Here is a 72,089-nt window from a genome sequence, read left to right as displayed (position 1 = left end):
TTCTAAAAACAATAAAAGCCATTTATGACAGACCAATAGCCAATATTATACTTAATGGGGAAAAGCTACAACCAATTCTCCTAAAATCAGGAACAAGGCAAGGATGCCCACTGTCTCCACTCCTCTTCAATATAGTCCTAGAACCCTTAGCCAGGGCAATAAGGCAAGAAAAAGACATTAAAGGGATCCGCATAGGGAAAGAAGAAGTTAAACTATCCCTTTTTGCAGACGACATGATACTATACCTCCAAGATCCCAAAAACTCCATCCCCAAACTCTTAGAAATCATAAATCACTTTGGCAAAATAGCAGGATACAAAATAAACCCACAAAAATCAGTTGCCTTCCTATACACTGATAATGTACAGGAAGAGAGGGAAATAAAGGGAGCAACCCCATTCACAATAACCTCCCGAAAAATAAAATATTTAGGAATTAACCTAACCAAAGATGTAAAAGAACTATTTAATGAGAACTATAAAAAGTTAAAGAAAGAAATTGCAGAAGACACTAGGAAATGGAAAGACCTCCCATGCTCCTGGATAGGCCGACTTAATATAGTAAAGATGGTAATACTTCCAAAACTAATATACAAATTCAACGCAATTCCTATTAAAATCCCAATGACGTACATCTCTGAAATACAGAAAACAGTCCAAAAATTCATATGGAACAACAAAAGAACTAGAATAGCCAAAACAATTCTAGGGCATAAAGACAATATGGGAGGGCTATCCATGCCGAACTTCAAACTCTACTACAGAGCTATAATAACAAAGACAGCATGGTACTGGCACAAAAACAGACCTGAAGACCAATGGAACAGAATAGAAGATCCAGAAATAAATCCACAGGCCTACAGCCAGCTGATATTCGACAAAGGAGCCAAAGACATACAATGGAAGAAACACAGCCTCTTCAACCGCTGGTGCTGGGAAAACTGGGCAGCCACATGCAGAAAACTAAAAGTGGACCCCAGCCTATCACCATGCACCAACATCAACTCAAAATGGATTAAAGACCTTAACATTAAACCTGAATCTCTGAAACTACTGCAGGACAGAGTAGGAGAGACACTTGAACTAATAGGCACAGGAAGGAACTTCCTAAACAGAGTCCCAGGGTCACAACAAATTGGAGAGAGACTCGACAAATGGGACTACCTTAAAATAAAAAGCTTCTGCACAGATAAAGCTATCGCAACCAAGCTAGAAAGACAACCAACTAATTGGGAAAAAATATTTACCAGCAATATATCAGACAAGGGGTTAACATCCTGTATATACAGGGAACTCAAGAAACTAATCCCTCCCAAACCCAACAAACCAATTACTAAATGGGCAAGGGAACTAAAGAGGGACTTCTCAAATGAAGAAATAAAAATGGCAAAGAAACACATGAGGAAATGTTCATCATCCCTGGTGGTGAAGGAAATGCAAATAAAGACAACCCTGAGATACCACCTTACCCCAGTCAGAATGTCCCACATCCACAAATCAGCCAACGACAAATGCTGGAGGGGATGTGGAGAACGAGGAACGCTATTACACTGCTGGTGGGAATGTACACTCATACAACCACTTTGGAAAGCAGTCTGGAGGGTCCTTAGAAAGCTAAAGATTGACCTCCCTTACGACCCAGTCATACCACGTCTAGGCATCTACCCTGAACAACAGGAACCAATATACAAAGACACATGCACCTCCATGTTTATTGCAGCACTGTTCGCAATAGCTAGGATATGGAAACAACCTAGATGCCCCACCACAGATGAATGGATCCAAAAATTGTGGTATCTATACACAATGGAATATTATGCAGCTATTAGAAATGACAAAATAATGGCATTTGCAGGGAAATGGATGGAGCTAGAAGGAATCATGTTGAGCGAGGTAAGCCAAGAACGAAGAGACAAACAGTACATGGTCTCCCTGATAAGTGGATGCTAAATCCAAAATGTTAGGTGATATGACAAAACTAACAGGACTTAAGAAACAAAGAACTCCCACTCATCTGGTTGAACCACTACTAAATATCCCCATGCTGCTGATCACATATATGGTATATAACATATGAGCACCGTTATATATTACAGACTGTGATAGACAATTTGCTCCAGGAAAGTTAGAATGAACTTGTGACTTTAAATGAGCATCATTATTCCACAATACTGTGAATTTCCGGAAATTAAGTAATCACTTAATCACGATCAAAAAAAAAAAAAAAAAAAGAACCTTGGGGAAGGGAGGGAGGGAGGGGATGGTAGGGGGAAAACAATGGAGGGGGTAACAATGTTCAAGAGGAAGTGGAAGTGTACTCATTACCTCACTCATGTAACTGTAACCCTCTGTATAGTATCTCTACAATAAAAAAATTTTCAAAAAAATAAAAAAAATAAATAAAAAAAAATAAAAAATAAAATAAAAAAAAAGGCAAAAAAAAAAATAATAATCCAGGAGAAAACTCATTAGAGTTCAATACATACATAATTTTGGCCCTGACATGGGGACATATTTGAGCCTCAACTTTCTCATGTGCACAATCATCTTACTTGTGGAGCTCTTACAAGGACCAGATGAAAGAATGCACCCCATGAAGGACTCAGCACAAAACACATCATGAAGGTCTCATCACATAGCTGTATCCCATAAGCTGTCATTAGAATTAGGGTGTTTTCATCAGTATCACCATTCTTTCAGAAACATGTCACAAACTGCACAAAGTTCACATCTAATGGTTTAAAGTGGTGGGGATTTTTGTGTGGGGGGGAGTTAGCCATGGGGATTGCACTCAAAGTTGGGGCTACTGTCCTAAGATCTTTAGCTCAAGGCTAGAGCTCTAACACTTTGAGCCACAGCTCAGAGTTTCTCAGACTTCCTGCCAGGGCTGGGTTTTAAACCCACCAGTGTCAGATCTCAGACCCCGGGTATCTTAGATGACAGGAGTGAATGAGCCAGTAGCATCTGGTTCCATGGAGCTGGGTTGCAGTGGTTTATCTCTGGCTAAGTCAGGTTAGATGGCAGCTCTCAACACCAGACTGCCAGCTTGCTCTGTGGTGAGGTATTTGCAGTCCTATCCTTATATCATTGTGCTCAGAACATTCTTTTCTTTGGTGCCAGTCTTGGGTCTTGAGTAAGTGTCTAGACACAGTCCCTAAGCTTTTATGCTCAAAGCTAGTGCTCAACTGCTTGAGCGACAGCACGACTTCTGAATTTTTCTGTGCATGTGGTAGTGAGGAATAGAAACCAGGGCTTTGTATGTACTAGGGAGCACTCTACCACTGAGCCCCAGGAGTGACAAGTGTATAAACAAATAAATGTGTAGATTGGTAGATAGATAGATAGATAGATAGATAGATAGATAGATAGATAGATAGATAGATAGATAGATAGATGTATATGTATAAAACAAGAGTGATGCCTGTATATTATGAAATATATGATATTACTACTAACTATTGGCAACTAAATTATTCCTTCCTTTTTTAAGTATCATGATTGAATACATAATAAAGTAGTAATTGAAAATTAGTTAATGTAGTATAATTGTGTATAATCTTATAATATAATATAATCTTATAATATGAAAATCATACACTAACTTCTAATTTAATTGTTGCTTTTATAACATTCCATTTGTACGGATGTATCATCGGAATGTATTTCTTTGAACCTCCCACCATTCATTAGTGGCAGTCCTGGGATTTGACCTCCAGGCCTAGGTTGCCAGTTTTGGCTATGGCTTCCCTAATAGCCCGCCAAACATCAGCAATGCAAGGTCATGTGCACTTTCTGGGCCTTGTCATTTAGACCCAGGATGGTCACAACACAAAGGAAAAAAATTAGTAAAACCACCTCCTTGAACTTCTCAGTTTTATCCTTCTCCTTATTATTTTTCTTTTTTTTTTGCCAGCCTCAGATTTGAACTTGGGTCCTAGGATCCCAGGGTCAGCTGTGGCAGAGGTGCCAAGACCTAAGTGCTTGGCCAAAAAAATAAAATAAAATAAAATAAAATAAAATAAAATAAATAAATAAATAATAAGGCCCTGGCTTGGAATTTACACCATTTTTCTGGCAGGCCTGGGATTTTCACTCAGGGCCTGGGTAACTCTGTGGCATTGTCCTTGAAGATAAGAAATTCAAATCAGGTCCCAGGGCCTGAATTCAAGCCTCAGTACTGGAAAAAATAATATTCATATGTGAGATCTATTTACATACATGGGTTTACTGCGTATGACGTTTACTACCCTTATTTATTTAGTATTGTTACACATATAACACTTCATTTATTACATCATATCACCTAGATTATATTTGCATATGGATTATACATTATACTGAGACCCAGGACTTTGACCCAAAAGGAAAAAAAAATGTGTCAAAGTTGGCTTCTTACTCCACGAATAAATATTTGGCCATGCTGGGATTTCAACTCATGGCCTACAATGCCCAATCCATAAATGGGGTCACAGTCTTAGCACACCAGCCTCCAGAAAACAGAGCTGCCAGGAAGTTCTGAAGACCTTTGATCAAGCCACAGTAGTGCCCAATATATACATTAATAGATATGTATATGTATATATGTGTGTGTGTGTATATGTATGTATATAGATATAGATATATACTGAGAGAGAGGGAATGTGATGATATTAAATTATATATAATTATCGATTATTAGTTATTACATTATGCCACCATTTAATGAAGTATCATGGTTGAATACTTATATACACATTACTTAAAAATTAGTCAAAATCCTTCAATTAGGGGAATCATACCATGGTGCTAGAATGGAAGATATAAATCCAATAATATTTGTGTGGCATTCTAAAATAGAATCATGAATTAACTGCAAATTTAATTATTACTTTTATAATATTTCATTAGCATTCACACGAATAGGAATGAGTTTGTCAGGATCTCCCTCCATTTGTGGGTGGCAATCCTAGCAATCAAACTCCAGGGTTGTTTACATCGTATGCAAACCATTGGAATGACACGGTGAAGATTTCAGATTGTCATGGTTAAAAAAGAACAAGAAAAGAAAGCTAGGTGTCAGTGGCTTCTGCCTGTAATCCTAGCTCCTCAGGAGGCTGAGATGTAGAGAATGCCAACTTGAATTCAGCCAGGGCAGGAAAGTAGGCGACACTTATTTCTAAGAGATCACAGGGAAAAAAAAAAAAAAACATGAGTGGGATCGTGACTCAAGTTGCAGAGTACTGCCCTTGAGCAAAAGGAACTCAGGGACAGGGCCTAGGTTCATAGTTCAACCCCAGACCTGCCCCCTGTCCAAAAAAAGGCAGCAGTAACTCCATGTCTCTGTGTATGGATGGATGATGGGCATTCAGCAGGTTGTCCATGCTCAGCCCACCCAACTTGGGCAAGCTGGGACAAGCCCTCAGAGTTCCTAGGCTGTAGGAATGGTCGAAGGTTCTGGATCTATATTCTCTATCCTTCTGTAGTATGTGAGCCTAGAACTGTGGGGCCTGGTGGCTCTCATTCATTCATCATTGCTCATTGCCGAGTCACAGACTGGTCCCAAATCTCGGCAAAGATATGAAATAGTCAGCGATTTCTATGCCAAATGGGGTAAGCCAATAAATCCCACCCTCATAACTCCTGTTACAATTCAGCCTTGGGCTGCGAATGTGGCTTAGCGGTAGAGTGCTTACCTAGCATGCACAAAGCTCTGGGTTCGATTTCTCAGTACCACAGAAACAAAGAAAGACAAAAGTGGCACTGGGGCTAGCCTTGAGCAAAAGAAGCTCAGGAGCATGCCCAGACCCTGAGTTCAAGCCTGATGACAGGCAAAAAAAAAAAAAAAAAAAAAAAAAAAAGTGAGCCTGGTGAGACATATTCTTCTGGGACCCAAGTGGTAGCGTGCTAGCCTTGAATGAAAAAAACTGAGGGACAGAGCCCAGGACCTGAGTTTAAGCCCTAGTACCAAGATGCACCCACACACACAGGAAGGTGGTAATGATGAGCTGAGTCAGAACTGGGGGAAGTCCTGAGGCATAGTCATAGTAAACTCTCAAGCCAGATCATGTGGTTTCTCCCTAAGTCTTTCTTGGGCTGAGGGGTCTGGGCCAAGGCAGTAAGTTCCAGGGAACCCGCCCCTCCATCCATGCATGGGGCCACAGGACCAAGGAAAAGAACACTTCAAATGCTCCTTTGTAGTTGGCCCATGATTGCAGACCTTCATTTGCCCCCAAACACTGGTGAGGAAAGAAGGGCTCTGAGTCCTGGGACTCCAAGTTGCTGCTAGAAGTAGCAGCTAGCTGGCTGTGGATTTGTAAGCACACAAGTCTATCATGAGCCCAACTCAATATCCCCTCCCCCGAGGTGTGCCTGACAGATTTGCACTCTTGTGATCCCTGCATGAGCAGGCATTACCTGCCGTGCCATCTTGCAGCTTTTGCCCCTCCTGGCCCAGATCTCAGCCTCCTGAATAGCTAGGAAAATGAGAGCTTGAGCTATCACTATCCTTCTTGGCAAAAGACAGAGTACCTCTCTACCAGCCTAGCACACATCTACAGTTATCACTCCTACTCCACCCCTACTCCTCCAGGCTGCAGAGGAGTCATATCCTTCCCTGAGGTCGAAGAAATATGATCAGGTTTGAGCTTTATGCTCTCCACATAGTCAGGGGCTTCTGGGAGCTGAAGTGTACTGTAGTTCAAGTGGTAGAGCACCAATCTTAGGTAAACAAGCTAAAGGATACCACCTAGGCTCTGAGTTCAAGCCCCGGTAAATTCACACACACACACACACACACACACACACACACACACACACACACACACACAAAGCACACACAAAAACATCCTTAGTAGGTCCCAATGTCTTATACCAGCAATCCTAGCTACGTAAGAAGCTGAGCTCTTAGGATGGCAGCTTGAAGCCAGCCCAGGCAGGAAAGTCTGTGAGACTCTTCTCTCCACTAAACTACTAAAAAAGATGAAAGGTGAGCTGTGGTTCAAGTGGTAGAGTGTTAGCTTTGAGCAATGGAAGCTCAAGGACAGTGCCTAGGCCCTGAGTTCCAGCTCTAAGATTTTTTTAAGACACCCTTTGCCCCCACTCCACCCCCAATCAGGCCATAAATCCAGATTTTGGGCACCCTGGATCTCACTTCCACTCCTGCCACTTTCACAGCACTGCCACAAGTGGTCGGTGTGGGGCCAGCACTGGATTAAAAAGTGAACTTAGCATTACAAAGAATTCTAAGAGGGGGGACACAACCTGAAGAAAGCAACCAGGAACTGGGGCCTGCCCCAAACAGGCGTTACTCAAAGTCTAACTGAGCAAGCACAGGAGGAAAGGAAAGAAGAAAAACTTAGGAAAACGGAATGGCAGGGACAACAATGCATCTCTCTATACTTTCTCTTAATATAAATGGGCTGAATTCGCCAATTAAAAGAAAACGAACTGAGGACTGGATCAGAAAACAAGACCCATCCATCTGTTGCCTTCAGGAGACCCACCTCTCAGCCAAACATACAAACAAACTCAGAGTGAAGGGGTGGAAAAGGATCTACCAATCAAACGCCCCCAGTAAGAAAGCAGGTGTAGCTATCCTGATATCTGACAAAATAAACTTTTCATTAAAATCAGTACAGAAAGACAAGGATGGACACTACATATTAATAAAGGGAACAATCCAAGAGGAGGATATAACCATCATCAACTTATATGCCCCAAATATTGGTGCACCCAGATATGTCAAACATATGCTCTCAAACTTACAGAATAAAATAGATCCCAATACGATAATACTAGGAGACTTTAACACACCACTCTCACCAAAGGACAGGTCTACCAAACAGAGGATTGGCAAAGAAGCCACCGAATTAAGAGAGGCCATACTCCAAGCGGAATTAACTGACACCTACCAAGTATTTCACCCTAAAACAACACAGTACACATTCTTCTCAGCAGCTCACAGAACTTTCTCCAAAATAGACCATATCATAGTTCATGCAAGGAACTTTAAGCAAATACAAAGGGATCGACATAATCCCCTGTATCCTATCTGACCACAGTGGAATCAAGCTAGCTCTCAATAACAAAGCATACCGCAGAAATTTCTCTAATACATGGAAATTGAACAGCACACTCCTTTACAATGCCTGGATAACAGAAGAGATCACAGAAGAAATAAAGCATTTCCTACAACTCAATGAAAATGAAAACACCTCACAAAGAAACTTGTGGGACACAGCAAAAGCAGTCCTGAGGGGCAAATTTATTGCCCTCAGTGCCCACATCAAGAGAATGGAGACAGACCAAGTAAATAATCTCATGTTGCAATTAAAACAGCTAGAAAAACAAGAAAAAATGGGACCTAAAGCTACTAGACGAAGCCAGATAACCAAATTAAAAGCAGGGATTAACCAATTAGAAAATCAGAAAACCATAACCAAAATAAACCAAACAAAAAGCTGGTTCTTTGAAAAAATAAACAAAATTGATGGCCCATTGGCTAGATTAATTTAAAAAAGAAGAGAGGAAACCCATATTAATAGGATTAGGGATGGCACGGGAAACATCACAACACGTACCCAAGATATCCAAACAATTCTAACAGACTACTTTCAAAAGCTATACTCTCTAAAGGAAGAAAATCGGGCAGAAATGGATGCATTTTTAGAGAAATACAAGTTGCCCAAACTGAGCAAAGAAGAAGTTAACCAATTAAATAAGCCAATATCCTATAATGAGATACAGGAAGCTATCAAAAGTCTTCCAACAAAAACAAGCCCAGGACCAGATGGATTCACAGCAGAATTCTATAAGACCTTTAAACAAGAACTAATACCCATACTCCTCAAGCTCTTCAGAGAAATAGAGAAGGAGGGAGCTATCCCAAACTCATTCTACGAAGCCAATATCACACTCATCCCCAAACCAGGCAAAGACCCAACCAAAAAGGAGAATTACAGGCCAATCTCCTTGATGAACACAGATGCAAAGATCCTTAACAAGATTCTAGCTAACAGAATCCAGAAACACATAAAAAAAATAATTCACTATGACCAGGTAGGCTTCATCCCAGAGACACAGGGATGGTTTATCATACGTAAGTCAATAAATGTAATTCAACATATCAACAGAACCAAGGTCAAGAATCACATGATTATCGCCACAGATGCAGAAAAGGCCTTTGACAAAATTCAACATACATTCATGCTAAAAGTTCTGGAGAAAATAGGAATAGAAGGAACACTTCTAAAAACAATAAAAGCCATTTATGACAGACCAATAGCCAATATTATACTTAATGGGGAAAAGCTACAACCAATTCTCCTAAAATCAGGAACAAGGCAAGGATGCCCACTGTCTCCACTCCTCTTCAATATAGTCCTAGAACCCTTAGCCAGGGCAATAAGGCAAGAAAAAGATATTAAAGGGATCCACATAGGGAAAGAAGAAGTTAAACTATCCCTTTTTGCAGACGACATGATACTATACCTCCACGATCCCAAAAACTCCATCCCCAAACTCTTGGAAATCATAAATCACTTCGGCAAAATAGCAGGATACAAAATAAACCCACAAAAATCAGTTGCCTTCCTATACACTGATAATGTACAGGAAGAGAGGGAAATAAAGGGAGCAACCCCATTCACAATAACCTCCCCAAAAATAAAATATTTAGGAATTAACCTGACCAAAGATGTAAAAGAACTATTTAATGAGAACTATAAAAAGTTAAAGAAAGAAATTGCAGAAGACACTAGGAAATGGAAAGACCTCCCATGCTCCTGGATAGGCCGACTTAATATAGTAAAGATGGTAATACTTCCAAAACTAATATACAAATTCAATGCAATTCCTATTAAAATCCCAATGACGTACATCACTGAAATACAGAAAACAGTCCAAAAATTCAAATGGAACAACAAAAGAACTAGAATAGCCAAAACAATTCTAGGGCATAAAGACAATATGGGAGGGCTATCCATGCCGAACTTCAAACTCTACTACAGAGCTATAATAACAAAGACAGCATGGTACTGGCACAAAAACAGACCTGAAGACCAATGGAACAGAATAGAAGATCCAGAAATAAATCCACAGGCCTACAGCCAGCTGATATTCGACAAAGGAGCCAAAGACATACAATGGAAGAAACACAGCCTCTTCAACCGCTGGTGCTGGGAAAACTGGGCAGCCACATGCAGAAAACTAAAAGTGGACCCCAGCCTATCACCATGCACCAACATCAACTCAAAATGGATTAAAGACCTTAACATTAAACCTGAATCTCTGAAACTACTGCAGGACAGAGTAGGAGGGACACTTGAACTAATAGGCACAGGAAGGAACTTCCTGAACAGAGTCCCAGGGTCACAACAAGTTGGAGAGAGACTCGACAAATGGGACTACCTTAAAATAAAAAGCTTCTGCACAGATAAAGCTATCACAACCAAGCTAGAAAGACAACCAACTAATTGGGAAAAAATATTTACCAGCAATATATCAGACAAGGGGTTAACATCCTGTATATAAAGGGAACTCAAGAAACTAATCCCTCCCAAACCCAACAAACCAATTACTAAATGGGCAAGGGAACTAAAGAGGGACTTCTCAAATGAAGAAATAAAAATGGCAAAGAAACACATGAGGAAATGTTCATCATCCCTGGTGGTGAAGGAAATGCAAATAAAGACAACCCTGAGATACCACCTTACCCCAGTCAGAATGTCCCACATCCACAAATCAGCCAACGACAAATGCTGGAGGGGATGTGGAGAACGAGGAACGCTATTACACTGCTGGTGGGAATGTACACTTATACAACCACTTTGGAAAGCAGTCTGGAGGGTCCTTAGAAAGCTAAAGATTGACCTCCCTTACGACCCAGTCATACCACTTCTAGGCATCTACCCTGAACAACAGGAACCAATATACAAGGACACGTGCACCTCCATGTTTATTGCAGCACTGTTCGCAATAGCTAGGATATGGAAACAACCTAGATGCCCCACCACAGATGAATGGATCCAAAAATTGTGGTATCTATACACAATGGAATATTATGCAGCCATTGGAAATGACAAAATAATGGCATTTGCAGGGAAATGGATGGAGCTAGAAGGAATCATGTTGAGCGAGGTAAGCCAAGAACGAAGAGACAAACAGTACATGGTCTCCCTGATAAGTGGATGCTAAATCCAAAATGTTAGGTGATATGACAAAACTAACAGGACTTAAGAAACAAATAACTCCCACTCAACTGGTTGAACCCCAACCAAATATCCCCATGCTGCTGATCACATATATGGTATATAACATGTGAGCACCGTTATATATTACAGACTGTGATAGACAATTTGCTCCAGGAAAGTTAGAATGAACTTGTGACTTTAAATGAGCATCATTATTCCACAATACTGTGAATTTCCGGAAATTATGTAATCACTTAATCACAATCAAAAAAAAAAAAAAAAGAACCTCGGGGAAGGGAGGGAGGGAAGGGAAGGGATGTTAGGGGGAAAATAATAGAGGGGGTAACAATGTTCAAGAGGAAGTGTACTCATTACCTCACTCATGTAACTGTAACCCTCTATATAGTATCTTTACAATAAAAAAATTAAAAAAAAAAAAAAGGAGTGAACGTACAACAAGGGGGGATAGCCAGGTCAAGGCTAATGACCCAGAACATTGAGGTATTGGCCATACTAGTCTCTCATGCCCCAGTTCCCTGGACCTAGAATCTAAATGTGTGCATCTGTATTCTGGGCATCTAGAATTCTCTAGAAGGACCTGAGCAGCCAAGCTGTGGGGAGGGGGAGGGGGAAATAGACTTTCCTGTGACAAGGTATGTTGACATTTCCTAGACACTGACGGATACTTCCAAGCCACCTTGGCCTCACCTCACATGTAGCCCCGGATCCTCCTTGCTTGGATGGCCTTCAGTCAGCTATCAAGCTCGAGTTGGCCAGAGCCACCGGAAAACTTCCATCCCCCACTCTACTGCCAGCGTGCAGGGAGGGACGTGCAGCCAGAGACCCAGCTGAGGAAAAGGCAAGACATCGCATGACTGAGGCCTCCCAGAGGCAGGAGAGACCCTATGCTAGCTGGCCATGCTGATCCAGAATCCAGAATCCCCTGGAGGTGCCCAAAGATTTGGACAGGCCGGACTTGGGCCCCAAAGAAAAACTGGAATGCAGGCCTCTGGCAATTTAGGACTCATTGTAGACCCTGATAGGGGGCTAAAGGGCAAGGTCAGTGTGGAGGAGGGGCACCATCCAAGGTCAGAAAGAGGCAGACAGGCACCCAGGAAGGAGACAGAGAGAGACGAAGGAAAAATACACACACAAACACACACACAGCCCAAGGCCTCAGCAGTCCCTGAGCACCCTGAACATCCCACACCCAAGAAGATGGCACTACCATCCTCAGACCAAGTGTAGACAAAACTCAGGACATCTCACACATCTGGAATGGCTCATAACACATCTTGGTATTTCCTAAATGTACATACCACTATGCAGAAAACTCAGCTACATTATTTTTGGTTGTCAGTCATGGGGTTTGAACTCTGGGCCTGCACGCAGTCCCTTAGCTCTTGAGCTGAAGGTGGGTGCTCTACCACTGAAGCCACAGTACCACTTCTGGCTTTCTAGTGGTTCACTGGAGATAAAGTCAAACACATTTTCCTGCCCAAGCTGGCTTTGAACCATGATCCTCAGATCTCAGCCTCCTGAGTAGCTGGGATGACAGTTGTGAGCCACGGGCAACGACCGGCTTCAGCCACCTTCTAATACCAAGGGAAAACCCAACTCATCAAGACATAAACCACATGTAACCCTACACTTCAGACTTTGTCACCAGCATCCAAAACCATGAATGGAGAGCATATAATTGACACTGCCATCCCACGCCTGCTCCCATTCACCCACTCCCTGCCTGCCACAGGCCACAACCTCTGGAGTTCTTGGTAAGGCACCACCCACCCTGTTACAGCTTCATACTGGAGCAAACCCAGGGAGGCCAGCATCTGGTCTCCCAATCATAGCAACCCCACTGCTTCAACATCTCTTGCAAGCAAGGAAGGGATGCCTTTCTTTCTTTCCTGTTTTTTTTTTTTTTTGTTTTCTTTTATTTTTCTTCTTTCTTGGTTGAGGGGCTTGAACTCAGGGTTTGGATACTGTCCCTGAGGTCGATTTTTCTTCAAGGCCAGTACTCTACCACTTGAGCCACAGTGCCACTTCCAGTTGGATTGGAGATGAGCCTCTCATGGTACTTTCTTGCCTGGGTTGGGAAATGAGATCCTCTGGATCTCAGCCTCCCGAGTGGCCAGGATGACAGGTGTGGGAGAAGAGGGGTGAGCGACTGGCTTAAGGTGTCTAGTCCTTCAGAATTTCCACCTACTCCTCCTAGAAGCTACCACCTAGACACCCCTTTACCTCCCTCAGGGACAGCAAAGGAAGGCTCAGAATCTGGGTGGGGCCATGGGGATTAAAGGGCCCCCTCACATCACTAGCCCTCTCTAAGCTCCCATCTGCCTCCTCCTGATTGCCTGGTCTTCCAGGGCAGATCAGACCCACAAGGAGTTCTGGGGCCTGCCCTATATCCTCCTGCCCCACCCAACCGATACCTGAGGATTTCTAGGGCCACCTGCTCCATATCCCCGTGGAAGACCTTGGGAGGGTTGCTGATAACTGGGCCCAGGGGTGCCCAGGGCAAAAGGAGTATCCATCTCCCCTCTGTCAAAGGAGACACAAAGCACAGATGGATCTACTGAGAGCTTCAGGGCATAGCCATCCACCTGTCACCAAGGTCCCTGAGAGAACTGTTTTATGGTGACAGCCCTGGGGCCTGACATTGGGGCCCAGCGATGTCCCCGACTTTCTTTGTCTCAAGGGGAGTGCTCTTTCACCTGAGCCGTGGTGCCACTTCCAGCTTTTTCTGTGTATGCAGGACCTTGGAATCCAACCTGTGCTTTCCTGCGTGCTAGGTGAGCCCTCTACTTCTAAGATACAATCCCGGCCCTGGATAGCTGTTCTTCTATGACCCCTCAGACCTATCTCGGGACAGTCTCACACATCTATACCAAGTCACACATCTATACCGAGTCTCTCACCAGCAGCCCTGGCTGGAAATGAGCATGCTCTGCTGTGTTGTCCATCATATTCAGCACTTTTGCTCTCTGTGCTTCCGGGCAGATCCTCCTTGTTAAGTGAGACCCCCTTTTCAAGTGTTGCCTCCAAGAAGACCATTCTGATCACCTTGGCAGAGCTGCCAGCCTTGTCAGGCTCTGCCTTCCAGCCAGTGTGGGTTGATAGTGCATGAAGGGAAAGGCGTGGATTCCATCACTGGATTTCTGAAGGCCCTGATACACCACCCAGGGACAGGTGTTGTATCACACTCCATGAGTGGGGGCTCGTGGCCAGGGCAATCTGTGGGCCATAAGATGGGGCCATTTCTCCATGTGGGCTTGAGCTGAGGATCTGGGAGCTGTCTCTCTGAGTTTTATTGTTCAAGGCTGGTGCTCTACTACTTGAGCCACAGCTGCACTTCTAGCTTTTTGGTGGTTCCATGGAAAGTAGAGTCCCATGGGCTTTCCAGCTTATTGCTGGCTTCAAGCTGTGATCCTCAGATCTCAGCCTCCTGAGTAGCCAGGATGACAGGCATGAGCCTGAGCCTCAGGTGATGGGCACCAAAGGCTTTTTGTTTTGCTCCTGTTTATCTCCTGTCAACTAGCAAGCCCAATTTAAAATAATCAGTTACAGGGGATCAAAACTCTCTCCTAGGGCAGTTAATCCAAGGAGATAAAGTGTCTTTGAAAAAGGCTAGTCTGAGTTGGCTTAGGGGTGTTTGTGTGTTCGTATGTGTTTGTATGTGTGTGTGTGTATGTGTGTGTGTGTGTGTAAAAGTGTCCAGAATACCTACCCTCATCTCTGCGGTGCCTCATCCTCCTAGTAGGGAGTGCATCCAGGATCCTGACCCCAAGGAAGGGGGGGGGGGCAGGGTACCTAAGGTCACATCCAGGGGGATGATCGGAATTCTGTCCTGCAGCCTAAGCCTGGACAGATAAAGGAGAAAAGGAGAGGTTTAGGGGAACAACAAGGGGAGCCCCTTACCTTTGGCTACAAGTACCAGCAGAAGACTGTATCCATCTTTCTTCGTAGTCAGATAAAAGGTGTACACTGTTCATTTATTTTATGATTGTGTTAGTCCTAGGACTTGGATTCAAGGCCTGCGTGTTATCCCTGAGCTTCTTTTGTTCAAGGCTGAGGCTCTACCACTTGAGACACAGCACATCTGGATTATGTGTGGGTTTGGAGAGGGAGGTGGTTTATGGGAGATAAGAATCTCATGGACTTTCTTGCCCGGGCTGCTCTGAGTCACAACCATCAGACCTCAGCCTCCCAAAGAGCCAGGATGATGGGTCGGAGCCATGAGCTCCTGACTGCCACCATCCATTTATAATCCCTTAGGCCCAGGGCCGGGCCACCCACACTACACCTCCTTTGTGGGAGTAGGAAGCAGACATGAGTGGGTTTGATACTTCAACAGCCTACCTATCTTTGAGCATTGTTCTGGGTCAGTCTGATGGAGGCTTTATCCTTATCCACAGCAATGACTTGGCTCTGTCACAAGAACAAATGTCCCCTGGAAGGTGTCAGGTCTGGGGTATTTCCTCTGAACCCCTCCCCCCTAACCAAAATGACACTCTCCAGCAAAGGGTAGTATACACAGAGTGTTTTTATTGTCTTATAGCCAGGGTCTTGTCAGATAAGTGGGGGTATAGGTCAGAGGCCCGGGATTGTGCTGGGCAAGGGGACAAGTTGACACCTTCTCATGCACTTTCCTTCAATGGTGTAGCAGAGGGATGTGGGGAATGACTCATGAGATAGACAATGAATAACTGTCATGGTCTAGCCGGGGCATGGAGTGGCTTACCTCATGAAGCTGGTTCAACAGGCTGAGCAAAACAACTCCTGAATCACAGCCCACCCCCAGAATGAGAGGGTCACTGTGGGTTCCAGCCACATGGGGATGCTGGGCTACCTCCTCCAGCACACATTCAACCAGTTCCTGAGAGAGAGAAAGAGAGAGGGAGAGAGAGAAAGAGAAGGAGAGGGAGAGAGAGGGGGGAGGGGAAGAGAGAGGGAGAGGGAGAGAGAGAGAGAGAGAGAGAGAGAGAGAGTACCAGAATTACATTTAAGCCAGGTGCCAGTGGCTCAGGCCTATAATCCTACCTACACAGGAGGCTGAGATGTGAAGATCATGGCTCATAGCTGGCCCTGGCAGGAAGATCTGTGAGACACTTATCCTCAAAGAACCAACAGAAAACCGGAAGTGATGCGGTGGCTCATGTGGTAGAGCGCTAGCCTTGATCTGAGGAGCTCAGGGACAGCATCCAGATCCAGAATTCAAACCCCACAAATGACAAGAAGTGGACTTTGCACGACAAGAAGTGGACTGAATAACACCCACTGTCCTAGGAAGCATGGCAGGTAAATCAGGCCAAGCTTCCTGTCAGCTGGGGGTCATGAGTAGTTCACCTGGCTTCACTATGACTCATTTTCCCCAGCTGCAAGACTGAATACAGTGAAGGATCCCCTTCCTCATGGGAATAGGGTAATGATGAAAGACAGACACGTTTTGTTTCATATTCCCACACCTGTTGCACTATTAAACACAGACCCCATCTGAGTCCTTTCTGGTAACTTCCTGTCATATAATCACAGAATTGTTGAGAACTGTATCTGACACCTGCTCCCTCTGTGCCTGGCACTGCTCCGAAGATCCCTCCTTATTTCCTCACAACTGTCCCGTGAGGAGACTGAGGGCTGATGGTTGACATCCAACCCAGAGCTTCACCTGTGGTGAAGAATCGGCTGCCGTGAACTAAGAGTTGGGACAATCCATCTAAAGTGATGACACACGCACACAAACACACCTCCACCATCCTTTTCAGGCAAAGATGTTTTACTTTTTTTCTTTTTGTTGGTTGTGGGGCTTGAACTCTGGGCCTGGGTGCTATCCCTGAGCTCTTCGGCTCAAGTCCAGCACTCTACTACTTGAGCCACAGCACCACTTCCGGTTTTCTGGTGCTTTATTGGAGACAAGAGTTGAGGGTCTTTCCTGCCCAAGCTGGATTTTACTCATGATGATAAGATTCAGCTCCTGAGTACTTAGGATGACAGCCATGAGCCACTGGCACCCAGCCAAAGATGCTTTTCCATGCCTGTCATCCTATCCCCTCAGGAGACTGAGATCTGATGACTGCAATTGAATGCCACTCTTGGCAGCAAAGTCATTGAGAACTCTTATCTCCAATTAAACACCCAAAAACATTGCAAGTGGAGCTCTGGCTCAAATGGTAGAGTGCTAGCTTTGAGCATGAAACAAGGGATGGGACCCAGGCCCTAGTTTTAAGCTTTTTCTAGCATAGACCCACTCAAAAAAGGGAAGAAGGTGAGCACACGGGAGCTCAAAGCTCACACATAATACTCCAGACTCACAGAATAGACACCATCCTGCTCTGTGTCTCTAGATTCTATGTCCTAGGTCATGGCAGTCTTAAATGGGACTGACCATGCACCAAGTGAGGACATTCAAGTACAATCTCATACTGAGAATCCCGTGACCTCATCAAGGACTCAAGAACTCTCACTGTCCTGCCTTGACACTGGGCAGTCAGGTGAGATATAGTTATCCAAACAAAGGATATAGGAATGAATGAATTTCTCAGCCAAGGAATGCAGACTGGAGGGCTCTAGGTCCCTCTCTCTTGGGAAGGAGAAAAGGGCTGATCCATCTCAGCAATATTCCTGGGTTTGAGTATCCTCAAAGAAACAACCCTGCTCAGAGCCCAGTGCCTCTGGTTTTCTCACCAGCCTCGACCTTCAGTCGACCTTCTCTAAATCCCACATATGCCCTCTAGACTAAAGGCTGAGCCAGCAAGGAGACCCACCTCTACCTCTGAGAATGGCAGTCACGGGGCCCTAGAGTCCCCTAGAAGAAGTCTGGGGGCAACACGGATCTGACTCCTGCCCTCACAGGCTGTCCTGTGCCAGTGGCCTGGTTACCTCTGTCTCTGATCGAGGAATGAGCTCTGGGGGTGTCATCTTAAGATTGACCCAGCAAAAATTCCAGTCCCCAAGGATGTACTGCACAGGCATACTGCAGTGGATGACAGCAAGGTCGTCAACAGTGAACTCAGAGTGCCAGGACTTTTAATAGCCATGTGGCTGGGTCGAAAGCTCTATCACTGATGGTCTAGGTTATCAGGTGAGGTCATGGCTTCAATGGCCTGACACACCTGATCTGAGATTGTCCTCCCTCTTCATCTTCCTGCTTATCCCTTGCCACCCCTCTTTGGACACTCCCTCTCCCTATCCTCCCTAGCCTTTGGACACTTTCTTCTTATCTGATCAGAAAATAAACTCAGTGAGCCAGGGGAGATTGAAACTCCATGGCCCACCCTGGGCACTAGGGTCTACCCCAGGCTGTTTCCCTCTGCAGTCAGCAACCACTCAGATCCTGGATGCCATGAAGTTGCTGATGGAACAGTGGCTTGCTCCTACATACTGGCTTTAGGCTCTGAAAATGTCCCCACAGAGATTGTGAATGGTTGGCTCCCTTGATCCAAGAACTCCAAACCAAGGCCTGCATGATCCCTTCTTCCTTCCTTTCCTCCTTTTCTCCCTCCATCCTTAACTCCTTTCTCTTTACTCTATTCGTGTCACTCCTGGGCCTTAAAATCAGAGACTGGGTATTGTCCATGAGCCTTTTTACTCAAGGCCAACAGTCTATGGCTTGAGCCACTCATCCACTTCTGGCATTTTCTTTTTGGTAGTTAGTTGGAGATAAGAGTCTTATAGGATTTCCTGCATGGGCTTTAAGCCTCAATCCTCCCATCTCAGCCTCCTAAGTAGCTAGGATGACAGGAGTGAAGCAATGGTATCCAGCTCAAACCAAGATTTCTTCATGTGCTGTGGAACCAGCACTGGAACCTTTCATCCTGTATGATCCTCCCCCCCCCCCCAGGCTTGGCACACACTATAACGGTTTGTTGGATAAATAAATGAGCATCTGTCTATGACAATACTACAGAAAAGTCCCGTCTAATTCAGGTAAGCATCCTGGGTGGGGGCAAAGCCTGATGTAGCTCTCCAACAGTTCTTCCTCCTCCCTCTTCCCACCCTCCTGGTGCCACCGCACTTAACTGTTTTGGTTCCAAGGACATGAGCCATGATGTCCTCCCTGGATTCCAGGGCCTCTGGGATGCTTATCTTCTTAAAGATCTCTGTCCAGCCACTGACCAGCTCTGTGGCACTCCATTCCCCACTCAGGTGTGAACAAGGTTGCTGAGAAGTAAACACCAGGCTCAAGGGACCTCCTCTCCACTCCCTGGGGCAGACAGGATGGTCCACTATATCCGGCCCCCAAGTTTCATGTTGCAGAGAAAGGATCCTTGAGGCATCCTAGGTCTCTGAATCTCCCAGATTCCAGTGCAGGTGCTGGGAATTCTCTGCTCTCAGCTGGCTGGCTGTGGATGGTGAGGTCACAATCTCTGCTCCCCAAGACATCCTCAACTGTGGTGGTCACCCTAGAGAGAGCCGGGGGATAATCAGCAGCTGCTGGAGAAAGGTAGTCAAGGCACGACGTTCGTAGCAGGAAACCATCTGGCTCGGAAACTCTGCCTGTGCTGCTTTGAAAGTCATTGTTTGGTGGCTGAAATGGTCCATCTAATTTGACCCAGAATCCCCGGCGTTAGTAGAAATTGCCAGCTTCAAGAAAAAAACCTGGAAAAGCTGGCATTTCACTTGTCCCAATCAAACTTAATGAGTTCCAAAATCAGTAGTCCCCTTTTCCTTCCAGACAGCCTACAGCAGGTTACAGAAAATGGCATTCAGAGAGCCTTAGCTAACTGCCATGTCCTGATCCCAAGCAGGCTCCAGCAGGGGGAACACACTTGCCTACCATTGCCCAGCTGGAAACAGCTCAGGAGGGACACAGATTGGAGTCTGCAGGACTCCAGGGAGGACTGCCCACCCGTGCACTGCCCTGGGAGGAAATCCATGCCAACATTGGCAGCCCAACGCCCCCTGCTCTGATGCCCATGGACACCATCAATGCCCTGCGTAAGATTCCCCTCTCATCCTCGGTCGTGGTGAACCATCTGCCATGTCACACCGTTCATCACTTTCTAGACCCTCGTAGCTTCACAGCCCCTGTCCTACTCCCCCTATCTCCTTCCCTATTTATGTTTGGCAGACACATTCCCAACTTTGAATTAGCTCCAACTATACACATGAGAGCAGACTCTCTGGCTGGAAGAGTGTGGCTGTGGTCACAGTAGCCTCATGAGCCTTCTGGCTAAAGACAGAAGGGCAGGTATCCACGCTGGTCTGCGGTTCACACAGGCCTCCTAGAAGAGACCCACGCAGGCTCAGCAGTTACTTTGGGCTGCAGGAAAGGGGGAGAAAGTGGTGGGAAGGAATATCTATTGAAACCTTCTCTAAAGGAGCCATGACACTGTGAAAGAGAAAACTAAAATTGTGGCTGGGCTCATACTGGGCATAAATGAAAAAAGAACAACAAATACACACATGCCCACAAATAAAATGCTTTCGCTTGGGCTAGAAAGGTGACTGTGTGGTAGAGCGCTTTCCTTGCATGCACGAGGCCCTGAGTTCGATTCCTCAGCACCACGTAAGCAAAAAGAAAAAGTCGGAAGTGGTGCTGTGGCTCAAGTGGTAGAGTGCTAGCTTGAGCTCAAGACCTGACGGACAGGGCACAGGCCCAGAGTTCAGATCCCACAACCAGAACCCCCCCCCAAAAAATGCTTTTGCTCTTTTTAGACATGCTGACTGTACAATGAGAAAGATGATCTCTCTGTCTCTGTCTCTCTCTGTCTCTGTCTCTGTCTCTGTCTCTGTCTCTGTCTCTGTCTCTCTCTCTCTCTCTCTCTCTCTCTCTCTCTCTCTCTCTCTCTCTCTCTCTCTCTCTCTCTCTCTCTCTCTCTCTCTCTCTCTCTCTCTCATACACACAGACTCAGAGCAGTGCCTCTCCTGAATTTGTTGGTTTCTCATCTAGGCAATATACCAGCTCAAGCACTGGAGTTCCCTTGTCAGAACCAGGGGCAACCACCCAAGGGGAACAATGCTCTAATAATGTAGAACTACCCTGCCTCCCCCTTTCTCCAGGGCCAGACCCTTCCCCTTGGGAACAACCAGCCTTCACTCCCCATTCACCAAAACCCTAGGCTAGGACTCTGGGTGAAGGAGTCCTGAGACACGTGGCTCCTCAGAGCCTGGACAGAAAACAAAGCAGGGGGTCATGGTGCCTCCAGAGAGGTATCTGACCTGGGGTGGGGGCGTTGTTGGGGACTTTGATGGGGTCCTAAAGGCTATAGACATGGATGGACTCCCTACTTCCAGCCTACATACTTCTGGGAGACTTGGCAGATTCTTGGGGAGGACAAGGAGACCAGATGGACTGGGAGCACTAGAAGAAGCTGGCAGAACTGGGAGATGTGATCACCCAGTCAGAACTGTTGACAGCTGGGGTTGGGGGTACAGGCCAGTTGTATGTGTGTCAGAGGGGGTGTGTTTTTCTCCCAAATATCCACCTTCTATTTGACCCCAGTGCCCTCACCTCTCTAGTGGGCTCTTCTGGGAATGTCCTCAGGTGAAAGGGTAACTGAGCACAGAAGACAAGGGCTCACACAGCAAGGGGGGCCTATCTTCTGTATCCAACACCCCCCTCCCCAGCAAAAAGGAAAAGATCTAAGAAGGCAGATGTGGGGTGCTGCTCCCCACCTCTGACTAAAGCCCCCAGGTTCCCACCAGGGAGAGAAAGGATGCAGATGAAAGACTGTGTGGCTCCCACTGCTCCAGGCCTGGGGCTCTATGGTGCCCTCTCCTCACCCTTCCCTGCAGCTCCCCTTTTCCGGGACACTGGCCACTAGGGATGAGAGTGGGATACCTGGGTGGACACCCACCTCCAAACCCCACCCTTGGGGTGCATTTTTGGCAGAGGCAGGACATACTATGGCGCATGGGGGAGGCGCAGGCAGGACTGGACTGGGAGGGGAGAGGCAAGGGTCCAGGTCCGAGAGAGTGGGGAGGAAGGGTAGATTGGGGGACGGGGTTTACAGGGGGGGTCGTGGAGTACGGGAGTGCAGGTCGGCCACTCACGTGAGCTGCTGCGAGAAGCTGTAGGCTGGGACTCCGGGTGCGGGCCGGGAGTCTGAGAGCCGATGGCTGGAATCAAGTCAGGGGCACAAGCAGGCCAGGGGTGCACCAGCTCGGCGGGTCCGAGCCAGCAGCGCCATGTTTGAAAAGCAGCGCGGGCTAGTGGTGGGGCTGCGCACAGACTCTGTTCCTCCTCAACTACCACCACAGCCTCAGTGGCCTCCTAACCTGTGGCCGCCGCTGCCTCAGCAGCCACTGCCTCTGCCGTGCTCCCCGCACCGGGACCTCAGATTCAGGGCCACCATGGCTGGGCGTCTCCGAGGGGCTGCGTGTGGCCATGTGCCTGCCTTGTAGGCTCCGCATGCTCTGCACTCCCAGCCAGGACCCACGCTATGATTGGAGCAGCCGCCAGCCACTGAAGCCGTTTCCATTAGTGCTTGTGCTCAAGCTCGCTCTTCTCCCAGCACTCTCTTGGACCCACACTCCTCTCCTGGGCCACCCCGCCCCTTTTGAGCACAGACCCCTGCCCCCTTGGGCTCCTGGCCATTGCTGCCAATAAAGTGCACTCCTGGGCCCCGCCCCCTCCTCCTCTGGGCCCCGTCCCCCACCCCTGGCCACAATTGCAGCCCTGACTGGGCCCTGAGGCTTCTAGACCATGGCAATTGCAGCCTTACCTCAGCTAAGCACTAGCCTCCATCCCCAGTACCTGCTCAATGGATCCAATCTCCCCTCAGCCCCACCCCTCCATCCCCCTCCACTCCACACACCAAACAGGTGCATGGTGACACTCGTTTGTGTATTTGTGTTTGTGTTTGTGTGTGTGTGTGTGTGTGTTGGGGATAACCACCACTCAAGGACTCAGAACATAGCACCCTTTGGAATGACTCAACACACAGCACTCTTCCAAAATCAACACAAAGCACCCTGTGTAAATGACTCAGCACATAGCTCCCTTTGAAGGAATCAGCATGTAGTATGCTGTGTAGACTACTCAGCACACAGCACCCTTTGAAGGAGGGAGTCCATAGCCCCCAAGGTAAAGGACTCAGTGCATGGCATACTTTGAAAAACTCAGCACATAGCACTCTTTCCCAGGGACTCATCACACCCTGTGTTGAAGCACGCTGTGTAAAACACCCAGTGCACAGCATCCTTCAAAAAACTCAGCACACAGAACAATTTTGAAGGACTCAGCACATACCACACTGTGGAAGGACTCAGCACACAGCACCATTTGAAGGACAGTACAGAGCACCCTGTGTAAAGGACTCAGCACACAGCACTCCAAAAACACCTCATCCCTCTCTTCTCAAGGGCTCAGAACATAGCAGGAGCCTTTGGGATGTATTAGCACACCACACCTTTTGAAGGACTCAGCATGCAGTGCGTTGTGTAATGGATTCATCACACAGCACCCTTTGAAAAACCCTAGACGGCCCACTCTTCTCAGGGACTCAGCACATAACATCCTTTGGGATGACTCACCAAACAGCACCTTGAGGACTCAGCACAAAACCCCCATGTGGGAAGGACCCAGCAAATAGCGCCCTGTGAAGGACTCAGCACATAGCTGTATGTCACAAGTTCAGCTGTCATCAGAATTAGGGTGCTTTCTTCAGTATCACCATTCTTCAGAAACACTGCACAAATCCTACTAGTTCACATTTAGACAGCCTATGTTTTATGGGGTAAGGTCAGCTGGGGGTCTTGAACTCAAAGCTTGAGTGCTCTGTCTCTGAGCTCTTTGGTTCAATGCTAGAGCTCTACCACTTGAAGGCATAGCTCCAATTTTGTTTATTTGGAGTTATTCTTTGACAGGTCTTATGGTGATAAGTAAGGCCAAGTTGGGGTATCCGTGAGAAAAGGCTCTTAACTCAGCCTGGAGCTGACCTCTTCCTTCCTTGTGAACCTGGAAAGCTGGGCTTCCTGGAGCTCTCTTGGCCTAGGGTTGAACAGACCTGCTCTGGCATCAGCAATCAGGGTGAGCAAAAGTCAGCTTGGCCCTGGTCACTGCCCCAAATTGAACCCTAGGGGATAATGGCACCAGGCCGCATGTTCCATGTGTGGCCACCAGGGGGCAAGAGTAGCCCACCATAGGGATAGTACTTGTGAGTTGTGTTTACTCTTGCTTCCCTGGGGCCCCCATTATGATTCAAAGCCACCCTGGAGAGGAAAGTCCTTGAGACTCTTACCTACAATTAACCATCAAAAAGCAAGTGGGGCTGTGGCTCAAGTGGCACAGCACTAGCCTTGAGCAAGAAAACTCAGGGATAGAGGGATAGAGCCTAGGCCCTGAGTTCTCTCTCTTTCTCTCTCTCTCTCTCTCTCTCTCTTCTCTCTCTCTCTCTCTCTCTCTCTCTCTCTCTCTCTCTCTCTCTCAGCCTCTCTCTCTCTCTCTCTCTCTCTCTGTCTCTGTCTCTGTCTCTCTCTCTGTCTCTCTCTCTCTCTCTCTCTCTCTCTCTCTCACACACACACACACACACACACACACACACACACACCACATGCATGCAAAATCAGAGATTTCAACACTACAGTCTTTGGGTATTCTCTACTTTTCCCCCACTAAGCCTGGTGGCTGCTGGCCTAGGTGTTTGGTGCATACAACATCACCTGGCATCTTCAATTTTGGGGGAACAGAATGGCTAGAAGGTCAACCTTCCCCCCTCCCAGCTCCTTGATTGGGTCATGGTCTATCCAGGCCCTTTGGGGCTTCTTTACAGACTCGCCAAGATGCCTTCAAAAGGCATCACATACTGGGCACTGGTGGCTCATGCTTGTTATCCTAGCTACTCAGGAAGCTGAGATCTGAGAATGTGGCGGATGATGACTCTCTATGTGACATACTGACTCTCAAAAGCCTTGGCAGCCACCAGAAATAGGTGGCCAAGTGGCTTTCTCTCAGGCCTCCATCTGTAGGGCAACGGGAAGGTTAAACTGGAGGTAGGGTAAGGCAGAGGCTGCAGGGAGTTGGCCCAAACTCAAGGGACATCTAATGGCCCATTGGTCGCCAGGAAAGAGGCCTGGCTAATCATTGTTCAGGATTATGGCTTCCCCAGTAGCCTGCAAGCCTTCAGCAATGCAAGGTGAAGTATCCTTTGGAGCCGGATCATTCAGACCCAGATGACCACGGTGGAAAGGAAGAAAATGTAAAAATGCCATCCCGCCACTTTTTTTCTGTGCATTCCCCACCCCCACCCCCCCAACCCCCGCACAAGGCCTGAAGTTCTAGGATCTCAGGATAGGCTGTGTTTCCAGCGGCAGCACCCCAGACTATGGTGATGAAAGCTGAGGCACGGTTGCCATGACCTGAGTTCAAGACCGTGTTTGGCAAAAAAAGCAATATATATATATATATATATATATAGCTCCCTGGCTTGGAATTCACGCCGTTTCTCCTACCTTTGAATTTGAACTTAAGGCCTGGGTAACTCTGAAGCACTGTGGATGAAGGGGAAGCTCACCATGCTTGAAAACAAGAAAGTAAGGCCTGGTCCCTAGGCTTGAATTCAAGTACCCACCCAGGAAACATTCTATTTATATACATTATAAAGGTAGGATTTGTACTTATGTATAAATGGTCAGTCCATATCCTGTTTGTTGTGGTTATTTACTGCATTTTTGTTTTATTCATTTATTTTCCATTTTTTATTTTGCAAATACTGTACAGAGGGGTTACAATTACATGGGCAAGATAATGAGTACATTTCTTATCAAGCATTGTAGCCTCCTCCTTTGTTTCCCCTTCCCATCCCTTCCCATCCTCCTCCCAGCCCCCCCCACAATCCTCCCTGCTTCCCCCCTCCCCCCACCTCTGCTGCACCAAAGTTTTAAAGTTCTTTTTCGACATAATGACTTGTACATCTCAGTTTTGCAATGGGTCCTCCTGTATCCCTATTTAAACGATTTGTTTTTCCCCTTCCCCTCCACAAATTATACCTACATCAAATACAGTGAAAGCAGGATTTATACTGTGGGGAAGGGACATACAAAGCAACAAAGAAATAATCTTATAAATGTGTTAGAAACAATCTCAAGAAAGAAAAAAAACACATTTGAGTACATATCTTAGGGTTCATTTCCCTATCACCACCTTATCTGTCCTTTTCTGCTTGACTCAGACATACACTAGATATTACAAATAAGGGAAACAATGGGTTCATTTCCCTATCACCACCTTATCTGAACTTTTCTGCTTGATTCAGACATACACTAGATATTAAAAATAAGGGCAACAATGGGACCTATATTTCTTTGGACCTGGCTTACTTCACTTAATATAATTTTTTCCAAGTCTTTCCATTTCTTCACACATGGGGCTATGTCATTCTTTCTGATGGAGGCATAGAATTCTATTGTGTATATATACCACATTTTCTTGATCCATTCATCTACTGAAGGGCATCTGGGTTGGTTCCATATCTTAGCTATAGTAAATAGTGCTGCAATAAACATAGTCGTGCTGGTAGCTTTAGTGTGGTCTTGTTTGTAAACATTTGGGTAAATGCCCAAAAGTGGGATTGCTGGGTCATAGGGGAGTTCTATGTGGAGTCTTTTGAGGAACCTCCATACTGCTTTCCAAAGTGGTTGAACAAGTTTACACTCCCATCAACAATGTAGTAAGGTTCCCTTCTGTCCACATCCTCTCCAGCATCTTTTGTTATTAGAGTTCTTGATTATAGCCATTCTAACTGGGGTGAGGTGGTATCTCAATGTTGTTTTGATTTGCATTTCTTTTATGGCTATGGAGGTTGAGCATTTCTTCATGTGTCTATTGGCCATCCTTCTGTCCTCTTCAGAGAAATTTATCTTCAAGTCTTTAGCCCACTTATTTATTGGGCAGTTATTTCTTTGAGGCTTTGTTGTTGGGGGATTTAATTTTTTGAATTGCAAGTATATTTTAGATATGAGATTTTTATTGACTGTGATGATACATATTACATTTATGATATTGATGACAACCCATCACATAATATCTAGATTTGTCGATGTGTTCTCCATCATGTCTGACACCCAGGACTCTCAGAGAAAAGGAAAACAGGTATCACACTCAGCTTCATACTCCATGATCCAATTGTTTGCAGTGCTGGGATCTGAACTCAGGTCCTGGCAGACCCAATTCAGACCCTGAATGGGTGTGTCAACACGGCAACCTCTAGCCAATGAAGCTGCCAGGGAATTTCCAGACCCTGAGATTGAACTACAGGGGTGATCAAAATAGCCATACATGGGTAGACAGGTGGTAGAACACCAATAAATATATATTTGTACAGAGTGCCAGAGACATCTACCTAGGATTCAATGACATCAACTACATTCCTACTACCTCTTAGGTATTTATTATGCCACCATTGAAGGAATAGTATTCTTTTCATGCTTAATAAACCATTCATTAAGATGAATCATTGTCCAAGGATCATTATATCTAATTTTGGACTAGACCAATACATGCAGAAACTTCTCATTCAATCATGAGTTTGCTAACATTTCATTGTTATTCCCATGCATAGGAACAAATATCTTGGAATCTCCCCCCATTGGTAGGTGTCAGGACCAAGATTCAAGCTCAGGGCCTATGTTGCCACATGGGCCTATTTCTTCCCTGATAGCCCATTAGCCTTCACCAATGCAAGGTGAAGTAGCCTTTGCAGCCGTGTAATTCAGACCCAGGATGGTCACCGTGCAAAGAAGAAAATATAAAATATAAATATAAAAAAATCTATCCTGTGACATTTTTTCTGTCATTTTTCTGTCATTTGTTCCTGCAAACTTCAGAGCCTAGGATCTCAGGTCCATGGGAGCCCGCCAGCCTAAGGTGATCGAAGCTGAGGCAGAGTTGTCATGAACTGAGTTCAAATCCCATGCTTGGCAAGAATAATAATAATAATAATAATAATAACAACAACACACCCTGGCTCAGAATTCTCACCATTTTTCTGCCACCTCTGAGATTCCAACTCAAGTCTGGGTAACATTGTTGCACTGTGGGGCAAGGTGAAGATCACCATCCTTGAAGACTACAAGGTCAGGCCTAGTCCTAGGGCCTGAACTAAAGCCCCAGCACTGTCAAAAATCCTATGCTCACCTGCTTTACACATAAGATTTCTCTTTACATAGAGATGTGGAATGCATCATGCATTCAGTGTAGTTATTATTTTTATTGTGTGTCTTAGTCATGGATGCCCATTTTGTATTTTATTACATATGATGACAGCTATAACTGTGCTGACATGGATGGCAACTGATTCCCATGAATATAGAGTTGTGTATATAGCATACTGCATCCTAGCTGAGACCCAGTACTTTCACAGGACAGAAAAACAGATGCAACGATTGGCTTCTCACATCAGGATTCATCTTTTGGCAGTGCTAGGATCTGACCTCGGGGACTGGCAGGCCCAATAGGGTCCAGGTAAGTGTGGAGCACATGGGCAGCAAAGATGGCGCTGGGAGGGGGTTGAGTGGACAGAGCCTAATTTACTGTAGAGCACATGGCCAGCCAAGATGGCTCTGGGAGAGAGTAGAGTGGGCAGACCCCAATTGACCTGCCGATCAGTGCCTAACCAGCCCATGAAGGCTCAGGTGAATGATAGGGTGTGACCTTGACAGTGATTGGTTCCTCTTCCTCCCTTACCATACCACCCACCCTTTTTGTCTTTAAAAGGGGCTGCTCTCTGTTAATAAACGAGTTTTTCTACCTGCTGGATTTGGCTCCCTGCTGTGTCTGGTTGTCTCCTGGGCTGAGGGAGGCTAGGGAACGGGCGAGCGCCGCACTTACCTTTCCTCAGACCCAGTCCGTCTTGTGTGGGACGGACGAAGACCATCTGGTGCCCAACGTGGGGCATGAAAGGAAAAGTTACCGGCCGAGGCTAAGCGGTCTCTTGGGGTAAGTGAAACCCTAAATATGGGTAATGCTATATCACAGAAGGAGAAGGAAGAGGCAACATTAGGCCTAGAAGGGGTACAGGAGGACTTGGGAAGTGAGAAGGAAAAGGAAAGGGTCAAATCCAATCGAGAACGCACTGAGACGTGCACAGAAGTCAAAACGAGGGTAAAAATTACCCCCTCTGACCCAGCTGATACTGACGGTCCTAGGCCCCCTCCCTATTCTCCTGATTGGAGGGGAGGTATGGTGCCCTACAGACCTGTGAGAGGGACTTGCAAGACCCAGACCCCTACCAGCCTTCTATGGAGGGGCCGAGGGCCGGGGAAGTAACCTCCTCGGAGACCTCCTCTGGAAAGGAAGGGCCACCAAAGAGCCCTGGAAAGGAAGGGCCACCCAAGAGCCCAGACTCTGGGCCACAGGATTCGCTTCCCCAAGCGTATCCAGTCAATCTGGCACCAGGAGCTAACAGGCCCTTGGAATGGTATCCATGGGAAGCTAAGGATCTTAAAGAGCTCCGCAAGGCGGTGGCGGAGGATAGCCCAAACTCTCCCTGGGCCCAGACCCTATTCCAAGACATTGCCTATCACCCTTGTGTCCCTAAGGACTGGATGGATGTGGCCAAAGCCGTTCTTACTAGTTCTCAGTTTATTAAATGGTGTGCTTTCTTTAAGGAGGAATGCAGAGTGAGAGCAGAGAGTAACCGGCACGCTCAACCTGCAATACCTGTTACTTATACCATGTTAGCAGGGACGGGAGAAGCCTACTCCACCGGCGTCGAACAGGCTGCAATACCTGGCCCGTACCGTGACCAGGTGAGGCAGGCAGGACTTGCTGCGTGGTACAAACTAGATGATGGGCCTACTGAGTCCCCCATAGCAGGAGTGAGACAAAAACCGGGTGAGTCTCTACCTGATTTCATAGACCGAGTCCAACAGAGTGTTCACCGCAAGCTGCCAGCAGGGAACCTCCGAGATCAGTTTGTAAAGCTGCTGGTCTGGGAAGGGATGAATGCAGACCACCTCATGGCCTGCTCGGGATTGAGAGAGAGTTCCCTGAGCAGATGGGTGGTGGCCTCGCAGGATGTGGGAATGCAACAGCACCAGTCCCAATCACTAGCTTTAGCTTTACAGGCTCAGGCATTTGCAATGACTGAGGCTATTACTCAGGCGCTGGCAGCCCAGGGCCAAGGAACCCCAAGACTATCGGGAAGAGGGACTTGTTTTAAATGCAGGCAGGAGGGGCACTTTAAGAGGGACTGTTTACAACAATCCCCCGCCAACCGGCCTGAGAGCAAACCACCCCCTACACCCTGCCCCAGGGGCATGGAGGGATACAAGTTTGATTTAGAGGGGAAGTCTTTAAACTTGGGGAGGGGCATCCTCTAGCCCCTTTAACTCAAGGAGGAACCCCCTCTGCTGTGAGGCCCAGGCAGCCTCATGGCGGGGTGACCCAGGCCCATTGGACTATCCCCCTGGAGGACGGACTCCACCCTAAAATGAGTATTCTCATAGGCGGAAAGAGGTTTCACTGCTTAATTGACACTGGGGCAGACCGAACCATACTCAGGGAGGAGGTAGTGCCCTTGGACTGGAAGCTTGCACCTGGGGCTCCGATATTGGGGGTAGGGGGCAACTCCCAGACCAAAGAAACGGTTGCCCTTTTGACATGGACTAGCCCAGATGGAGAACAGGGAAAGATACACCCTTTAGTGGCAAAGAACCTCACTGTCAATTTACTAGGGCAAGACATACTAAGACAAATGGATGTCGTGGTCACTACAGACCATCGAGCATCATATGATGATATCCTGGATGGAGAAAAAGCACAAAGGCTTAAACAGGAAGAACATAGGGGACCCTCTCAGGTGCACCCCCCAATCCTAAAGGCCACTGCCCCCCAAGTACCTCCCATTAGGTGGAAGCCAGGAAGCCCAATCTGGGTGGCGCAGTGGCCATTGACCAAACCTAAACTTGAAGCCCTCCACCTTCTGGTGGAGGAACAGATAAGCCTCAGGCATATTGCCCTTCTATAAGTCCTTGGAACACACCCGTATTTGTTATTCAAAAAGCCTCCGGGGCTTGGAGGATGCTCCTAGATCTACGAAAGGTAAATGAAAGGATGGAGCTAGTAGGAAAGCCCCTAAAAGGCATGCCCTGGACTCCTGCTATACCTTCAAAATATACCTTGGTTGTGATTGATATTAAAGATTGTTTTTTCTCTATCCCTCTGCATCCAGATGACTGCAAGAAGTTTGCTTTCTCTATACCTTCTCTTAATTTTTCCCAGTCTGATCGGAGGTTTAAATGGACAGTGCTGCCACAGGGTATGGCCAATAGCCCGGCCTTCTGCCAACAATACTTGGCCACACTTTTAGAGCCTGTGCTGGGTTCAGATAACTCCTTTGTCTATGCCTACATGGATGATATAATTCTGGGACACCAAGACCCAAGCTGCCTGGAAGGCCTTCTGGCCCAGGTTCTGGACATATTAAAAAAGGGGGGTTTTACCATAGCCCTTAATAAAATTCAAAAGGTAGCTCCTTTTAAGGTGCTCGGGACCCACTTTACCTTGACTCAGGCCAGCCCCCTTAAGCCTTTGCTGGATATTCCGGCCACTCTAACCTTAACCCAACTTCAGAGTCTTTTAGGGGAAATAAATTGGCTGTTGCCATGGGTTTCTGTCCCTAAAGATAGTCTTGTGCCCTTATTTGCCCTGCTAAAAGACAGGACGCCACAAGAAGTTATTACAATTACAGACAGCCATAGGGCAATATTTTTGCAGTTCCAAAAAGCCCTGGATAAAGTTTCTCTAAAGAGGTATTCTATTAGTGAGCCCATTTCCCTTTGGTTGTTTGCAGGGGTCACATTAATATCTGCAGTTTTAACTCAAAGTGGGGAGCCATTAGAGTGGGTTCACACTCCCCTGGGGGCACGCCTCGGGTATATTCTCAAGCAGACCAACTTGCAGATGCTATTGTGAAGGGAAGGACGCAAGCCCAAAGGCATTATGGCCTCGACCCTCACTCCATTGTTTTTCCTTTTCGGATGGCAGGCGTCGAGTGGCTCACTCGAGCCAATGCTCGTCTTGCTCTCTCCTTGGATGGGTTTCTAGGCCAAATTGACTGCCATTATGGGCCATCCAAATGGACTGTCATGTTATGGCGGCTTCCCCTCAAAATACCATCTCTATTTTCTCCTACGCCTATTCCTGGCACCCTTCATGGTTTTACTGACGGAGGTAAAGCAGGCTCTGCATATGCAGCCTTTGAGGAACAACAAAAGACCCCGAGCCAACAAAGATTTCAACCTTGTCAAGGGTCAGCACTATATAAAGAAATGCTGGCCGTAATTATGGCTCTTCAGGACATTCAAAAACCCTTTAATTTGTATTCTGATAGCCTATATATGATTAACTTGCTCCCTCATATTCCCCAGGCACATATTAAGCTGGATGAAAACCCTATTTCCCCCCTTATGGTTACCCTTAAGGGCCTATTAGAAGGGCGGGGAGCCCCTATTCATATTCAACATTTGAGAGGGCATTCAAAACTTCCTGGGTTTTTTCCCCTACGCAATAAGTGGGCAGACCAGTTAGCTACTGGCCCACAAGCATTAACATTACAAGAGGCTACCTGTTTGTATGATTTAACCCATATTAATTGGAGAGGTCTTCAGCATAGATTTCCTCAGATTCCTGTAAAGGACCTTAAAAGGATAGTACATACCTGTAAAACATGCCAGCCTTTCTTAAAAGTACCCCGTTACAACCCCAGGGGTAAATCCCAGAGGCCTTAAACCTAACGTCCTCTGGCAAATGGATGTCACTCATTTCCTGGCCTTTGATAAGTTTAAATATATCTTTGTCTCTATAGATACCTACTCAGGAGGATGCTGGGCCACAGCACATACAGGAGAAAGAACTAAACATTCACAAGCACATTTTCTTCAATGCTTTGCCACCTTGGGTCTACCAGCACAAGTTAAAACCGATAATGGACCCTCTTTTGTTAGCAAAGCAATGTCAGAGTTTTTTGACAAATGGCATATTAATCATACTACAGGAATTACCTATAATCCCCAAGGCCAAGCAATTATAAAAAGAAATCATCAATGTCTTAAAGAGCAATTATTAAAACAAAAAAGGGGGAGTTAGCCCCCATATACAGTTACAGATAGCTTTGTTTTTAAATTTGTCAAAAGGGGCAACTGAATCCAGATTTCAAAAGCACTGGGGACAACTAAACCCTAAGCCCCAAGTGAAAGTCAGGTGGAAGGACCCCCTGACACAACAATGGAGAGGACCTGACCCCCTAGTTACTATGAGCAGGGGATTTGGATGCGTTTTTCCTATAGGGGAGTACACTCCCATTTGGATCCCTGCCAGGAACCTAAGTTTTTACCCATTTCCTCTATACAGGAGGATGCCCAAGAATAAGCTAACCAACAAGGAAAAAAAAATGGCCATGGCCGAGGCTTATGTTTTAAAGACAAAAGCCAAAAAGACAATTATTAACCATCCCCAAGGGCAACCAGCAGATGGCGATACTCCAGCTGTCCTGACACTCCAGCTGTTGGCTGTCCTGACTCTCCCGATCCTGTGAACAGCCGTATGGAATCTGCATCAACCTCGACAAGTGACCTGGGCAGTGGTCAACGCTGGCAATGCAGAAATCATCAGGAGCACCACAAGAGAAGCTGTCCCTTCGACCTGGTGGCCTGACCTTCATTTTGATCACCACCCTATGGACTGCTTAATATTTTTGTAGGAGTTAATTATTTTAATGTTACCTGCTTTAATTGTTCTTTTACTAATTGCTTGTATAGCAGCATTGAATCCATACTTAATTGTTAAACAACCACCTTTTGTTATGCTTCCAGCTTAGATTTTGTCCAATCCCACAGGCAAATAGCTGGATTAGAACAATCCCCACCTCTGGACTCTGAAGTGGCAAAGACTGCTATCCCATCCTTCACTAAGGTTAAAGGACTAGTAGTGACATTTCCTGGCCTGGGAATGCTTTTGCTGATGGTTTTTCTATGCCTTCCTTGCATTATACGTGCACTGCAAAACTCTTATGAGCTTAGCCAGCCAGTTAACAAGCTCCAAATGAATGAATTCCCCCCCCCCAGAGGAATCGCAGCCAGAGACGGGTAAGAGGGGGTGTCAGTCTGACCAACCTAAGACAGGGCCTTCAGCTTCGCTCTGAAGAAGTTCCCAATGATGGGCAAGGCAGACAAGGCGATCCACCCAACCTAAGACAGGCGGGTTCACTTCTTTAAGCAAAGACAGGGGGAGATGATGTTGGGAGCAATTGGGAGCTGACAGTAAAGCTCAAAGGTCATCTTGACTCCTGTGCTAGCTTAAAGACACGTACAAGGAACTGGCTTACTTAAACGACACCAGGTGCCCAGGTATTAATTGAACTGCTTTGGACATTTCTAACTGTGGTGGGACTGATGTTTATTACTGTGCTAGGTGGGTCAGCCATTAAAAAAAAAAAGGGGGAATCTGGAACACATGGGCAGCAAAGATGGCGCTGGGAGGGGGTTGAGTGGGCAGAGCCTAATTTACTGTAGAGCACATGGCCAGCCAAGATGGCTCTGGGAGAGAGTAGAGTGGGCAGACCCCAATTGACCTGCCGATCAGTGCCTAACCAGCCAGGTGAATGATAGGGTGTGACCTTGACAGTGATTGGTTCCTCTTCCTCCCTTACCATACCACCCACCCTTTTTGTCTTTAAAAGGGGCTGCTCTCTGTTAATAAATGAGTTTTTCTACCTGCTGGATTTGGCTCCCTGCTGTGTCTGATTGTCTCCTGTGCTGAGGGAGGCTAGGGAACGGGTGAACGCCACACTTACCTTTCCTCGGACTCCGTCCGTCTTTTGTGGGATGGACGAAGACCCAACAGGTAAGCACACCAGCATGTGAGCCACTAAGAAGCTAGGCCATTCCCAGGACCTGAGATTGACCCCCGCAGTGATGGCGATCAGTGATGGAATCCAATCTACCTTGTGACTAAGGATTCTTGGATCTGCCCCTATGCCTCCATTTCATGACTGTGATGATTATGGTCATGTTTCATCAACTCTTCATTAAAAATAATCGATACCCCATGAGTCTCGCCTATGATTTTCTACTCATATCAAGCAAGAACTACTCATTCAAGGATGAGATTAATTGCATTCCACGACTCTTCCAAGGTCTGGAAACAAGTGTCCTAGGATCTCCAGCCATTCCCTCATCGTCACAGGGCTGACTGGGATTCGTCCTCAGGGCCTTCACTGTCTGGTTAGCCTGTGGCTCCCCCAAAAATCAGCAGGCCTTCAGCCATGCCAGGTCAACTTCACTCTGCAGGCAGCCATGTTTGGACCCAGAATGGTCACCATGCAAAGGAAAATAAACATAAAAGAGCCAGGTAGAATTTCCTCTGCTTTTTTTCCCCTCGAAGGTTTTTTTTTTCCTCCAGCAAACCCAAGAGTCCGAGGGTTCTAGGACTTGATGTGGGTCCAGAGGCTGCAGCCTAGGATGATCAGAGCTAAGGCAGAGTTGCCACGACTTGAGTTCAAGCCCCAGATCTGGTAAAAGAAAAAAGAAAAAAGAAAAAACTATGAAGGAAGAAACCTAGCTCAGAATTTGTGCCATTTTACAGTGAGAGCTGGGATTTTAACTCAGGTTTGGGTAACTCTGTTGCACTGTGGGGGAAGGTGAAGCTCACCGTCGTTGAAGACTAAAAGGTTAGTCCTGGTACTGGGCCTGACTTGAAGCCCCAGCACTGGACAAGCCCACCTCCTTTAAACCTAGGATCTCTACATATGGGTGTGGTATGCACCTTGTTTTCAGTGTAGTTAATCTTTTTATTTTGTGTCTAATTCATCTATGTATTGTGTATTTTACTGAGTATAGGATGACATATATAACTGTACTCACATGGATGACAACCTTTTCCCATGGGTATAGAGCTGCCTATGCTTTCTAGATCCTAGCTATGACCCAGGACTTGCACAGGATAGGAAAACATCTACAGGGTTTGGCATCTCACATCAGGATGAACCTTTTGGCAGTGCTGGAACTTGAACTCAGGGCCTAGCAGAACCAACTGCCAAATGGGTCCACATGAGCACACCAGCTTGTGAGCCACTAAGGAGCTAGACCATACCCAGGACCTGAGATCTAGCCCTGTGGTGGGGGTGGAGAACCATATTCACCCATTCATAAGCTGAAATTAATATGCTAATAAAGGCCTGTTTGTAGAGAGTTGGAGATGTGGTGAGCTGTGTTGGAATCCTGTCTTCCATGTGACTACCGATTCTTGGATCTTTCCCACTGCCTCGATTTCCTAAATGTAATTATTATTGTCACACTTCATGCAGTCTTAATTAAGATCATTTCCTATGCAAATCATGCTTGAACTTCTCAACTCTTCCCTAGGCCTGAATTCAAGCACCAGTACTGAAAAACATAACATTTATAGACATTTTAAATATTGGAGTTATATCTCTATATTCATTTTAAATCATGTTTGTTGGAGTGATTCATTATATTTTATTATTATTGATTCATTGATTGATTTAGCATTTATTTTATGGACTGTGAGTACACCTATAACATTTATTACATTTGTTCCAATCTATTCCATAGCATATAGCTTTGCAGAGATAATATGTACTTCATACCTGACACTCAACACTTGCACAGAAAAGGAAAACAGTTGTCACACATGGAATCTTACTCCAGGAAGAAGATTTGGAAATGATGGTACCTTGACTGAGGGACTAGTAGGCCCAATTCATGAAGGGGTGAGTGTCAGCACGGCAGCATCTAGCCCATGCAGGTGCCAAGTGGATTCCAAGACCTGGGAACAAGTTTCAGATTTGGCCAAATTAGCAAAAATGTTCTATGCAGATGATGGTATACAAATAAATATAAATAAATTTAGACATTTACATACTGCCAGAAATGTCTATTTAGTGTTCAATGACACAGACTACGCTCCTACAGATTCTCAGGTCTTTAGTGAGGACTCCATTTAATCAATAGTATTCTTTTAGTGCATAATAAACTATGAATTAAAATCAGTCTGTGTCCTGTGATTATTGGGTCTAATTTTCTGCTAGACTGATTGATGAACTACTCATCCAACCGTGACACTGTTCACATTCTTCTGGTGCTCCTATGGATAGGCAATAGTTTCTTAGGCTCCCCAGCCCTTTGTAAGTGGCATGACCGGGATTCAAACTAAGGACCTAGGTGTTCAGGTTGGCCTATGGCTTCACTGACAACCTGAAAGCATTCAGCAGTGCCAAGTGACCTACAGGTTGCAGCCATGTCATTTGGACCCGGATTGGTCACCATGCAAGGAAGGAAAACCAAGAAACTGCCGACCATCCACAGATGGCGTTTTTTTCGGTGCTGTTTTCAATTTGTTTTCTTGTCAGTCCCTGAGGCGTACCATCCCCTGATCGGCTGTGGGTCCAGAGGCTGCACCATCCCAGCCTAGGGTGATGGAATCTCAGGCAGTGTTGCCACAACCTCAGTTCAAGTACAGTGATTGGCAATCAATCAATCAAAAAATATTAAAAATAGCCGGGCGCTGGTGGTTCACACCTGTAATCCTAGCTACTCAAGAGGCTGAGGATTGTGGTTCAATCCAACCCAGGCTGTAAAGCCCATGAGATTCTTATCTCCAATAAAGCATTAGAAAACCAGAAGTGGTGCTGTGGCTCAAGCGGTACTGCACTCGCCTTCAGCTGAAGAGCGCAAGGACAGAGCCCAAGGCCAGAGCTCAAGCCCCACAAAAAAAAATTGTAAAAATACTAATGAAGCTCACCAGCTTGACATTCGTGCCTTTTTTTTTTTTCCTGTCAGGCCTGGGATTTGAACTCAGAGTCTGGGTAACTCTAATGCAATATGGAGGATGGGGAAACTCACCGTCTTTGAAGACAAGCAATTCAGGCCTGTTCCCTAGGCCTGAATTCAATCCCCAGCCCTGTTAAAGTAATATTCATCCACATTTGAAATAATGAGTAATATCTAAATACTTATGTTTACCGCATATTATTTTACTGTTTATTTATTTTATTTTTTGCACTATTCATTCATTCATTATTTATATTAACTATTATTACACTTATAACTTGTATTAAATGGATTACATCTTAGGAGAACTATACAGATTAGCATATGTATTATATATCTTACTTCAGACCCAGGACATTCACAGAAATTCTATAGTAGATGATCCCATGCTTAGAAAAACAGAAAGAATACACCCACCAAAGTCGAATTCATCCCTAAGCACCCCAGTGGCTCACATCTGTAATCCCAGCTACTCAAGAGGTGAGAACTGGAAGATGAAGTTTCAAAGCCAATTTGGCAGAAAAGCCTGAGAGACGACATCTCCAATTAACTGGCAAAAAGCCAGGCTACAGGTATGGCTGAAGTGGTAGAAAATCAGCTATGAACAATCAAGCCAAGAAAGAGCAAGCTGCATTCAAGTGCAGAGAGAGGGGAGTAGGGGAAGAAAGCAGAGAGAAATCCTCCAAAAACAGAGAACAAAACAACAGTACACACATCCCACCTAATTTATGGCACCAACAAACTGAAAATAAAAAAATCAAGCAGTTGTATAACTTTACATGAGCACACATGCTTTTAGGTACACTTCAAAGCTATGTTTTAATAATATACATGTAGATATATTAAATATATATATATATATATATTTAAATAAACTAAGAAACTAGCCAATGAATAAATACTTCTGAATTAGTGCCTTAAGGATGGCATTATAAATTATTTATATTAAAAGTGTATTCCAAGTTTCATTCCTCAGAATCAATCTTTGATAAATTTGTTCAAGTTTCATTCCTCAGAATCAATCTTTGATAAATTTGTTCATGCGCTGGGCGTTGGTTGCTCATTCCTACAATCCTAGCTACTCAGGAGGCTGAGATCTGAGGATGGCGGTTCAAAGCCAGCCTGGAAAGGAAAGTGCATGAGACTCTTACCTCTAATAAACCGGAAACGGCACTGTGGCTTATCTCCAACAAACTGGAAATGGCACTATGGCTCAAGCTGTAGAGCACTTGCCATGAGTTGAAGAGCTGAAGGTGGGCAGCCAAGCCCAGCGTTCAAGCCCCACCATCAAAAAAAGAAAGAAAGAAAGAAAGAAAGAAAGAAAGAAAGAAAGAAAGAAAGAAAGAAAGAAAGAAAGAAAGAAAGAAAGAAAGAAAGAAAGAAAGAAAGAAAGAAAGAAAGAAATTTGTTCATACAGATCATAAAATTCTAACCTTCTGAGCTTTAGGAAACTTGTCTTCCTTTTCTTCCAGGGTCTTATGCTCTTTAAGCAAGTACTCCACTACTGAGCTACATTCCAGTCCCAATGTTTTAGTTTCTCATTTTAAAATTCACTTTATTCCCATAATGCTTACAAGTACCTCCTGTCCTCACAGAAGTGAGTTTTTATTCAGAAACCCAACCTTTTGTGGTATGAGGACTCCTCTAGTGTATTTTGTGGTAGGCACCGAGGAAAACTCACACGATACAATTGCAGAGAGTTTATAGTTACAGAAATAACTCTAAATAGAATTAACATGAACTGTCCCTCTAGGGAGGAAGGATGTACTGATTTTAATTCTCACTTTTCATGGCAGATGGTCAAAATGGAAACACCAATGTGCTATGCTGAAATGTAAACATTTAAACCCCTTTTTGAAAAACTCTCTTGTTATAAAATCAAAATATATCAAATAAAGGCCAAGTGAACTTTAAAAAATATGAGAAATGCTAATGAAGCTCCCTGGCTTGGAATGTATGCTATTTTTTGTCTGCAAGGCCTGCTATTTGAACTCAGGGTCTGGGTAACTCTGTTGCACTCTGGGGGAAGGGGAAGGTCTCTGTGCTTGAAGATCAGAAAGTCAGGCCTCTTCCCTAGGCCTGAATTCAGGCCCCAACCCTGGAAAACGTAGTTCTTACATGTATTTTAAAGATAGGATTGAACTTCGAGACAGGTGTTCAGTCTATATTATGTTTGGTGTGGTCATTCATTTTACTTTTTGGTTTATTCGTTTATTTACCATTTATTTTATTGACTATGATGACACCTAACTTTGTATTACATTGTTTACACCCTATCACATAGCAATTAGATTTGTAGACTTGTTCTCCATCATGCCTGACATCCCGCACTCTCACAGAAAAGGAAAACAGGTGTCACACTTGGCTTCTTACTCCAGTATGACATTTTTGGCAGGCTCTGAGATCGAACAAAATAGCTATACATGGATAGACAGGTGGTACTACACCAATAAATACATATTAGTACAGAGTGCCGGAGCTGTGTATCTAGTATTTAATGACATCTGCTACGTTCCTACCAAGTCTTAGGTAGTTATTATGCCTCCATTGAAGGAATATTATTCTTTTCATGCCTAAGTAACCATTAATTGAGTTCAATCAGCGTCCTAGGATTATTTCATCTAATTTGAGTCCAGACCGCTGCATGAACTATTCAATCATGAGTTGCATACCATTCCATTGGAATTTCTATGCACAGGCAGGAGTCTCTTAGGATCTCCTGCCATTGGTAGGTGACAGGACCAGGATTTGAACTCAGGGACTATGTTGTGGGGTTGGCCTATAGCTTTCCTGACAGTCCACCAGCCTTCAGCAATGACAGGTCACCTGTGCGTGGTATCCATGTCATTCAGACCTAGGATGGTCACCATGCAAGGAACCAAAGCCAAGAAACCGCCTACCATGTTCAGCTTGATGCTTGTTTTAGTGTCATTTTCATTTTGTTTTCCTGTCAGACATCAGGTCTTAGGATTCCAGGATCGGCTTTGGTTCTGGAGGCTGCACACCAGGCTAGTGTGATGGAAGCTGAGACAGAGCTGTCATGATCTGAGTGGTATACAATTAATACATATTGGTAGAGTGCCAGAGCCATCTATCTGACTGAATGATGACCACTACATTCCTACCAACTCTTAGGTATTTATTATACTGCCTTTGAAGTAATATTATTCTTTTCATGCTTAATAAACTATCAATTAAAATCAATCAGCATCCTAGGATTATTACATCCACTTTTAGATTTGATGGATGCACGAACTACTCTTTCAATCAGTATTTCTATGCATAGGAATGAGTCTATTGTGATGTCCTGCCATTGGTAGGTGTCAGGACTTAGATTTTTAACCCAGTGCCTATGTTGGCAGGTTTCGCCTATGGCTTCCCTGATGGCCCACCAGCCTTCAGGAATATCAGTTCAGTTCCACTTTGCAGCCGTGTCATTCAGACTCAGTATGATCACCCTGCAAAGAAAAAAATAACGTAAAACCACCAGTCCTCTGCAGCTGGACACTTTTTGTGCTGTCCCACTTTTTTTTTTCTTCCTGCAAGCTCTCAGGGTCTAGGATCCCAAGATTGACTATGGGTGAGAGTCTGCAGCCTAGTCTAAGGCAATCGAAGCTGAGGTAGACTTGCCATGGCCTGATTTCAAGCTCCATGGTTGGCAAAATAAAAAAGAATAAATAAAAAAAATAATTAATTGTTGAACTAAATTGAAAAAAATCCCCCTGGTTTGGAATTTCTGCGTTTTCTTTCCTAGCCTGGGATTTGAACTCAGGATCTTGGTATATCTGTAGCAATGTGAGGGAAGGTGCAGAGTTTCTACTACTTGAGTTCAAATCCTGTGCCAAGACAAAAACAAAAAATTAAGTCACTGACCTCAGCTGGGGGGAGGGGGATAGCTGTGGAGGTGGGAGGGAAGGGAAGGCAAGGGGAAAACAAAGGAGGAGGCAACAATGCTCAATAGTAAATGTACTCATTACTTTGCTCATGTAACTGTAACCCTCTATACCACATTTTTACAACAAAAAATGTACAAAAAAGGAAAAAATTTAGAGCTCAGAGAAGCACTTTGCAGGTAAGGGAAGGATGTCTGAATAGCTGTACAAAATTATACACTGCAGTTTTTAAAATGTTCAGTATGAAATTGAATAAAAATAACTCCTTCCATTAAAAATAGTTAACTGACTGTCTTGGAACTGGGGCTAGTATTTCTGCCACTGCTGGGATTTGATCTCACCATCCGGGTAACTCTTTTGCATCTTAGGTGAAGGGGAAGCTCACTGTCCTTGAGGAAAAGAAATTCAGGGTAGAGTTCCCAGGGCCTGAATTAAGTCCCTATAATGGAAAATAATATTTATGTACATGTGTAATATATGTGACGTATTACATATGTATGTTTATTACAAACTATGATTTTTTATTATTGTATTAGTATCACTATACACATAATATTTATTACATTTTGCACATCTATTATAAAATTATACACATCAATTTAGGACATTGACTCATTTTTCATTAATACTTTATTAAGTGTTGAAACGTGATACATAATTAAATGGAGGCATTTGTCACAGCCTTCACATGTTTGGAGTCACTCCCAAATATGAGCTGTGTCTTGTTTATCTTTAACAACTTCCTACACGTATTTTTTAGATGATTTATACTCAGAAGTCTTTCCTTGAGGATAGGCAAGTTGAGGGATAATATTGTAAGGGTGGGACTGGGAATGTGGCTTAGTGGTAGAGAGCTCGCTCAGCATGCATGAATGCCAGGGTTTGAATCCTCAGTGCCACATACTCAGAAAAAGCCAGAAGCTGTGGAGTGCTCAAGTGGTAGAGCACTAGCCTTGAGAAAAAGAAGCACGGAGACAGTACCCAGCCCCTAAGTTCAAGCCCCAGCACTGGCAAAAACAATAGGCCTGATTCCAATGGCTCACACCTGGGACCGTTCTTCTCAGGAGGCTGAGATCCGAAGACCACAGTTCAAAGACAGCCTAGGCAAGGAAAGCCTGTTAGATTCTTATTACCAATGAGCCACCAAAAGACCCCATGTGGCACTGTGGCTCAAGTGGTAGCTTGTTCGCCTTGAGAGGAAGAGCTCAGGGACAGTGCCCAAGCTTGAGTTCGAGACACACAATGGGAAAAAGTGAAGGTTAATCAAAGTACTTTTCCTATTTCCTAATTAGGAGAACATTCTCTGGAAAAATGAAAGCTGATATACACCAGAATTGGAGTTAGAGCTCAAGGTTCAAGTTTAGCAGATCCATCTGCCCAGCCTCTCAGACTCTAGAATTATAACCTTGTGTCCTACAGGGTTCTGAAAGGTCCATTGTTGAAAGGCTTAATATGTTCCCCAAGCCCTTTGTGATAAGCAGTTGACTTGTATTGTCAATGTCATTACACTTCTGGCCTAGCAGAGCACCAGTAGCTAAGGCCCATCCCCTAGCTCAGGAGGCTGAGGTCTGAGGATTACATGGTGAAGCCAGCCAGGGCAGGAATGTCTATGACACTCTGACTTCCACTTCTGAAAGGCAGATGTTCAAGAGCTTCCTGGGTTTCCTTTGGTGATGAGAAGTTACTTGTACTTGAGTTGAACTCAAGGCCAGGGCACTGTCTCTAGCACTCTACTACTTGAGCCACAGCACCAATTCTGGCTTTTTCTGTGCATGTGCTACAGAGGGATCAAACTCAGGGCTTCTTGCATGCTAGGCAAGCCCTCTCTCACTAATCCACAATCCCAGTCCTCTCATCTTTTTCTTAATGGTAGTTTCTACCTAAGTATGGTACCATTTTACATCCCCCAAGTTTAATTTTCTGAATACCAGTTATTTCAAAAACCCTGATCTTCCCTTCTCCTACCTGATTTGTGACTGCTCCTGCCTTGGCCTCATAATAAAATGTAATAAAGGCTGCTGAGATCTTAAGTGTGCACCATATAAGGAACCAGGCCTGGAACTCTGGAAGAGAAAAGCCACGGGCCTGAAAAAAAAAGAATGATGCAGTATGTGCAACAAGCCTATCTGAAAAATAAATCTGTACATAAAAGGAGAAGCATTGCATACAATCTGTTTGCACTCAGGGAGGTAATATACACACATAAGTAGGTAGGACAATCATACATAAACTTGGCCTTCTCTTTTTGAGTTTTTATGGTGGCCATCCCGTGCTTAAACTCAGGGCCCTATGTGCTCCTCAGCCGTTTTGCTCAAGGCTGAGACTCTACCACTGCCACAGCTCCACTTCCAACCATATGGTTGTTAATTGGACATAAGCGCCTGCCAGGCTTTCCCGCCTGGTCTGGCTTGTATCTCCTGTTCGGCTTTCTTTCTCAAAGCTGGAGCTCTACCCTCTGGGCCTCTGATTCACTTCTGGTATTCTGGTGGTTTATTGAAATAAGAGTCTCGCAGACTTTGCTGCTTGGGCTGGCTTTGAACAGAGATCTCCTGAGGAGACTTCAAGTGGCTTTCCACAGGGATTCGCCGAGGATCTGCTCCACACAAACCCTTAGTCTAAATCTTGAGAGGTACTAGAACAAAAGGGAAACATGATGATGCTTCTAGTGTATTCTAGATACTTAAGTTGGAGACACAAAACAATCATAATTATAGATAATTTTATAAGCCTAAGGAGCAATGCAGACAGTATGATGATCGCTCCAGCTTTTGGTCCTCTCATCCTGAGACAGTAAATTCACTGCAGCTCAATGCTAAGTGACTGAACTGGCATGTCCTGTGGACATTTGCTGCCAAAATCATGTGACACTCATTTCTCACTTTTGGCTTCAAACCTGTGACCAGAGGAAAAGATGAGGAGAGAAATTCCTTCTCAGAGAAAGCACCTATAAAGAACATTGGGTAGTTTACTTATAAATTCAAAGCACTGGAATGATGCTGTTAAGTAGTCAGATTGTCCAGATTAAAAAATGAAGAAGAAAAGAAAGGCAGGTGCCACTGGCTGCTGACTGAAATCCCAGCTCCTCAGAGGATGAGATGTAGAGAATCTGAGTTTGAATCCAGCCAGCATGGGAAAGTCCATGACACTGTTATTTCTAAGAGATCACAGAAAACCCAGAAGTGGGGCTGTGGCTCCAGGTTAATGCACTACTCTTGAGCAAAAGTAACTCAGGGACGCCTATGCTCATAGTTCAACCCCAGGATCTGCTTCCATGTCTTTGTGTATGTGTGGATGTATTCCCATAGGTGAAGCTCCAGAGTAGCTATGATGAAAGGCACCAAGCTAGAAAATTTGTTTTCAATACAATGATTTCATAACACAGAGACTGCTTTCATGACAGTGCATGTTCCTGGGCTCCCCTCACAGTTCCCAGTGCAGCCTGAGGGTTTCTCTGCCTCCCAGGCCTGCTGGAAGAAGTCTCTCTCATTGTCTGGACAGGCAGACAAAAGGCCTCAATCCTGTACAGCTGTGTAAGAAACAACTACATCTGGGCCAATTAGTGAGGATGAGTGTGGACAGGCTCTGAAGGTCAGGACAAAAAGGCCTCTTTGTACCCCAAACTATCTCTCTCCCCAGTGCTCCATTTTAACAGGAAGCCTTCATTTGTGCCACCTCCTTTGGCAGGCCAAGTTCTCAGCACTAATCTTGCCTTTGTAAGACTGTATTCTGGTGATCAGATACAGTGCTCAATATAATTCAGGAGTCCTTCTGGCAGACAACTAGGGCACTTAACCTCAAGAAATGTTTCACTGAGGGAGATGATAGGCCTATGATGCCTCTGCTAGGTTTCCGGAAGCTTTAGAAATCCAATCACATGTCTGATCTCACCATGCTTCCTGTCATCTAGGACTGCTGAAGCACATTAGGTTTTGAAACCTTTTACCTCTCCTAGTTGAGCCCTGGGTGGCAAAGTTTTGGGGTTGAACACAGTGCCTGGGTGCTGACCATGAGGTGTGAGGGAGCCCAATGCTTTACCATTTTGTGTCACAGCTTTTACTTCTGGTCTGTGTGTGTGTGTGTGTGTGTGTGTGTGTGTGTGTGTGTGTGTGTGTGTGTGCAAGCTTGCACAAATACACCAGTCCTGGAGCTTGAACTCAGGACCTGAACACTGTACCTTATTTCTCTTGTACAAGAATAGTCCTCTCCCACTTGAGCCACAGAGCCACTTGAGGATTTTTTCTAGTGATGTGTTCCTGAGAAATCAAGTCCAGAGTTTCATAGATGCAAAGCACCCAACCCCTAAGGCACATACCCATCCCTCTACTTCAGGTTTGTTATTTTGTTTCTTTTTTGTTGTTGTTGCTTGTAAGAGTTGAAGTCTGGGCCTGGGTGATGTCCCTCAAGTCTTGTGCTCTACCACTTGAAGCAAAGCACCATTTCAGGTTGTCTCATGGTTCATTGGAGCTAAATGTCTCGGGGACTTTCTTGCCTAGGCTAGCTTTGAACCATGATTCTCAGATCTCATCCTACTGAGGAGCTAGGATGACAAGCGTGAGTGACAAGCATCCAGCTTCCACTTCAGGTTTCTTAGTGGTGAATTGAAGATAATAGTCTCATGGGACCTTTTGTGTCTGGCATAGTTTGGAAACCAGATCCTCAGATCTCAGCTTCCTGAGAAGGCAGGCTGACAGACCTCAGCTATAGACCCCTAGACTGTGGCACTCTACTGCAAGGGGGTCCTTGGCTCCACATGGTGGAATGCTAGCCATGTGCCCAAGAGGTAAGTGTCAGTGCCTATGCCACGAGTTCAAGGTTCATGACTGAGAAAAAACAAAACAAAACAATTGTCTGCAGTAGACAACTCACCCACTCTTCAGTAATACATAATTTTGTCCCTGCCATGGGGATATATCTGCATCTCAATATTCTTGTCTGCATAATCATCTCAGTTGTGTAGCTCTTACAAGGACCATATGAAAGAATGCACTCTGTGAAGGACACAGCAGATGGCACTCTTTGAAGGACTCAGCACACAACATCCTGTGAAGAAATAGCACCCAGCACCCAATGCAGGACTCAGCACACTGCACCCTGTGCCAGACTCAGCACAGAGCACTCTATGAAGGACTCAGCACATAGCTCTATTCCACAAGCTGTCATTAGAATTAGGTTGCTTTCATCAGTATCACCATTGTTTGAAGAACATTTCACAAATCACACAAGTTCACATCTAATGGTTTAGTGGGGTGTTTTTTTGGGGCCAGTCTACCCATAGGGCTTGAACTCAATGCATGGGGATACTGTTCTAATAACATTTGCTCAAGGCTAAGGCTCTACTACTTAGAGCCACATCTCCAAGAGTCTCACATACTTCCTACCAGGGCTTGGTTTTAAAGCTCCCAAGCAGCCAGGATGATGGGGGTAAGCCAGCAGCATCTGCTTCTGTGGAGCTCAGTTGCAGCTGTTTACATATGCCTAAGTCAGGTTAGGTGGCAACTCTCAGTGCCAGACTCCTAGCTTGTTCTGTGATGTGGTATTTGAAGTCCTGTCCTTCTATAATTGCAGTTAGAACATTCTACCTTTTTTTGGTGGCAGTGCTGGGGCTTGAGTAAGGGCTTAGACACTGTCCCTAACCATTTGTCCTCAAGGCTAGCACTCAATTGATTGAAAGACAGCAGAACTTCCAAGTTTTCTGCTTAGTGGCACTGAGGAGTCGAACCCAGGGCTCATGCTTACTAGAGGAGCACTCAATCACTGAGCCCCAGGAGTAAAGGATGTATAAATATATAGATTGTTGTATATAAATATTATATAGACAAAAGAGAGATGTCTATATTATTACATTATAGATAATATTGTTATCAATTATTAGGTATTAAATTATATCTCCATTTAATGATGTGTCCCAGCTAACAATAAAGCATTAATTAATACTCAATATCCTGTTATTGTTTATCATATATGTACATACATCCATACATATAATTAAATATTTTAGAGAATGAGACAGGTGTCTATATATTCTTAAATTATGCATCATGTGATACTACCAATAATTAGGTATTTATGTCTCTATGCAATTTTTATTCTGTTAATACTTAATAAAATATTAATTAAACTTAATCCACATCCTATAATTACCACATCTAGTTTTATCCTAGAATGATTCATTATTAATTCAATCTGTTTATCATTTATTGTAGTGACAATTCTTCCACCTATGACTTCTTTTACCTTTGTGACATTCTACTTACATAGCATATTGATTTGCATCCAAATTATACATCCTACCTGACACTGAAGACTTTCAAAGAAAAGAAAATCATGTGTCACACTCGGCTTCCCACTCCATGATTACATTTTTGGCAGTGCTGGGATCTAAACTCAGGGCCTAGAAGGCTCAATTCATTTATGTGTGGCTGTCAGCACAGCAGCCTCTAGCCAATTCCGCTGCCAGGTTGTTCCCAGGCCCTGAGATCGAGCCACATATATTGACTCCATATTGTGCTTAGTGTAGCTATTCATTTTTTTTGTTTTATTCATTTATTTACCATTTATTTTATTGACTGTTCTTACACATGGACTATTTATTACATTTATTATATAGGATAGATTTACCTATGTATGAACTTCACACCTGACATCCAGGACTTTCACAGCAAAGGAAAACCTGTGTCACCAAGGGTTTCTTACTCTATGAATCAATTTTTGTGAGTGCTGGCATCTGAACTCACAACCTACAAGCCCCAATTCATGAATGGGTGAGTGTCAGTATGCCAGCCTGGGGCATATTGAGCTGACAAGCAGTTTCCAGCACCTGAGATCGAGCCCCAAGTTTTGAGAAAATAAGAACAGATTGACATGCAGATGGTAGTACACAAATAAATATAGATCTTTATAGAGTGCCAGAGATGTCTATACATTATTCATTTAAATAGGCTACATTCCTACCAATATTTGGGTATTTTTAATGCCTCCATGTCATTTATATTATTGTTTTCATCCTTAATGAATTGTTAATTAAATCAACCACTGTCCCAAAACCATTGTGTCCATGTAATTAATAGTATTCTTTTAATGTGTCAAAAATATTCATGAAAATCCATCGGCCTCCTAAAATCACTCTAATTTTATAGCAGCATCATTCAGGAACAACTAATTCAACCTTGACATTCATAACCTTCCATCAGTATTCCTATGAATAGGAAGGAGACTATTAGGATCTCCTGCCATTTGTAGGGGTCAGGACCAGGCTTTGAACCCAGGGCCTATGTTGCAGTGTTGGCCTATGGCTTCCCTGGTAGCCCTCCAGCCTTCAGCAATGCCAGGTTTCCAACACTTTTCAGCCATGTCATTCAGACACAGGAAGATCACCTTGCAACGAAAACAAATGTAAAACCGGCAGCCATCTGAAAGTTGTAGGTTTTTATTCTTTGTTTCTGTGTTGTTTTATGTATTTATTTTTCCTGTCAGCATTTGTGCCCTGGGAACTCAGGTTTGGCTGTGGTTCCAGTGGCTGCACCCTAGCCTGGAGTGATCGATGCTGAGGCAGAGTTGCCATGCCCTGAGTTCAAGCTCTATGCTTGACAATAAATAAATAAATAAATAAATAAACACATTAAAATATTTTAAAAGTTATGAGGCTGCTTGGCTTGGAATTCATGCCATTTTTTTCTGCCAGTCCTGGGATTTGAACTCAGGGCCTAGGTACATCTACAGCACTGTGGGAGAAGGGGAAGCTCACCGTGCTGGTAGACAAGAAAGTCAGGCCAGTTCCTTGGGACTGAATTCAAGTCCTAGCTCTTGCAAAAATAATATTTGTATTCATTTTAAATACAGGATTCATATTTACATACACATGTTTACTGCATATTGCAGTTAGTGTGGTTATTCATTTTATTTTGTGTTTTATTTATTTCCTATGTATTTTAGTGAGTATGATTACACACATAATCATTTTTACATCTTATTACATACAACATAGATTTGCCAATGTACTATACATCATTCCTGAGACCCAGGACTTTCACCGATAAGGAAGACAAATGGGACATTTGGCTTCTTCCACCAGGATTACTTAAGTTTTGGCAGTTCTGTGATTTGAACTCAGGGCCTAGAAAACCCACTTCATGAATGGGGCATGGGTCAATGTTAGCACACCAGTCTGATGCAAATGGAGTTTTCGGTCAAATTTGGCCCTAGGAGTGGCCAAGATATAAACGCATAGATGTGTAAAATGCAGTGTGTGTTTAATTACATATATATATGCATCTATAAACATATGCAGAGGGAGACAGATAGACATTTATGTAGATTCTAGTGTATAACTCTATATAAAGAGTGATGTCTATATCTTACTTTTATATATTCTGTTGCTACTAATTATTTGGTCTAAAATTATTCCTCCATTAATTAATCACAGTAGAAGATTTAATAAAGTATTAATTAAACTAACCAATGACCTATATTTAATGCATACAATTTTATATTAGAAAGACTAGTTAACTAGTAATTCAATTAGCACATTTCAAACATTCTATTAGTGTTCCTAGAGATAGGAACCAGTTTCCTAGTATCTTCAGCCATGTGTATGTGGGAGTCCCAGGATCGAACTCAGGGCGCAGGTGTCAGGGTTAACCTCAGGCTTCACTGACAGCCCACCAGCTTCAGCCATGCAAAGTCATGTACAATTTTCAAGCCAAGTCAGTGAGACCCAGGATGTCGACTGTGCAAAAGAAACAAAGGTAAAACTGTTGTGTAAAACTTTCTGGTTTTTCCTCTTCCATTTTGATTTGTTTGTTTGTTTGTTGGCCAGTGCTGGGAGTTGAAATTGGGTCCTAGGATCCTTGGTTCATCTGTGGGTGTAAAACCTGCAACACAACCTAGGGTAATTAAGGCTGAGGCAGAGTTGTGACGAACTGAGTTCAAGCCCCGTGCCTGCCCCCCCCCAAAAGTTAAGGTCCTGGCTTGGAATTTGGGACATTTTATCTGCCATACCTGGGATTTGAAATCAGGGCCTGGGTAACTCTATTTTGCTGTGGGTAAAGTGGAAGCTCACTCTCCTTGAATAAAAGAAAGTCAAGAGCATTTCCTTGGGCATGAATTCTAGACCCAGGAGTGGCAATATTATATTTATATACATTTATAATATACATCATATATATGTATTTGCATAGGTATTACATATTGTACCTAGGAAACAATATTTTCAGACAGCAGAACAGGTCAACATTGGTTTCTTACCCCACCTATTGTCTTTGGCACTGCTGGGATTTGAACTCAGGGCCTTGAATGCTCAACTCATCAAGGGATCAATGTAAGCACAGCAGCCTCAAACAAATTCACTGCCAGGGAGTTCCCAGGACCTAAGTTTAACCTCCAGGAGTGGCCAATATATAAATATATAGATGCATAAATTGCTGCAAATACATATATATGCATGGAGAGTGTGAGAGAGAGATGTATATGTATATCACAGTGTATATTTAAATATATAAATATATTTATAGAATGTGAGATGTATATATATCATTAAATTAAATGTAATACATTACTAATAATTATTAGGTATTAAATTATGCCTTCATTTAATGATGTATCATGGTTTAAGGCACAATAATGTGCTTCCTTGTGCAAAAGGAGCTCAGGGACAATGTCTAAGCTCACAGTTCAAGCCTCAGGACCTGCACCAAAAAAAAAAAAAAAAAAAAAGAGCCAGTAACTCCATGTGTCTGTGTATGTGTGAATGTATTTCTATTGGTAAACATCCAGAGTTGCTATGAAGAAAGGAACCCAGCTAGGAAATTTGCTTTGAATAGAATGATTTCATAGCCCAGAGGGTGCTTTCAAGACAGTGCATGTTCCAGGGCTCCCCTCCCTGTTCCCAGTGTAGCCTAAGGGTTTCTTCACACCCCATGCTGCTGGAGGAAGTCTGCCTCTTTGTTAGAACAGGCAGTCAAAAGGCCTCACTCCCGTACAGCTCTCTAACAAACAACTCTATCCGGGCCAACTAGTTATGATGAGTGTGGGCAGGCTCTGAAGACCAGGAGAAAAAAGCCTCTTTGTACCCCAAGATATCTCTCTCCCCAGTGCTCTGTTTTGACAGGAAGCCTTCATTTGTGCCACCTCCAGGGACAGGCCAAGTTCCCTGCACTTATCCTGTCTTTGTTAGAATATGTTCCAGTGTTGAAACAAACTGCTACAATTAATTCAAGATTTATTCTGGCAGACAACAACTAGGGAGCTGAACCTAATGCAATGATTCATTATTGGCAATGGTGCCTCCCCAGGTTTTCCGAAGCTTGCTACATCTAAGCACATTTGCAAAATCACAATGTTCCCTGTTATGTAGGGCTGGTGGAGCTCATCAGGTTTGGAAACCTTTGACCTCTCCTAGTTGGGCCTTGGGTGACTAGGTTTCCAGGTTGAACACAGGGCCTGAGTACTGACCATGAGCTCAGAACAGAAGTTCAGTGTGTAGTAGGAAGACTCCTACTCAGGCAGGCAAACCCACCTATTCGTCTGGAGTGACAGAGCCCACCGCAGCAAAGTTAGTAACAAAGAAGCAACTTTATTGAGAAGGTTCCTACACTGACCGGCCAGGGCCACAGCACAGGCTAAGGAGCTGATACTGCCACCCTGAGCAGCCCTGACTCAGCACACAGCACTCCGTGAAGGACCTAGCACCCCAGGAAGGAATCTTCATAGAGCTGTATCCCACAAGCTGTCATTAGAATTAGGATGTTTTCATCAGTATCACCATTCCTTCAGAAAAGTGTCATGAACCACACAAGTTCACATCTAACAGTTTAGAAGGGTGGTTAGTCGGGGTGGGGGAGGAGGGTCATCAGACTCAGGGGTGGCACTCATAGGGTTGTGGGTACTGTCCTAAGATCTTTTCCTCAAGGCTAGAGCTCTACCACTTTGAGCCAAAGCTCAGAGTCTCACAGACTTCCTGCCAGGGCTGAGTTTTCAACCCACCAATGTCAGATCTCATCCCCTGAGCAGCTAGGGTGAGCAAGCAGCATCTGGTTCGATGGAGTTGGTTTGCGCTGTTAACCCCTGGCTGTTGGTTTGCAGCTGTTAACCTCAGGATAGATGGCAGCCGTCATCTTCAGATTCCCAGCTTGTTCTGTCATGACGTATTTAAAGTCCTGTTCTTGTATAGTTGCAGTTAGAACATTCTAACTTTTCTTTGGTGCTTGAGTGACAGCAGCACTTCCGGCTTTTTCTGTGCATGTGATAGTGTGGAAACTAATCCAGGGCTTTATACATACTAGGCAAGCACTCTACCACTGAGCCCCAGGAGTGACAAGTGTAGAAATATATATGTACAGATATATATGTATAAAATAAGAAAGACATCTGTATATTATTAAATTACACATACTATATTACTATCAATTATCCATAATTAAATTATTCCTTCATTTCTCATTGTTGAAAATACAATAATATATTTATTGAAAATTAGTCAATGTACTATGATTATTGTTTTTAAGTTTAAAATATAATCATATACTAACTACTAATGTAATTGTTACTTTTAAACATTCCATTCATATGGATGTATGTCAGAATGCATTTCTTAGGATCTCCCGCCATTCGTAGGTGGCAGTCCCAGAATTTGAACCCTGGGCCTAGGTTGCTGGTTTTGGCTATGGCTTGCCTGATAACCCACCAAACTTCAGCAGTGTAAGGTCACATAGTCTTTCCGGGCCCTTTCATTTAGACCCAGGATGGTCACAATGCAAAGAAAAAAAAACAAAGTAAAACCACCTTCTGGAACTTCCCAGTTTTATCCTTATTTCCCCCCCCTTTCTCTTTTTTTCTTTTTTGTTGGTTGTGGGGCCAGAAATCTGGGTCTGGACACTGTTCCTCAACTATTCAGCTCAAGACTAGTGTTCTACCACTTGAGTCATAGCACCACTTCCAGCTTTTTGTTTATGTGGTGCTGAGGAATCGAGCCCAGGGCCTTATGCATGCAAGGAAAGCACTCTACTACTGGGCCATCTTCCCTGCCCTTCTCCTTTTGTTTTTTTTTTTATCAGTCCGGAGATTTGAACTTGGGTCCTAGGATCTCAGAATGGGCTGTGGGTCCATTGGCTACACCCCAGCCTAGGGTGATAGAATCTGAGGCAGAAATGCCACAAGCTGAGTTCAAGCCCCGGGCCTGGACAAAATAACTTAAGGCCGTGACTGGGAATTTGCTCCATTTTTCTGACAGGCCTGGTATTTGAACTCAGGGTCTGGGTAACTGTGTGACACTGTGGAGGAAGGGAAGTTCACTGTTGTTGAAGACAAGAATTTCAGACCAGTTTCCAGGCTGAATTTAAGCACCAACACTGGGAAAATTAATATTCATATATGTGATCTTTTTACATACATGGGCTTACTCCATTTGACATTTATTACACTTATTTATTCATTATTTATTTATTTAGTATTATTACATATATAACATTTATTTCATTTATTACATCTTATCACATGGATATATTTGCATATGGATTATACTTCATACTGAGACTCAGGATTTTTACAGAGAAGGAAAAAAAATGTGTCAAAGTAGGCAGGATGACAGATATCAGCCACAGATGCCTAGACTGTAACACTTTTGTATGGGTGTCCTTGGGTCCCCTTGGTAGGGTGCTAGCCATGAGCCCAACAGTGAAGAGTCAGTAGCTAGGCCCTGAGTTTAAGGTTCATGACCGAGAAAAATAAACCAAAACAATTGTCTGCAGGAGAAAAACTCACTAGAGTTCAGTACATACATCATTTTGGCCCTGACATGGGGACACATCTGAGCCTCAAGGTTCTCATCTGCACAATAATCTGTGGAGCTCTTACAAGGACCAGATGCACTCAGTACACCATTCCTCATATAAGACTCATGACATAGCTGTATCCCACACACTGTCATTAGAATTAGGATGCTTTAATCAGTGTCACCAAACTACACAAAGTTCTAATGATTTAGAGGGGTGGGTTTTTTGTAGGGAGGGGGTGGTGAGTCAGCCACGGGGATTCCACTGAAAGTTTGGGGGTACTGTCCTAAGATCTTTTGCTCAAGGCTAGAGCTCTACCACTTTGAGCCAAAGCTCAGAGTTTTGCAGACTTCCTGTCAGGGCTGGATTTTAAAACCACCAGTGTCTGATCTCAGCCCCCCAGTATCTTGGATGACAGGGCTGATTGAGCCAGAAGCATCTGGTTCCGTGTAGCTGGGTTGCAGCAGTTTACCTCTGGCTAAGTCAGGTTAGATTGCAGCTCTCAGCACCAGACTCCTAGCTTGCTCTACAATGATGTATTTGCAGTCCTATTCTTATATCTTTGCAGTCAGAACATTCAATTGTTTTGTTTTGGTGCCAGTCCTGCATCTTGAGTAAGTGTCTAGATACAGTCCCTAAACTTTTATGCTCAAAGCTAGTACTCAACTGCTTGAGCAACAGCATGACTCCTGGATTTTTCTGTGCAAGTGGTAGTGAGGAATGGAACCCAGGACTTTGTACATACTCAGTGAGCACTCTAACACTGAGCCCCAGGAGTGACAAGTGTATAAACAGATTAATGTGTAGATTGGTAGATAGAGATAGATAGATAGATAGATAGACAGATAGATAGATAGGTAGATAGATAGATAGATAGATAGATAGATAGATATAAAACAAGAGATGTCTGTATATTATGAAACTGCATATATGATATTACTACCAATTATTGGCAATTAAATTGTTCCTTCCTTTTTTAAGTATCATGATTGAATACATAATAAAGTATTAATTGAAAATTAGTCAATGTAGAGTAATTGTTGTGTATAATTTTAGAATATAATCATATACTAACTACTAATTTAAATGTTACTTTTATAACATTCTATTTGTACGGATGTATATCAGAATGTGTTTCTTAGAACCTCCCACATTCATTAGTGGCAGTTCCAAGATTGGACCTCCAGGTCTAAGTTGCTTGTTTCAGCTATGGCTTCCCTAATAGCCCATGAAACATTAGCAATGCAATGTCATGTACACATTCTGGGGCTTGTCATTTAGACCCAGGATGGTCACAATACAAAGGAATAAAAAAAGTAAAACCGCCTTCTTGAACTTCTCAGTTTTATCCTTCTCCTTTTTATTTATTTATTTTTTTGCCAGCTCTGAAATTTGAAGTAGGGTGGTAGGATCCAATGATCAGCTGTGGCAGAGATGCGAAGACCTGAGTTCAAGCCCTGTGCTAGGCCAAAAAAAAGTAATAATAACAATAAGACCCTGGTGAGGAAATTGCACCATTTTTTTAGCAGGCCTGGGATTTGAACTCAGGGTCTGGGTAACTCTGTGACACTATGTGTGAAGAGGAAAGCTCACCATCATTATAGACAAGAAATTCATGGGGCTGGGCAGTTGGCTCAGTGGTAGAGTGCTTGCCTTGCATGCATGAGGCCCCTGGTTCAATAACTCAGCACCACATAAGCAGAAAAAGCTGGACGTGGCACTGTAGCTCAAGTGGTAGAGCGTTCACTCACCTTGAACTGAAGAGCTGAGGGACAGTGCTCATGCCCAGATTTCAGGCACCATGACTGGCAAAGAAAAGAAAAGAAAAGAAAAAAAGAAAAAAGAAATTCAGACCAGTTCCCAGGGTCTGAATAGATGCCCCAGCACTGGAAAAAATAATATTCATATATATGAGATCTATTTACATACATAGGTTCTACTGCATATGACATTTATTACTCTTATTTATTTAGTATTGTTACACATATAACATTTCCTTTATTATATCATATCTCATAGGATATATTTACATATGGATTATACATCGTATTGAGACCCAGGACTTTCACAGAGAATGAACAAAAAGTGTAAAATTGGCTTCTTACTCCACAAATAAGTTTTTGGCCATGCTGGAATTTCAACTGAGCCTACATTGCCCAATCCATAAATGGGGTACAGTCTTAGCACACCAGCCTCCAGCAAACTGAGCATCCAGGAAATTCTAAGGAACTGTGACCAAGCCACAGTAGTACTCAATTGATAAATGTGTAGATTGATATTATATATATATATATATATATATATATATATATATATATATATATATATATATACCTGCATCTATATGTATATATATATTTACACAGACTTACAAAGAGGGAATGTGAAGATGTTATTAAATTATATATATGTTATAATCAATTATTAGTTACTAAATTATGACTCCATTTAATGAAGTATCATAGTTAAATACTTACAACAGCATTAATTAAAAATTAGTCAATATCCTTAATCATACCTTGGTGCTAGAATGAAGATATATATCCAATAATTTTTGTGTGGCATTCTAAAATACAATCATGAATTAACGGCAAATTTAATTATTACTTTTATAACATTCCATTAGCATTCACATGAACAAGAATGAGTTCATCAGGATCTCCCTCCATTTGTGGGTGATAGTCATAGCACTCGAATTCCAGGCCTGGGTAGATTACTTTGAATGCAAAACATTGGAATGACACTGTGAAGATTTCAGATTGTCACGATTAAAATAAAGAACAACAAGAAGAAAAGAAAGCCAAGTGTCAGTGGCTCCTGCCTATAATCCTAACTCCTCCTGAAGCTGAGATGTAGAGAATGCCAATTTGAATGCATCCAGGGTAAAAAAGTCCAAAACACTCTTCTTTCTAAGAGATCACAGGGGGGAAAAAAACCATGAGTGGGGCTGTGGCTCAAGGGCAGAGTGCTATCCTTGAGTAAAAGGAGCTCAGGGACAGGGCCTAGGCTCATAGGACAACCCTGGACCTTCCTCAACCCCCCCCCAAATAAAGGAGGCAATAACTCCATGTCTCTGTGTATGGATGGATGATGGGCATTCAGCAGGTTGCTCATGTCCATCCCCCCAACCTGGGCAAGTCCTCAGAGAGTCCTAAGTCTGAGCCAGCAGCTTGAACAAAGCATCCTTCTCTGCCATTTAATAACTGAAGCCCCCCCCCGGCTTTGCCTGGGCAGTGCAACAAGTGCCTTATGTTCTGGTTGAGATGTCCCATCGGGACACCTAGCAGCCAGCCACTGCCTCCAGGGAGACCACAGTTCCTAGGCTGTAGGAGTTGTCAAAGTTTCTGGCTCCATATTCTCTATCCCTCTGTAGAATATGTGAGCCTACTTCTCTGGGGCCTGGTGGCTATCCCTCATTCACCATTCCTCATTGCCGAGTCACATCCTGGTCCCAAATCTTGGCAAAGATATGAAATAGCCAGCGATTCCTGCACCAAAAGGGGTAAGCCAATAAAGCCCACCCTCATAGTTCCTGTCAGAAGTGAGCCTTGGGCTGTGAATGTGGCTTAGTGGTAAAGTGCTTACTTAGCACGCACGAAGCCCTGGGTTTGATTCCTCAGTATCACAGAAACAGAAAAAGCCAAAAGTGGCACTGTGGCTTAAGTGATAAGAGTGCTAGCTTTGACAAAAAGAAACTCAGGAACATGCCCAGACTCTGAGTTCAAGCCCCAAGACTGGCAAAAAAGTGAGCCTGGTGAGACATATTCTTCTGGTACTCATAGGAGAGCCAAGGTTAGAGGTAAGAGGTAGGGTAGAGGACAGTTGCTGGTGGCTCACACCTGTAATCTTAGCTACTCAGGAGGCTGATATCTGAGGATCACAATTGCAAGCAGGAAAGTCTATATGAGACACTTATCTCCAATTAATCACCCAAAAGTCAGAAGTAGAGCTGTGGTTCAAGTAATAGAGTGCTAGCCTTGAGCACAAAACCTCAGGGATAGTATCCAGGCTATGAATTCAAACCCTAGGACTGGCAAACACACACACACACACACACACACACACACACACACACACACACACACACACACACACACACACCAAGCTAGAGCATTTGCCAGTCAGCCTGCACAAGTTCCATCTCTAGCAACACACACACACACACACCAAGCTAGAGCATTTGCCAGTCAGCCTGCACAAGATCCATCTCTAGCAACTCAATATTAAAAAAAGAGGGAGAAGGGAAGGAAAGACTGGCTCCTGGAGGTGATATAACTAGTGCCAAAATTCCACAGGAGTTCTAAGATGTGGAACAAGATAGAGAGCCTCAGGCAGAAGGTACAACATGCACAAAGTTTCCTGAGGTGTGGTGTAGAATAGGTGGTGTGGGTGGAATGAATGTTCTGTGGCTTCACACAAGTCCTGCAGGACATTCAAGGCTGGGTCAAGGTTTGTACTTGAGCCACAGGGAGGGCAGAGGGTGGAGGTCCCAGAATGGGGCTAAGGGGGAAGATGAGCTTGGCTTTTCACCATGGACCCCAGCAATTTCCTGTGGCTGGAAGACTATTTTTCACAGCTCCTTACCCTCAGGCCTCCTTTACATGGAGGAGTCAGGGCAAATGCAGGGAAGAACACTTGCTTAAGAAAAGCTTCTAGCCCAATGCTACTGGTGGCTCAACCCCTGTAAATCCTAGCTACTGAAAAGACTGAGATCAAAGTCATGGGTCAAAGCCAGCTCAGGGGAGGAAAGTTAGTGAGACTCTTCTTGCCGATGGACTACCAAAAGCCAGAAATGGAGCTGTGGCTCAAGTGGTAGAGTGCCAGACTTGAAGCAAAAATTAAAGAGACCGGAGCCCAGACCCTAAGTTCAAGCCCCAGTACTGGCATAGAAAAAATAAAGAAAAGCTTTCAGGAGTTCCTAGTCCACTGTGGTGAAAGTCCAAATCAGTTGGGTGCTGCTGGCTCATGTTTATCCTTCTAGCTCCTCAGGAGGCTGAGATCTGAGGATCATGGTTCAAAGCCAGCCTGGGCAGGAAAGTCCAGGAGACTCTGATCTCCAATGAATCACAGGAAAACTGGAAGTGGTACTGTGGCTCAAGTGGTAAGCTGAAAAGCTGAAGGGACAGTGCCCAGGCCCAGATTTCTAGCCCCATGAGCAACACCTGTCCTGCTTGAACCTCACTCTGTGGCTCTAGGCAGAGTAATTTCCAGTGGGCCCCTAAGGGTCTCCCAATATCTACATGTCTTACAAGTCTTGAAAGCACCACTCTTTGGGAACCTTTGCCTACAGAGCGGGCCAAAGTATCAGAGAAGGATTTAGCCTTGGGGCACGGAGGACATGGGCCAGAATGGCATCAGAATGGCAACTGTCATGGGTGCAGTGTGGATCTGAGCAGTAAGTCAACATTTCAGACCAGGTTTCTGGGCCAGGAGGGGCAAGATCTGCAAGATGGCACAGCAGGTAATGCCTACTCACGGGGGCAAATTTGTCAAGCACACCTTGGGTGGGTGTTGAGTTGGGCTCATGAAAGACTCGTAGGCTCAGGAATCCACAGGTGGCTGGCTGCTGCTTGTAGCAGTGGCTATCCCAAGAGTCCCAGGGCTCCGAGCCCTGCTTTCCTCAACAATGTTCAGCGGCAGATGAAGGTCTGCAATCATGCACCGAGTAAAAACGTGTTCTTCCCTTGGTCCTGTACCCTATGCATGGATGGAGGTGCCGGTTCCATGGAATTTACTGCTATGGCCCAGACCCCTCAGCCCGAGAAGGAGTTGGGGAGAAATAACTTATGTGTCCAGAATTTACTATGACTGTGCCTCTCGACTGCCCCCAGTTCTAGCTCAACTCATCATTACAACCTACCTGTGTGTGTGTGTGTGTGTGTGTGTGTGTGTGTGTGTGTGTGTGTGTGTGTGTGTGTGCATGGGCACATCTTGGTACTAGGGCTTGAACTCAGGACCTGGGCTCTGTCCCTCACTTTTTCATTCAAGGCTAACAACTCTACCACCTGAGGCAGAGCTTTTCTTCCAGCTTTCAGGTGGTTACTGGGAAAGGAGAGTCTCACACACTTTAGAAAAGTGAGCTGGTGATAAGAAATGTACTCATTACCTTGCCCATGTAATTGTAACCCCTCTGTACAGTATTTTCACACACAAAAAAAGATCCTACTGATACCAGAAAAAAAAAAGAAAAGAAAAGTGAGCTGGGCTGCCTCTGAATGCCAATCCTTAGATCTCAGCCTCCTGAGGAGCTAGGAATATGAGAGCATGAGCTATTAACATCTGGCCACATTTTCCTTCTTGGCTAAGACAGTGTACCTCTCTCCCAGCCTAGCTCCCATCTACAGCTAACCTTCTTCCTCCTCCCCCTTCTCCTCCAGGCTTCAGAGGAAACATACCCTCCAGTGAGAACATAGTAATAGGATATTTGGCAGGTTTGAGCTTTATGTTCTCCACACAGTCAAGGGCTGCTGGGAGCTGATGTGGAGATCAGAGATCTAGGCCAGGGCAAGTAGACAGCTGTTAGAACAGAAGACAGTATGAAGAGACATCCTTGCAGCTGGATGCCAGTGGCTCATGCCTATAATCCTAGCTACTTAAGGCTGACACATGAGGATCAAGCAAGATTCAAAGCTAGCTTGGGTGGGCAGACTCTTATCTCCAATGAATCACCAAAAAGCTGAGAAGTAGAGCTACTGTAGTACAACTGGTAGACCATGAGCCTTCCACAAACAAGCTAAAGGATACCACCTAGGCTCTGAGCTCAAGCCCTGGTAAACACACACACACACACACACACACACACACACACACTAACATCCTTAGCAGGTGCCAGTGTCTCATACCAGCAATCCTAGCTACTCAAGAGGCTGAGCTCTTAAGATGGCAGCTTGAAGCCAGCCCAGGCAGAAAAGTTCGTGAGACGCTTATCTCCACTAAACTACTAAAAAAGATGAAATGTGAGCTGTGGTTCAAGTGGTAGAGTGTTAGATTTGAGCAAAGGAAACTCAGTGCCTAGGCCCTGAGTTCCAGCTCTTAGAGATTTTTTTTTAAAAAAGACACTTTCACCTCCCCCCCCCGCCCCCGCCGTCAGGCCCTAAATCCAGATATTGGTCATCCTAGATCTCACTTCCACTCTTGCCACTTCTACAGCCCCACCACAAGTGGCCTGTTTCTGGCCAGCTCTGTGTTAAGATGTGAACGTACACAATGGGGGCCTACCAAGGTCAAGGCTAATGCCTAGAACATTGAGGTATTGGCCATACCAGTCTCTCCTACCCCAATTCCCTGGCCCTGGAATCTAAAGTCTGTGCCTCAGTGTTCTGGGCATCCAGAATTCTCTAGAAGGATTTGAGAGGCCCAGCTAAGGCTGGAAGATTGACTTGCCTGCGATAATGTATGTTGACATTTCCTAGACACCAACAGACACTTCCAAGCCATCTTGGCCTCACCTCCAATGTAGCCCGGAATCCTTCTTGCTTGGGCGGCCTTCAGTCCCCTATGAAGCTGGAGTTGGCCAGAGCCACTGGCAACTCCCTTCCCCCACTCACTGCCAGCCTGCTGAGAGGGACATGCAGCCAGAGGTCTAGAAGAGGAAAAGGGCAGGACATCCCATGTCTAAGTTCCCCACCCACAGACAGGCAATACTTTATTGCAGCTGGCCTGGCTGACCCAGAATCCCCTGCAGGAGGCCAAAGATTTGGACATCTGGACTTGGGCCCCAAAGAAAAGTTTGAACTCAGGTCTCTGGCAATTTAGGACTCATTGTAGACCCAGATAGGAGGCTATAGGCAAGGGTGGTGTGGAGAAGGACCACCATCCGAGGTCAGAAAGAGGCAGACAGTCACCCAGGAAGCGGACAGAGAAAGATGAGGAAAATACACACACACACACACACACACACACACACACACACATACACACACACACACATACACACACACACACACACACACAAATATGGCACTGGTGTCTCACACCTGTCATCCTAGCTACTCAGGAGGTTGAGGTCAAAGCCAGCCAGCCAGCACAGAAATGTCTGTGAAGCTCTTATCTCCAATGAACCAACAAATAGCCAGAAATGAGCTGTACCTCAAGTGTTAGAGCACCAACTTTGAGCACAGAAGCATAGGAACTTCACCTAGGCCCTGAGTTCAAGACCCAGGTCTTCTACATCCAAACACACAGACACAGACACACACAGACACACACACGAACACACAGACATACACACTGGTAGCCCAAACCCTCAGCAGTCCCTGAGCACCCTGAATATTCCACCCCAGAGATGATGGCACTACCATCATGGACCAACTGTAGACAAAACTCAGAGCCTCTCACATGTCTGGAATGGTTCACAACACATCATGGCATTTCTACTGTACAGTTATGCAGAAAATTCAGCTACCTTTTGTTTGGTTGTAGGTTATGGAGTTTGAGCTTTGGGCCTGCCAGCAGGGCCTCAGCTCTTCAGATGAAGTTGTGTGTTCTACCACTGGAGCCACAGCACCACATCCAATTTTCTGGTGGTTCATTGGAGATAAAGTCTCACAGACTTTCCTGCCCAAGCTGGCGTTGAACCGTGATCCTTAGATATCAGCCTCCTGAGTAGCTAGGATGACAGTTGTGAGCCACTGGCTGTGCCCGGCTACAACCAACTTCTTTTTTTTTTTTTCAGCTTTCTTTCTTTCTTTTTTTATTGTGAAAATACTGTACAGAGGGGTTACAATTACATGGGCAAGATAAGCAGTACATATCTTATCAAGCATTGTAGCCTCCTCCTTTGTTTCCCCTTCCTATCCCTTCCCAGCTTTCCCCTATCCCTTAACCAACCCTTCCCCCCCCCCCACGAAAGTTGTAAAGTTCTTTTTTGATATGACAACTTGTACTTCTCATTGATGCAAGGGTCAGCCTGTATACTTACTTAAATGACTTGTTTTTTCCCCTTCCCCTCCACAAATTATACCACAATTAAATACAGTGAAAGCAGGGGTTGTACTGTGGGCAAGGGACATACAAAGCAACAAAGAAATAATCTTATAAATGTGTTAGAAACAAATGCTTGAAAGAAAAAAAAACATTTAAATATAAACCTTAGGGTTCATTTTCCTAACATCACCTTATCTAACCTTTTCTGCTTGACTCATATATATACTAAATATTGCAAATAAAGGAAACCATGGGACCTAAGTTTCTTTGGGCTTGGCTTACTTCACTTAATATAATTTTTTCCAAGTCTTTCCATTTCCTAACAAATGAGGCAATGTCATTCTTTCTGATGGAGGCATAGAATTCCATGGTGTATATATACAACATTTTCTTGATCTATTCATCTACTGAGGGGCATCTGGGTTGGTTCCATATCTTAGCTATGGTAAATAATGCTGTAATAAACATAGTTGTGCTGGTAGCTTTAGTGTGGTCTTGTTTGTAAACATTTGGGTAAATGCCCAAAAGTGGGATTCGTGGGTCATAGGGGTGATCTATGTGGAGTCTTTTGAAGAACCTCCATACTACTTTTCAAAGTGGTTGAACAAGTTTACACTCCCACCAACAATGAAGTAAGGTTCCCTTCTGTCCACATCCCCTCCAGCATCTGTTGTTATTAGAGTTCTTGATTTTTGCCATTCTAACTGGGGTGAGGTAGTATCTTAATGTTGTTTTGATTTGCAACCCTACTACTATCTCTTGCAAGCAAGGAAGGGGTATCTTTCTTTCATGTTTGGTTTTTGTTTTTTATTTTGGTTGAGGGGCTTGAACTCAGGGCTTGGTTACTGTCCCTGATGTCTAATTTTCCTCAAGGCCAGTGCTCTACCATTTGAGCCACAGTGCCACTTCCAGTTAGAGATTGGAGATGAGTATCTGGAGGGACTTTCCTGCCTGGCTGGGAAATGAGATCCTCTGGATCTCAGCCTCCTGAGTGGACAGGAAGACACATGTGAGATGACAGGTGTGAGCCATCGGCTCATGGTTTAAGGTGTCTGAAGGACTAGACACCTTAAGCTAAAAATGGCAAAAACTCCCATTCTCTTGGATTGGAAAAATTAACATTTTGAAAATGGCAATACTTCCCAAGGCTATCTACAAATTCAATGTGATACCTATCCAAATTCCAACCTCATTCTTCAAGGAAATAGAAGAGGCAATCCAAAAATTCATATGGAACAATAAAAGACCCCGAATAGCAAAAATGCTCCTCAACAGAAAGAACCCTGCTGGAAGAATATCAATACCAAATTTCAACCTCTACTATAAAGCAATAGTAATCAAAACAGCTTGGTACTGGCACAAGAACAGACCTCAGGACCAATGGAATAGAATTGAAAACCCAGAAATGAACCTAAAGAACTACAGCTATCTAATCTTTGATAAGGGAGCTAAAAAAATAGAATGGAAGAAAGACAGTTAAAAAAATAGAATGGAAGAAAGACAGCCTCTTCAGTAAATGGTGCTGGCAAAATTGGTTAACTACTTGTAGAAAACTAAAGCTAGATCCTTATATATCACCCTGCACCAGAATCAACTCCAAATGGATCAAAGACCTCGGAGTCAAAGCAGACTCTCGGAAAACATTACAGGATGGAATAGGAGAAACCCTAGGTCTCCTTGGCGCAGGCCAAAATGTTCTTAATAGAGACCCAGAAACACAACAAATCAAAGAAAGGTTGGAGAAAAGGGATTGCATGAAGTTGCAGAGCTTTTGCATGGCAAAGGACATAGCTAGCAAGACCAATAGAAAGCCTACGGATTGGGAGAAGATCTTCACTGAGCCATACAATGGACAAGTGTCTCATATCTAAAATATACTTGGAACTCAAAAAATTAGATCCCCCACCAACAAATCCTCAAAGAAACAACTGCCCAATAAATAAGTGGGATAAAGACTTAAAGAGAAACTTTTCTGAAGCAGAAAGAAGTATGGCCAATACACACATGAAGAAATGCTCAACCTCCCTAGCCATAAAAGGAGTACATTTCTTATCAAGCATTGTAGCCTCCTATGCAGCCACCTTCTTATACCAAGGGAAAACCCAACTCATCAAGACACAAACCAAATGTAACCCTACACTTCAGACTTTGTCACCAGCATCCAAAACCATTCTTCCATGGATGGAGAGCATATAATTGACACTACCATTCCACCCCAGATCCCATTCACCCACTCCCTGTCTGCCATAGCCATAACCTCTGGAGTTCTTGGTAAGGCACCACCTACCCTGCTTTGGCTTCACACTGGGGTAAACCTGGGGACTTATTAGAAATGTCTGTACTGTGAGGTCAGCATCTGGTCTCAGAACCACAGAAACACTACTACTTCACCATCTCTTGCAAGCAAGGAAGGGGTGTCTTTCTTTCTTGTTCGGTTTCTGAATTTTTTTTTGTTTTGTTTTGGTTGAGGGGCTTGAACTCAGGGCTTGGGTACTGTCCCTGATGTCTAATTTTCCTCAAGGCCAGTGCTCTAACACTTGAGCCACAGTGCCACTTCGGGTTGGAGATTGGAGATGAGGCTCTGGAGGGACTTTCCTGCCTGGCTGAGAAATGAGATCCTCTGGATCTCAGCCTCCCGAGTGGGCAGGATTACAGGTGTGGGATGACAGGTATGAGATGACAAGTGTGAGCCACTGGCTCATGGCTTAAGGTGTCTAGTCCTTCAGAATTTCCACCTAGTCCTTCTCTAGACACTACCACCTAGACACCCCTCTACCTCCTTCAGGGAAAGCAAAGGGAGGCTAGAATCTGGGTGGGGTCATGGGGATTAAAGGGCCCACTCCACATCACTAACCCCCTCTAAGCTCCCATCTGCCTCCTCTGGATTGCCTGGTCTTCCAGGGTGGATCAGACCCACAAGGAGTTCTGGGGCCTGCCCTATGTCCCCGTGCCCCACCCAACCGATACCTGAGGACTTCTTGGGCCAGCTGCGCCATGTCCCGGTGGAAGACGTTGGGAGGGTTGCTGATAACCAGGCCCAGGGGTACCCAGGGCAGAAGGAGTGTCCAGCTCCCCTCTGTCAAAGGAGACACAAAGCACAGATGGATCTACTAAGAGATTCAGTGCATCTACCTGTCACGAAAGGTCCCTGGGAGAAGTGTTTTATGGTGACAGCCCTGGGGCCTGACCTCAGGGCCCGGCACTGTCCCTGACTTTCTGTGTCTACAGGGGAGTGCCCTTTCACCTGAGCCATGGTGCCACTTCCAGCTTTTACTGTGTATGCAGGACCTAGGAATTGAACCCATGCTTTCCTGTGTGCTAGGCAGCTCTACCTCTAGGATGCAATCCCAGCCCTGGATAGCTGTTCTTCTGTGATCCCTCGGGCCTGTCTTGGGACAGTCTCGCACATCTATACCAAGTCTCTCACCAGCAGCCCTGGCTGGAAATGAACACGCTCTGCTATGTTGCCCATCATCTGTAGCACCTTTGTTGTCTGTGCTTCCTACAGATCCTCCTTGTTAAGCAAGACCCCTTTTCAAGTGCTGTCTCCAAGAAGCCCTTTCTGATCACCTTGGAAAAGCTGGAGCCTCTCCGCTGTGCAGGCTGCCAGCCTTGTCAGACTCTGCCCTCCAGCCAGTGTGTGTTGAGAATGCATGAAGGGGAAGGCCTGGATTCCACCACCGGATTTCTGAAGGCCCTGATACACCACCCAGGGGCAGGTGTTGTATCACACTCCGTGAGAGGGGCTCGAGGACTGGGCAATCTGTGGGCAACATGACAGGGCCATTTCTTTTTGTGGGCTTGAACTGAGGATCTGGGAGCTGTTTCTCTGAGTTTTATTGCTCATGGCTGCTGCTCTACCACTTGAGCCACAGCTCCACTTCTGGCTTTTTGGTGGTTCCATGGAGAGAAGTGTCTCTCTCGCTTTCCAGCTTATGGCTGGCTTTGATCCTTGATCCTCAGATCTCTGCATCCCAAGTCACCAGGATGTCAGGCTTGACCCTGAGCCAGAGGTGACGGGCACCAAAGGCTTTTTGGTTTTTGTTTGCTTCCGTTTATCTCCTGTGAACTAGCAAGCCCAAGTTAAAATAATCAGTTACAGGGGATCAAATTCCTCCCCTAGGTCGGTTAATCCAGGCAGATAAAATGTCTTTGGAAAAGGCTAGTCTGAGTTGGCTTAGGGATGTTTGTGTGTGTGGGTGTTAGGGATACCTATCCTCATCTACGTGATGCCTCCTCCTCCCAGCAGGGAGTGCATCCAGGATCCTGACCCCAAGGGAGGTGGATGAGGGAGGGTACCTAAGGTCACATCCAGGGGGATGATCCGAATTCTGTCCTGCACTGATAAAGCCTGGACAGATAAAGGAGAGAAGGAGAGGGTTATTGGAACAAGAAAGTGAGCCCCTACCTTTGGCTACATGTACCAGCAAGAAAACTGAATACATCTTTCTTGGTAGTCAGAAAAAAGATGTACACTATTCATTTATTTTATGTTTGTGTTAGTCCTAGGGCTTGGATTCAGGGCCTGGGTGTTATCCCTTAGCTTCTTTTGTTCAAGGTTGAGGCTCTACTAACTGAGCCTCAGCACCACATCTGGCTTTTTTGTGTGTGGTTTTGGGGAGCTAGGTGGTTTATGGGAGATAAGAATCTCCTGGACTTTCCTGCCCGGGCTGCTCTGAGTCACATCCATCAGATCTCAGCCTCCCAAAGAGCCAGAATGATGGGTGGGAGCCATGAGCTCCTGACTGCCGCCATCCATTTATAATCCCTTAGGCCCAGAGCCAGGCCACCTATACTACCCCTCCTTGTTGGGAGTAGGAAGCAGACATGAGTGGGTTTGATACTTCAACAACCTACCTATCTTTGAGCATTGTTCTGGGTCAGTCTGATGGAGGCTTCGTCCTTATCCACAGCAATGACATGGCTCTGTCACAAGAACAAATGTCCCCCCGGGAGGCATCAGGTCTGTGGTCTTTCCTCTGAACCCCGCCACCCTAACCAAAACGACACTCCCCAGCAAAGCGTAGTACACACAGAGTGTTTTTATTGTCTTATACCCAGGGTCTCGTCAGATACGTGGGGGTATAGGTCAGAGGCCCGGAATTGTGCTGGCAGGGGGACAAGGCGACACCTTCTCATCCACTTTCCTTCAACAGTGTAGCAGAGGGATGTGGGCAAGGACTGATGGGATAGACAATGAATAACCATCACGGTCTAGCCAGGGCACAGAGGGGCTTACCTCAAGGGGCTGGTTCAACAGGCTGGGCAAACAGCTCCTGACCCACAGCCCACCTCCAGAATGAGAGGGCCACCTTGGGTTCCAGCCACATGGGAATGCTGGGCCACCTCCTCCAGCATTCTACCAATTCCTGCAAGAGAGAAAGAGAGAGGGAGAGAGAAGAGACAGAGAGGGAGAGAGAGAGACAGAGGTCCAGAATTACACTTAAGCCAGGTGCCGGTGGCTTGGACCTATAATCCTACCTACACAAGAGGCTGAGATGTGAAGATGGTGGTTCATAGCTGGCTCCAGAGGAATGTCTGTGAGACTCTTATCCTCAAAGAACCAACAGAAAACCGGAAGTGATGCTGTGGCTCAGGGGGTAGAGTACTAGCCTTGTTCTGAGGAGCTCAGGGATAGCATCCAGGCCCAGAATTCAATCCCCACAAATGACAAGAAGTGGACTTCCCACACAAGAAGGGACTGAATAACACACAGGGTCCTAGGAAGCCTGGCAGAGAAATCAGGCCAAGATTCCTCTCAGCTGGGGTCATGAGTAGGTCACCTGGCTTCTCCATGACTCATTTTCCCCAGCTGGAAAAATGAATAGAGTGAAAAATCCCTTCCGCATGGGGACAGGGTAATGATGAAAGGCAGCCATGTTTTGTTTCATAATCCCACACCTGTTGCTTGATTAATAACAGACCCCATCTGAGCCCTTTCCCGGCAACTTCCTGTCATATGCTCACAGAATTGTTGAGAACTGTATCTGACACCTGCTCCCTCTGTGCCTGGCCCTGCTCCAGAGACACCTCTGTATTAGTCCCTTATTTACTCACAACTGTCCTATGAGGAGACTTAGGTCCAATGGTGGACATCCAACCCAGAGCTTCACCTGTGGTCAAGAATCGGCTGCCGTGAACTAAGAGTTTGGGACAATCCATCTAAAATGATGACTGAGCAGGGCACTAAATGTCTACCACCACCACTACCTCCCCCCAACCCCCACATACACACAAACACACCTCCACCATCCTTTGCAGGCAAAGATGTTTTACTTTCTTTCTTTTTGTTGGTTGTGGGGCTTGAACTCTGGGCCTGGGTTCTATCCCTGACCTCTTCAGCGCAAGTCCAGCACTCTACTACTTGAGCCACAGCACCACTTCCGGTTTTCTGGTGCTTTATTGGAGAGAAGACTCTGAGGGTCTTTCCTGCCCAAGCTGGCTTTTACCATGATCCTAAGATTCAGCTCCTGAGTACTTAGGATGAGAGCCATGAGCCACTGGCACCCGGCCAAAGAGGCTTTTCTATGCCTGTCATCCTATCCCCTCAGGAGACTGAGATCTGAGGACTGCACTTGGATGCAACCCTTGGCAGCAAAGTCATTGAAAACTCTTATCTCCAATTAAACACCCAAAAACCTTGCAAGTGGAGCTGTGGCTCAAATGGTAGAGTGCTAGCTTTGAGCATGAAACCAGGGATGGGACCCAGGCCCTAGTTTTAAGCTTTTTCTAGCATAGACCCACCCAAGAAAAGGAAGCAGGTGAGCACACGGGAGTTCAAAGCTCACACACAATACTCAAGACTCACAGAATAGACCCCATCCTGCTCTGAGTCTCTAGATTCTATGTACTAGATCATGGCAGGCTGAGATGGGACTGACCATGCACCAAGTCAGGACATTCAAGTACAATCCATACTGAGGATCCCATGACCTCATCAAGGACTCAAGATCTCTCACTGTCCTGCCTTGACACTGGGCAGTCAGGTGAGATCTAGTTATCCAAACAAAGGATATGGGAATGAATGAATTTCTCAGCCAAGGGATGCAGACTGGAGGGCTCTAGGTCCCTCTCTCTCAGGGAGGAGAAAGGGGCTGATCCATCTCAGGAATGTTCCTGGGTTGTGAGTATCCTCAAAGAAACAACCCTGCTCCCACCCCAGTGCCTCCTGATTTCCCACTAGCCTAAACCTTCAGTCGGCCCCTCCCACATCTGCCATCTAGACTAAAGGGTGAGCCAGCAAAGAGACCCACCTCTACCTCTGAGAATGGCAGTCAGGGGGCCGTAGAATCCCCTAGAGGAAGTCTGGGGGCAACACGGGTCTGACTCTTGCCCTCATTCCCTGGGTGTCCTGTTCCAGTGGCACGCTTACCTCTGTCTCTGGTCGAGGAATGAACACTGGGGGTGTCACCTTCAGATTGAGCCAGCAAAAGTGCCAGTGCCCATGGATGTACTGCACAGGCATCCTGCAGTGGACGACAGCCAGGTTTTCAATGGTGAAACCAGAGTGCCAGGACTTTTAATAGCCATGTGGCTGGGTCGAAGATTCTATCACTGATGGTCTAGGCCTGAGTCACTGGATCTGGGATTGTCCTCCCTCTTCATCTCCCTGATAATCCCTTGCCACCCCCCTCTGGACACTCCCTCAGCCTATACCTCCCTAGCGCTTGGACAGTATCTTCTTATCTGACCAGAAAATAAACTCCATGAGCCAGGGGAAATTGAAACTCTGTGACCCACCCTGAGTCCTAGGGTCTACCCTAGGCTACTTCCCTCTGCAGTCAGCGACCACTCAGATTTGTATGTCATGAAGTTGCTGATGTCATGAATGGGTCAGTGGCTTGGTCCTACACACTAGCTTTAGGCTCTGGAACTGTCCCCACAGAGATTGTGAATGGTTGGCTCCCTTGATCTAGGGACTCCAAACCAAGGCTTGCATGCTCCCTTCTTCCTTCCTTTCCTCCTTTTCTCCCTCCATCCTTCCCTCCTCTCTTTCTCTTTCCTTTCTTTGTGTCACTCCTGGGCATGAACTCAGAGCCTGGGTGCTGTCCCTGAGCCTTTTTACTCAAGGCCAACAGTCTACAGCTTGAGCTACTAATCCACTTCTGGCATTTTCTTTTTGGTAGTCAGTTGGAGATAAAGAGTCTCAAGCCTCCTAAGTAGCTAGGATGACAGGTGTGAGGCACCAGCATCCAGCTCAAACCAAGATTTCTTCATGTGCTGTGGAACCAGCACTGGAACCTTTCATCGTGTATGACTCCAACTCTCTCTCCCCCGGGAACTGGCACACACTGTAACGTTTTGTTAGATAAATAGATGAGCATCTGTCTATGACAATACTACAGAAAAGTCCCATCCAACTCAGGTAAGCATCCTGGGTGGGGGTAAAGCCTGATGTAGCTCTCCCACAGTTCTCCCTCCTCCCTCTTCCCACCCTCCTGGTGCCACCGCACTTAACTCTTTTGGTTCCAAGGACGTGAGCCATGTACTCACTGTATTCTGGGGTCTCTAGGATGACTATCTTCTCAAAGATCTCTGTCCAGCCACTGACCAGCTGTATGGCACTCTATTCCCCACTCAGCTGTGAACAAGGTTGTCCTGAGT

This window comes from Dipodomys merriami, unplaced genomic scaffold (assembly GCF_024711535.1).
Source record: "Dipodomys merriami isolate MVZ:Mamm:240054 unplaced genomic scaffold, mDipMer1.0.p SCAF_602, whole genome shotgun sequence".
Lineage (NCBI taxonomy): Eukaryota > Metazoa > Chordata > Mammalia > Rodentia > Heteromyidae > Dipodomys > Dipodomys merriami.
The sequence above is the reverse complement of the archived record's forward strand: the minus strand, read 5'-3'. Positions refer to the sequence as shown.